Genomic DNA, 72,089 nt, shown 5'->3' with positions numbered 1-72,089 from the left:
CATGAACATGCATTTATTAAACTAGCATGAAATGTCAATGCTACCACTGATGCTGCAAAGCTGCATAACAGGTGGGCAGTGTGCAAACAGGTCCTGTTGTCTCACAGGTAACAGGATGACTATGGAGTGTAAATTCAACACAGAGCAGATGGAGTACTGGCTCCCTGCATGTTATTAGTTTACCATGTTTACCTAAACTTACTTCATCTGAAGGATGTAGTAATTTATCGTTTTAATATCCCTCTTATCACAAACCTGTACACAGCTCAAGGATGCTTACCTTTCCAATCTTGACATCATCAGAGTGCTCAAAGCTGGTGGCCAGCTGCTCCCAGGCTGGAGCCATGGCTTTGCAATGACCACACCACGGAGCAAAGAATTTTATAAAATGAGCACCTGGAGCAGAAGGGAAACAAAATTCAATGAGTAAACACAAAATACAAACTAAAAGGACGTAAAATAACCCTTGCAACAGGCAATAGAATCTAAAAAAATTAATTTATTTTTAATAAGTGAGTTTGAGGGTTTATGAGTTTATCTGATGAAACCACATAAAGACTTGATTCTACAACTAACTCCACAGAACCTGCTGTCAGTGAAAATACCTCTTCCATAGAGCTTATATGCAGTTACACAACATTTATTGCAGTTGGGTTGCCAAGATGCGAAGGTGGAACCTATAAACACAGTTCTAAAAATGCTTATGTCATATCCTGTATTTTTTAGTCTTCAAACAAGAAATCATTTATTTTTCTTCAAAACCAAAACATTTCAACTTCAGCAGAGCAAGAGCCACAGTTTCAACGAGACAATTATCCCAAGCACTGTTTATTTATACTGCCGTTGTCTGAAAATCCAGAAACGCTGAGGTGACAGGAGACAAGTGTTGTACACTTGGTTGGAGTTGACTGACACTGTGGATTGTGGCTCAGGTACTTGTGCTGAAATGTCAATCAGGGCAATGAGGTGTTTCCCTTCTAAGTAAGGGTCTAGAAACAGTAACCGCTGTGGCTGAAAACAAAGTTCAACTGAACAATGAACCGTTGCAGTTGGGATGCAGCTGTATAAACACACAAGAAGAAATTAAACAGTAATGGCTAGTGTTAAGTGGTACAAGTAGCGCCTTCATTAAAAGGTCAAAGGTTCTGATAGATGGTTACCTGTGGATATGTGGGCCTTAAAGCTAGAAGAAGTGAGCTCATACAAGCCCTGCTTGGGCTCTGGGGCTTTCAGAGGCTCCTTTTCAGTTTCTGGTTCCTGGACGACATGAAAGAACAAGCATCTATGAACATCACCATTCTTACACTTTACAGATGACTGGTTAATAAATGTGCGGCGCTAACTGAATGATGACTCACTGCAGGCTCCTCCTGGACCGTCTTCAGCATCCAGGCCTCTAGAGACTCTAGATCTCTTGGCCCCTGGTACTGAACTGCTTCCTGCTCTGGCTTGAACAGTTTCAAACTAAAAAGAACACATTTCTTTAATTCAAAGAACAAAATGTGTGACATATTAAGACTGAAATTTATAGCTAAAGCAAAACAGGCCGACTAAAAATAAATACCCCGTGCATGCAAACATAATTTTACAACTATTAGATCATCATCACAAGGTGTTGGACCATGTAATTTATTAAATTATTGTGATTAAAGTTCTGTCATTCATTATGTAGTGACTGCTGTGTTTGCAGATGTAGGAGGTCATCAGCAACATCTGAGACTGAAGTGCTTGTAATGACGATACTGGTAGAGAAGTGACACCTCTGTCAATCAGTAATGAAAAGGAATGCTTACTTCTATTTTTTAATAGTTGTTCTCATTCTACACACACATATTGGCCTCACACATTACTTTTTTGTATTCATTAATTTGCTGATCCAAACTTTTGAGGCTAGTTTAAAACATGATAATTAACTGATGTATAGACGGCTACTTACGTGGGGTAACCCCGAACTTTGTGGACGTTGGAGCAGAACTTGGTGTTCTGGACACAGTCGACTTTGACCACATATGCTGGGGGATCATCCATGCTGTTGTATTTATCTGCCAGTTCATTCCATGTTGGCTGTAACCTCTTACAATGACCACACCTGGACAAAGCAGGGATTTAAATACTGTTAGTGTACATCGGTTATTCTTCAAAATTCTTCCTTTGGATTAATAGATCTTTTTATCAAAACTTGTTATTGTTGAGAATGAACTGGTTATAGGTAAATAATGACAATCTGGGCAACCGGCAAAAGAAGAGAATAGATTCTGAAGTGACTGAAAAGGAACCAGTTCAACGTGTTGTCTTACTCACAAGCACATTGTCTCGAGCTTGTTTTGTCTATTGTTCCATCTACTTTTATTACTATTCTATATATACACTTTATAGGGCGATTATCTCTTTAAAGTATTCTTGTTATTGTGGATACATGAGTCTCTCCAAAAGGGCCTGTGTGGTATGAACTATGAAACGTCACATATAACCAGATTCTTTTTGTGTGAGCGGGCTCCACAAGAACAAAAACCTCACACACAGATAATCAGCATCACAATGGTGGACATCAACTTGATTTGTTAACCTGGGCTTTCTGCTCAAAGCCCCATCGAGTTCCCCAAAAAAGGGGTTTTCACTTTTCTTCCACATGAAGCGGACTGATTGATTGATGCCTATTCTACTTGATAAAGACTATAAAGGATGAATAAACATAACTAAAAAGCAACTGCAGCAATAAGGATTCAAAGTAGTGCCACAAAAATGTTGACAAGATGTCCCATTGAATGTACTCTCAATGCTTTATTCTGAGATGATAGATCACTAGAGAACTGAAACTTAACCTTGATACACATTTTAATACAAAAAAAGATGGGCTGAGGGACGGGGGTGTGTATTGGCGGTCATTCATACTAGATTTACAACAGACAAAAGCTACTTGAAGGCAAACATGAAAACCGCTGTCGTTACAACCAATCCGCACTACTGGAGTAAGTTTTATGTTTGAACACAAGTTTGAGATGGATGGAAGAGTGATAAAGTGTGAAATGAATCCCTGTGTGTGTCACGTATGAGTGAGACATACAAGACAAAAGTAGCTTGTGAACAAGTCATCAGAGGGAGATGAGAGTAGGCAGAATGTAATGAAGTGCTTTAGCATGTGGGTTTGAACTCTGTATGACAACTTTCTATTACCTATTAGGTGCATGACAAATTACCATGGTGATCTGGACAGACGAGAGCCCTGTGACGTTGACAGCCGCCTTCATGCTGTGAACCCACACGTCTCGTGTCGTAGTTCACCAATCTGCGGGTGCACGCGCCCCATTTTTAGAACGCTGACATAACTTGGGTCAATCAGTGCGTGCCACGTCAGCACGGCTTCCTGAACCACTACTCTGAACTGACCGTGAAGAAGTATAGCACCAAAATCTGAGTTTACTTCATTAAAATCTAAGTTCAGTGTCCACCTTGAGGATTTCTGACTTAACTATCTCAGCTTTCACGAGTCCCTCGTCAAGATATCTCTCTATCAGTAGACAAACTGATTGGTAATGCTAGCTAGCCGCTAAGCTAACAACACCGTTTGATTGAAGGAAAGATGCTAAGTACCAACTAGCTTCATTGCTAACTAGCTTGTCTGCCCACATGCCGGCTAGCTCTAATCTTACTCTAACAACCAGTTTTTGTTCCATGACTGGGTGTTAAAGCACGGCAGTAGCGTTAGCCCATGTTTTAAACGCTGTCAGGTAAAAATGAATAAAACTGTTCACTCACCATGGGGCGTAAAACATCACAAAGTGGGGTGCTGTGGGCACCGCTGCTACGAACATTTCCTCCGTGTACGTGTGCTCCGCGTGGGCATCTTCTACGTTATCGTCGCAATGTACACCAATGAGCAGCGTAGAAACATACATAAAACACAACTTAAAGAGTAAGTGATTCAGTGCAGAGGCCATGGTTAGTGTCCGCTTTGCTTCAGCGCTCCGATAAACGCCCCGGACTCGGTAGGCGTTTCTTTCTGAACCACTGCTTCGAAGCCTGCTGCCAACGAGGAAAAACCACGTGACTGATGACGTTTGACACACGTGCTTCTAAACACGTGTGTCCCAACGTGAACCACTTCAGTGGTTCATTCCCCAGGTGAACCAGTTTAGTGGTTCATTCCCCAGGTGAACCAGTTTAGTGGTTCATTCCCCAGGTGAACCAGTTTAGTGTTTAGGATCAGTGGGTGGGGATTCCAAGTGTGTTAGAATGGATGCGCAAAAACTTCTGGATTAACCAGATTAGCATTCGGATTGCTCACAGTATACTTTCTAATTGTTTTGCAAAGGAACCAACCAGAAAGAGATCTCAAGTCTGTGAACTTTAGCATTGGTGCCGCCGAACAAAGTAGATTTTAATTTTTAAGAAGCTTATCGTTTTCAAGCTCTGTTGCTCACACGGCAGAAAATAAGAAAACCACACAAGTCATTTTTAATATGTAGGTGAAGTGTTTTCTTTGTTCCCAGCACATGATGTACAGCAACCACATCTCATAAATGATGAGACGTTGCCAAGCCAGACATCAGAACGAAGCTGGTGGTGCTGCTTTGATGACGTCTTGGAATCCCAACTTTTATCTCATGACATTGAGTCAATGGTGTGAGACCACTGGTCAATTTGACCAGTGGTCTCCAAACTAAGGCCCGCAGGCTGGATGCGGCCTGCCTCCAGATTTGGCACGGCCCCCTGAAAAGTACCAGAAAAATGCCAGAAAACCAGTAAAATTTTCCTATAATACAAGGCTACAATATAGCAAGCAAAGATTAACACATCAAATTAAATTATCTTTGGTTTTATTCAGAAAATATATGCAATACATGTCAAAGTGCTGTTTTCTGAGCTAAATAACTCCTTCTAACTCCATCAATGAAGGATCAGACTATCCAATGATTAAAGAAAAATATCCTCAAACAGAAGTTAGGACATTAACTTTGTTCAAAACGTTTGTGTCAAAGTTAAAATCGGCTGAATTACTGCATTGTGATAAATGCAGTTTTGCTCAAACCACACTTTTGACCCATTTATTTTTAGACACTCTGACCTTTCATGCTCTCGTGGGCCACATAAAATGATGTGGCGGGCCACATTTGGCCCCCGGGCCTTGAGTTTGACACCTGTGACTTATATAAAGATGTTACCAACAAGAAAGCAAAGATTCTGTTCCATTCAACGTGCTACTGCTGCACATGTTGGCTCAATGTAACTACTACGCTACTATAAATGGAACAAAAATTTAATTAATGTTATGAATGGAAACCTGTATTTACCTGTTGGTTCATATCAAAGAAGCTGCAATAAAATGGATTAATTTGTTAATGTTTTCGACATAGTGAGATAGTTGTGAGGAATATAAGGTCAGTGTTCTCTCTATCATAAGATGTAATGACTTCACAAATAGTGTCATTCCGCATGAGAACAGCTGTTGTTAATTTATAATGGCATGTATGGAATTTCAGATTTATAGCATCAACAAAAATTACATCTATGGCCTTTCTCTGCTCCTATAAAAAGTAATACTTTTACCAAATCTAACAAACCTTCAGGTCACAGCTGTGCTACATCCCTACATATGTTATATCAACATTTACACTGTTGGAAGCCTTATGTCATCCCTAAAATGATAAATTCCATATGTGAAATATCACTTTACATGTTGAAAGAAATCCAATGAAGTCATACTGGTAAACCCAGTGAGTCCACTGTCATTATAATATAAATTAAGAGACATTTAGGAGTAAGATTAAGGATAACTTAAAGCCAAATTGGTTGAATATAAATGGTCCAGTAAGTTCAAGCCGACTGCACCTCTTTGGCAGGCAGTCGAAGTTTCCTTCACACCTGAAGATGTCTTTCGAGAACAAATTGGCTGCTCTTAGAATGTCTAGTGGTATAAATCTATTGAGACATCCATGAAAATATGAAATACAGTATTGTGAAAACAGACTCAGGATTACGAGAACATAAAGTTAGTGGTTTTCCTGAACTCTAAAAATATGGACACAACAGCTCAGGTGTCACATTAGTGCTGGTTCAGATGACAGAATGCTGTTGTTGTTTTTTAAACTGATGGTGAGATATGAGTCCGAGTTGCCCTCTCTAAGATGGAAATGATGCTTAGGAGTGAAAACATTTAGGCACATGCAATTAATCCAATTTATTACATTGGATAAATATTGTCTCTCGGGGGTGTTGTAGCTTTGCGTAATGAAAACACTGAATACAAATTGCGCATCTATTCCCACGAAGAAGTGTGTCTGTTCCCAGGGTAGAAAGCATCTGCTGGCCTCATGGATTGACACCTCTTTGGCAAGTTTTTCCATTTCCTTTCCTCTTCACTTTTAATAAAGCTTTGAAGTTATGAAACTAAATGGAGAGAGTCCATATGAACAGTATTTCTCTTTAACCATTCCATTTTTTCCTTAAATCTGGTCAACAGGAAGAGTGGGAAGAGCAAAGGAAGAGGTTACAGCATGGAAACAGAGAGAGGTGATGCCCGGAGCGGCACTGTGGTACTGTATATAACACTATTCCAGATTGTCGCAGCTCCATCATGAATCCAGATTGTCTTGAATCTCGATATCCAAAAAGTGGGTGAAAATTATTCTACCATGTACAGTCAGGGTCTGGAGTTGGATGTCAAAGATAGAGGTGTTTATGAAGTTCTAGCCATGTACATGTGTGTGTCAGGAGATTATTCTTACGTTCACTTGACAACCACAGGCACAGATCCACAGGGACTCGGCTAGAAACACTCAGTGGAAAAGAAATATATGTGTAATAGCCTCTGTCACAGAAGCAGATGCTGCTGCAATGACCACATCATTGACAGAAGGAGATCATTGAACCTTGTCTGCATTAACTCAAAACTTCTCTTTGCACAACTTGGAAAGTCTTACTCTCTGGTCCCAACCTCATTGGGAAAGACTGAACGGCAAGGATGAAACCCAAAGATCCTACGTCTTAAAATGTGTGAAGCAAAAATTAATTGATAATACAATAGCTCCCAACCATCGCAATTTATTTGACTTACATCAAAGATGACCCTGGATTTCATGACCCAGAGTTCTTGCTATACTCTCACGTTAAAGCAGCTGCTCACTCAGTGAAACACAAAATGCTTTATAGTTAATATGGGTGAAAAATGATCCTTGACATCCTTTTCCTAAACTCTAAATAACATCTACACACAGGCCCAACTCACCCAAAGGGGCTCTATTGTTGCCAAGGCAAGCCGATAACCAGCCATTGCTATTTAATCTCAACATCATATAGTTGTACTAAAGATGACCAAATTGCTGCTGACACATTTTGGATTTTGCTCATTGAATGACGGCTGCATATTTGAGGGTGTCTACTGGTTACCTATTGTTAATGGCCTGGCATCTTGCCAGTTCAGCTACAGCACGCCACAAAAGGAAAAAGAAAGATTAATCGGTCTTTGGGACCCGAAGACTTTCTGTTTATTTTCTTAAGTTGCTCTGAATTTAGAAGCTGAGAGGGCAGTCGGCAAGTGGCAACAGGGTGAAAGTGAGAAGTGAGAGACAGCGAGAGGCAAAAAGGAGGGGAGTGTGTGAAATTAAAAATAGTCCATGCTTCACTTAGATTACAAAGGACTCAGAGATCAGAGATCAACCAACCAGGAGATGTTTTCTCCAAGACCTGTATCTAAGATTTAGATGTGAATTTCCTGAATGGCAAACTGTTCAAATTAGAAAATTATAGGTAAAACATTTATTTGGCCATGCTCCTGCCTGTGGAAGTAAGAGTGAACCATGGTGAGACTGCAAGAGCTGTCTGAGGCCTTCAAAAAGAAGATAATGACAATTTATGAGTCTACTAGGGGAAACCAAATGGCCAGACTAATATTTTCCAAAGTGAATGTACAGTATAATGATTGGATGTATGTGAAACAATAAAGCCTTCTAGCAATAGAACCTCATATAAACTGAGAAGTGTGGAGATGGAAGTGCTATGGTTTGGGGACGCGTTACTCCTGCAGCACCTGGCCAGCTTACCATCATGGAATCCACCATGAATTGTACTGTGTGTCAGAGGTTGCTTAAGGAACATGTGAGACCCTCTGCAAAAACATTAACTTTGAAGCGGAAATGGACCCTGCTACATAACAATGACCCACAACATACCAGTAAATCCACCAAGGCCTGATAGAACACTATGAAATGGAGAGTCCTGAATGGCAGTCAAAGCCCAGAGAGAGGAAGAAAAACAAGATCAGACACCAAAAATGTCTCAATAAAGAGTATTTCACAGAGTGTCCTACTTTTTTGATATGACTGTATGTTGTACATGTGGCAGAAGGTTCTGGGTTTGATTCCATTCCGTGTGGTTTTTATGTATCTCGTGTCTGCTCCAAAAACGTAACCCCCCCCCCCCCAAATAGTGTCCCTACATGTGTTCTTAAAAAATAATTGTTTAATTGAATTGACGAAATCGATTTAATAGCTACTGGCTGCAGTCTTGTTTTTAGTGGACAAATATAAAAGTCAATACAATCTACTAACCTAAAACGTGTCACCGTGTCACTATTCCTTTAAACCTAACCTTGTGAGATAATCCAACTCAAGGTAATTCCCCCTCAATTAATAAAATTTAACTCATTCCAAAGTAATGACTCTGTTCTTTAACAGCTGTTCACTACCTCTTAGTGTGTTTGAGGTCTGCTTTTCAGCACTGCCAGAGAAAACAGAGAAAACCTTTTAGAGAACTTTGGAGGTTATTTCTGACAAAATCTAATTCTGTCATATAAACATATGGGAATCACCTTGATGGACCCTGGATGGTCTTTCTGTAGAAATGCTTTCAGCACCGACTTCCGTCATGCAATCCAAATCCAGACATGTTTCCATGAGGAACACTGAGACTCATGACAGTATCATATCCGGGATTCAGGATGTGACCAACAGAGGAGAACCAATGTCATTTACAGACAGTTTACCAAAACCACTGCAGCAGGCACCTGTGCTGGGAAAAGACAGTGGACAGAAGGCTCTCCTACATTACTGGAACATTACCAGAAGCAAATGTCAAGGGATGGAATGGGAAAACACCTTGTGCTTTCATCTGGGTGGATAAAAGAGTGAGAGAGGAAGCAAAGGAGACTGGAGAAAGGGAGAAAGATAGAATGAAGGAAGTGAGAAAGAAAGGAATAGTTAGAAGGAAATTACACAAAATATTTAAGAATGGAAAGAAAAGGGTGATGCTGGAGTAAGGGAATTCAGATAAAAGAGGAATATAAGAAATGGCTATGCATTACCATGACAACTCCTGCTGTTTCCCAAGTGTTTTAATGTTCTGCTGCTCTCTGCTGGATCCGGGCGGATGACTATAACCATGCCAAGTCTCCTGAAGTATCTACAGTGTTGGAATTACCATCATTTTCCACAAGGCATGTGTACTAAGAGAATCCTGCTGTTTTCCCACTGCAGGAAACTTCATACAGAGGCCGTAAACAGGCTGGATATTGACAGGTGTGACTGGAAATTGTTGTTTGAGAAAAAACATGCCTCTTTAAAAAATGACCTACATTCATGTATGCCTTCAACCCTCATGAAATTGAATCAACACATAAATGTCCAGATGATGTTCTAACTGCCATTCAGTGGTTGAAAGTTTAAACACACATGGAAACCAATACAGTTTAATGGAAGTGCAGTTCATAAAATTTATGAAAAGTTTTTTGGAGACAGATTTTAGCCAGGCTAACTTGATTTTGTCAATGGGTTATTTTTTGGTAAACCATTCTGATTCAAACTGAAATATGTTGACTGCTATATTTCACATTTTTGCACACCTGTCAGAGGGATTATAATTTAAGTTTAGTTGGCATTATTTGGCATTAATTTATGTTCACATCCATCCCCATAATAAGGGCAAAATCTCAATTTGTTTGACCAAAGCATGTTGGTAGTGACATTGTGGTCATTTAACAATGCTGGAGTTAGCATTTAACTTACAGTAACACATGTACAGGCACTTTTTAGCTTTATAAGAATTTTTGTTACTCAAAGATTTGTTCTGGAGATGTAAAAATCCGATTGATCATCTAGAATCATGTGCCTTTCTGCAGTGTGCTGTAAGGTTTCTGATCCTGTTAATGGACTGTTAATGTTCCTCTTACTGATCACCATAAAGCAGCCCTGTCATGAGACACAGGCTACTGCTAGTCACTACCTTTTTGTGTGCATCTCTGCAATTTTTACAAAAAAAAAACAAAAGCGGTTGAACAGCACTGCAATTTGTTCGAACATTCAAATGTGTCGGCCAAAGTGAGACATCACAGGTGATGACAGGACCCACCCTGACTTGGACTCTGCCTTCTTGGTACAGAGGCTTGTCTGTAAAAGCCTGACTTCCTGCTGGTAAAGCCATCAGAGTGCACTGGCCAGGTAGTGAGGGGGCTGAGGTAGGGCAGAGAGAGTGAGAAGAAGGTGAAGAGTATGGAGTCTGAGAGAAGAGAATAAAAGACATCCTGGTGTGACCACTGGTGCCTCCATGGGAAAAATTTTAGCTTACATACATATCATGAAGTAGACCTCATAGATGAGTCATTCTAGTATAGGGCCTTTGGAAACTTGACATATTAGATTCCTGATAATTACTATACATTCAACGGAATTATGTTAGGAAAGCTGTGTGAGATTTAAATTAAAGGGTTTAGTGAACTATTAATCTCCCTCCTCTTAGTACATTTACTGGGAGGGAGATTAAATTAAATGGTAATGGTAATTTAAATGGTACATACTATACAAATTCATAACACGCAATAGAAATCATCTTTTTATTCCTTTAGAATGAAAGTAAATGCTACCACTTCCTTATCTGCTGCTCTGTACATGAGCCCAGCCTCTGAAATAGAAACAGTATATTCCTACAAAGATCAATAGAGGATGACTTACTACTTGTAACTGAGAAAAGAACATGGGAGCTTGCTTTTATACGAGTGGTTCATCCTGATATCATTGACAACCTGCAAATCTAACCTGCCACAAAGGCTTGAAGGGAGAAGCAAAGTCAGGCTCCAAAGTAATATTACAGCAGACACTATTTCATATGAGGCAAGCCATAAATGTCATCGATAGCCAATGAGGCTTCACTTTGCCTGAGTAAAAGCCCAATATAAAGACCATCCATGGTTTTATTCTTTTTGGACAAACTGCAAGACATGTTAGGAGTGCCCTACCATTTAGTCAAGGTTTGTTTTTATTTTCCTCCACTTTAAAAAGGGAAAGAAAGAATGAAAGTAAGAAAGAAAGAAGGAAAGAAAGAAAGAAAGAAATAAAGAAGTTACAGATGCTGTCACCCTCTTACTTGTTCTCTCGTTTTCATGGTTTCATGGAAAATGTAAAAAGGGGCCCAGCCTCATTGAGGTCAGGCTGACATTACCAGCGAGAGGTGGCCAAGTCACAAAACAGATGTTTACTGTTTTTCTTAGCATGATTTGTTCTCTGCTCAATAATGACTTGTGTCCAAGCATAACTGAAGATCCTTGAGCAGCATTAGAGTGGGCATACAAGGATGCAATGTTTGAATCAGGTGTTCATTTTTTAACATAAACGTTTTTAAAAAAAATCATTTGCACTCTTAATCAGTTTGTGGCCATGTTGATTCATTCAACAGAAGTCTGGATTTTGCCATTACTGTGATGGCTCACATAGAGGAAATGTGTGTGTGTGTGTGTGTGTGTGTGTGCGCTTCTCTGGATGTGTCACCCGGTGTAGTAGTAAATAAGGAAACTGAGTTATAGGAAGCCTTTGTATGTTTCTACGTCTGTCCCAGCCTGCAAGCGGAGCATCTGCAGAGGTAGTCATGGGTCCGGTAAAGGCCTCTCCACAGAAGCCATTAAGCAGCGCGTCTGCTGGAATAATGTGTTTGACTTGGCTGTAGGGCAGCAACAGGTGCTGGGAGGACCGGCCTGGAGCTGCTGCTCGCCGTCTGCTTTGATCTGCAGGCAAGGGATCAGTCTTCCTCCTCTGTCTTTACCTCCTACCTTTGCCTTTCTTCTTCCATGTCTTTGTTCCTCTCTTCCTCCCTCAGGTTTTATACCTTTGTCATTACCTCCATTTGCTCTATCTCTGATTTTTCACTTTATCCCTTTTAGCTTGACAATCGTTTTTACCATTCTTCCCCTCTTTGAGGTTTTCTTTCTTTTTTCTTCTGTTCTCTTTTTTGTGTTTCTCTTCCTCCTCATTTTTACTCTCTCCATATGATAGCTGTCAAAGAGCTCAGTTGTTCTCCAGCCACACATCTGCAAGACCGCAACGACACTACATGGCCCGGAGCAAGGAGTGCAAGTTTAAATTTATGCATTCAATGGATCAATGAAAGAGAAATACAAAGGCATGAGAGTTGTTACCAAAGAAGATTTCCTGCAATTTCTTCATACTGAAAAACAGGACAGAATGCATGCAGGAAATGGTCAAGATTTTGAAACACAGGCTCGTAGATTTTTAATCTGAGGGTTAGATGATATGATTAGCTCTGTTTTCATGTTTGCAGCATCGCAGAGACTGAATGACGACTAATCAGGAGGAAAAAGATAGCTCACAGCCACGAGACAGCATCAATATGAATCTTACTGATATGGCAGAGATTTGAGTTTTTTTTAGCCTATAATGAGGAAGCAAACACAAATATTTCCAAAAACTCAAAACTATGCCTTTCAGACAAAATCTGATCTGTTTGAGAATCTCTGCTTACGGATGTGACTTGCCATCATCTGACTGAAAGGCAGAGAGAAATCGCAACACCAGGTGCTTAACAAGGGCATGCAGTACGTGAGTCATAATTTTAGGTCTGGACCCCTCCCTTCTGATGTGTATTTCTCCGTCAGCCTCAAGCTAAAGCCATTACACTTGAAACGAAGCAGCAGTAGCAAAACCATCAGCCGACATGAGCTCAGAAAGACAGGAGTAAAAAAAAAAAAAAAAAGGTAAAACCCAGAGCTGTCCCAAGGCTTTGAAAGAGTTGACTCCCATGCCCACTCCCATGCATTCTTTTGCCAAGAATCCGAGCCTCCATGGAGAAAGCCGGTGTGAGAGACTGACTCACATTCAGATGGGGTTTGTGGTGTGTGACAAACACATTCATAAAAAAAACCCAACCCCACCACCACGCATACACACAAACAAGCACTCAGGCACATACATTCATACCTTCATCTCCTGTCCACCTCATTGTTCTGTCAGTCAGGATGTTTTCGTGGCCATAATCCACAACAGGGAGTCTCCTTTTCATGAATGGGCATCTCATGCCTGATTGCAAAGCACAACTGATTGATTTATTGGCTTTCAGGCTGTGAGGCAGGTGGGATATTAGACCCTCTGTGGAGATCTCATCATGAGATCCTTCAGCAGGAGGAGAGGGCTGCTCTGGGAACAACAGAGGAGAATTTCTACTTACTGGGGTCCAACCAACAAAAAATGTCTTGTTTAAAGGTATGTGGTGCATGGTTAGCTTTTCTTTGTCTTTCATCACACTTTGGTTTGAAAATCCTGTATTTAAGGTTTCAAATCACTACTGTAATTATGGCTGAGAGGCATCTAAGTAAAACAGAAGAATCCTGTATTGTTGTTATTTATCCAAATCAAAATGTTCTATGCCAGGATAATGTAATCCTCAAGTAAGGGGGGATTTCCATAAACACTTGCAAATATTCCAATGACTTAGACATATGTCAACAGACTTGTGTTATTGACAGTAAAGTTAGATTTGATCAGCAGGACATCAGCTAAGATTTGTCAATCAAAAACAGCCATCAGTTTCATTTTGTTAGTTTTCTCAACAAAGAAGTCTTTAAGAATATTCCTGTATAAATGGACATGGAGTGTGAGTTCCTGAAGTCACATTCAGGAGTACAGTGACAGCGGAAAGGATGAATGATCAACTGAAAAAGTTCAGATAGTTTACACTGGGTGTCTGTTTCAACAGTCACAAAAATCGGAGACCATTGTCTTCCTTTCCCATCAGCTCCTCCTTGTCTTTCCTTAAATCAGTAACCAGACCTTTAATCTACAGGCTCAATGCGATTGTTTTTTTAAATTGCGCTGATATTATATTCAAACTTTTTGCTAATTAGACCTGTACTTTCTTAGTATTTCAAATACATTTGTTAGTTTGGTGTTTAATTTTATGTAGTGTATAAAGTGTTTGATTTTTGTCAAGATATTAGGAAAGAGATTTTTTTATCAGAATGAGGATTCCATTTAGTTTAATTAAAGGACATTTAACAATGAACTATGAACCCTGCATTTCATACTTTCAGAATAGGAGCATTTTAAATGAAAAAACAAACAACCCTACTATTATCAGAACTATTGTTCATCTTGTCCTTGACCTCCACACTGCTATTTAGTATAAATTAACAGTTCTGTAGGACACATTTTAAATGTTTGGTTCACTCTAACTGCATTTGCAGGTATAGCAGAGATCCATTATGTTCCCCACCAATGTTAACTACTAGCAGCTACTAGTTAAAGTGAAGCATAAAGCTGTTAAATAGTCAGACATTTCCCTCAGGAGTTGGTTGAAGTCATAAACAGAGCCAAAAGTGATGTAATAAAGGTTCACAGGGAGCACAGAAATTTTATGTTGCTTAACCATCAACTGAAAGAGGTGACTATATGTCAGCTGCCGGCAAGTGGCCTCAACTTTTTACCAGACTTTGAGAAAGGGAAGTTCTTGATAAATGCAAATTATCTTCACCCCGCTTCTTCTTCTTTTCCTTTCGGCTTTTCCCTTCAGGGGTCGCCACAGCGAATCAGTTGCCTCCATCTAACCCTGTCTTCTGCATCCTCTTCTCTCACACCAACTACCTTCATGTCCTCCTTCACTACATCCATAAAACTCCTCTTTGGTCTTCCTCTAGGCCTCCTGCCTGGCAGTTCAAAACTCAGCATCCTTCTACCAATATATTCACTATCTCTCCTCTGGACATGTCCAAACCATCTCAGTCTGGCCTCTCTGACTTTATCTCCAAAACCTCTAACATGTGCTGTCCCTCTGATGTACTCATTCCTGATCCTATCCTTCCTGGTCACTCCCAGAGAGAACCTCAGCATCTTCATCTCTGCTACCTCCAGCTCTGTCTCCAGTCTTTTCCTCAGGGACACTGTCTCTAGACCAAACAACATCGCTGGTCTCACCACAGTTTTGTACACCTTTCCTTTCATTTTAGCTGAAACTCTTCTATCACACATCACACCTGACACCTTCCTCCACCCATTCCATCCTGCCTGTACACGCTTCTTCACCTCTTTTCCACACTCTCCATTGCTCTGGACTGTTGACCCTAAGTTCTTAAAATCCTTCACCTTCTTGATCTCTTCTCCCTGTAACCTCACTCTTCCACTTGGGTCCCTCTCATTCACACACATGTACTCTGTCTTACTGCAGCTAACCTTCATTCCTCTCTTTCCAGGACAAACCTCCACCTCTCTAGCTTTTCCTCCACCTGTTCCCTGCTCTCACTGCAGATCACAATGTCATCTGCAAACATCATAGTCCATGGAGATTCCTGTCTAACCTCGTCTGTCAGCCTGTCCATCACCATAGCAACAAGAAGTGGCTCAGAGCTGATCCCTGATGCAGTCCCACCTCCACCTTGAACTCCTCTCTGTCACACCTACAGCACACCTCACCACTGTCTTACAGTCCTCATACATGTCCTGCACTGCTCTAACATACTTCTCTGCCACTCCAGACTTCCTCATACAATATAACAGTTACTCTCTGGGCACCCTGTCATAAGCTTTCTCCAGATCTACAAAAACACAGTGAAACTCCCTCTGGCCTTCTCTGTACTTCTCTATCAACATCCTCAAAGCAAATACTGCATCTGTAGTACTCTTCAAAACCATGAAACCATACTGCTGCTCACAAATGTTCACCTCTGCCCTTAGTCTAGCTTTCACTACTCTTTCCCATAACTTCATTGTATGGCTCATCAGCTTTATTCCTCTGTAGTTGCCACAACTCTGTACATCTTCACCCTGCTTAGACTACATAAATATATTTTTATAGTCTCAGGGTGGAGCATCACTGAAGCACCAGCAGTCAAAGTAACATCAGGAGAGCACCTGGTACACAAAACAGAGGGAATCAAATCCCATCTTTCTCTCTCTGGCTGGCAGTGAAGCCAGACATTCCACTCTGGGTCAGGAATCTAGACGACAACAAGATTTGTTGCTTCTGGTGGCCGCTGGCCGATGACAGCCTGTTCCCTGCGTCCTCCATTGTTTGGCCTGTGATTGACTGAGGAAGGTGTTTGTTGTTGCTGGAGTCTTATCTGTGTTTCTTGGACATGGCAAATGCTCAGCAAGGCTGCAATACATAAGGTAGAATCCCAGACAGAAAAAAATGACATTTTTGTTGTGGTAGTCCTTCTATGTCAACAGAAAATGTCAATGGAGGGTTTGTCTGTCAAAAAAGAGAATGTCTTATCAAGACATCTGAATAACAACCCAAGTCTGCTCACTGTGCAGAATAAAACCCGACATATTACAGTGCAGCCTTCACCAGGGAGCCTATCAGTGCTTGCTAATAAGGGAGTCCTGGCGTTTACTGTGAAAGGTGGGACGTTTAATTTCCAGCCTATTTCTTTCCAGTGATTGCTTTTATATGCCACCTAGCTCTCATTTTCTACGCTGCCAGGGTCTGAAAATATCCAGCATGCCTTCACCTCCAAAAAATATCCATTTCTTAATTTGTTTTATAGCAGCTTTGAGGGCTCTCCCTCTCTTATTTAGCGATCCACTGGGTGAATGTTTGCTATTGCCAAAGAATTCATATTACCACCTGCATTTTAATCTCCCCAGGAACCATCACTGACTCCCTGAGGTGGTTTTATGCTGGATTATTAACTGGGAAGCACAGCGCTTTTGTTCATTGGCATTTTCATTTTGAACCTCTTAGTAATTGAGTAACAGGGGCCCATCATGTAGCACAAAAGAGAGCGAGCACGCAGAGGCTGAAATTTCTCATAAGCTGTCAGGAAGGCAAGTGTGAATGAATACCTCATCATTTTCTATTGTTCCCACACAAAATCATGAAATTGTGTTCATGTTAGGTCTGCTTTTTCTCATCAGTCAACTGAAATGGAAGCTGATCAGGCCAGAGACAAAATGCCAAGACTGCTGTCAGCTGCATGGAAACTAGCTGTCCTCTGGGTTCATGTGTGTTTTATTTGTTTCTTCAAGGAGGTTCAAGCTCCACTGGAATTTTATTAGTCAGTTTTAAGAAGTGCAGCAGTAGTAATGTGAATAGACCTTTTAACTACTGAGCTATAAGATGAACTGGTTTTGACCTGTCTGACACTCATAAAAGTGTACGTTGTACCTTGATAATGAAGCTAAAGATAAGAATTAACACATGAGCTCTGGTTGGAGGTATGAAAGAGTTAAGAGTGGACAAAGCTAACAGGACATAAACACTAAAGTAGTACTATTACCATGCCCTGCAATAACAGTTACTAAATACTTATGCATCTCTTAATAATATCCTGCAGAAAAATGTGTATTCAACACTTGTCTGTAAGTCTGTGTTCCTGTTGAGTTTGCAACTTAAATAATGAATCTGATTTTTAAAAATATGCATTTACATGCATAAGTATACTTAGCATACTAAATCGCACTTCATTTATATACATGCAGTGCATATAAAATATTTTATTGATGACTGCACACAGCGTGCTCTCAGATTACTTTGACCAGAAGCTTCTGTAGTTCAGTCCAATCACAGTCTCCTCAACAGTGTGCAAAAGCCCAGAGGCATGACTGATGGAGAGAACATGACGTGATTTACAGTTTACATTAGCTTCAGCTTCCTGTTTTGGTTTCTATAAAGGGAACATAGGAGATAAATGTGATTTGCAGTTATAGATCCATCTATTATTAAGAATGGCAGTAGGTTTGTGATCTGGTAATGAAAGAAACCCCACAATGATCACTTAAATAACTTGAAACTGACATTCATAATAAATAAAAAAAATTATTGAAAATTTCCCATAAAAATCAGACATTACTTTTGAATTTGGTCCAACAGAATCATGTTAAAAATACATTAATGAAACAGGGCTGGAGACAAATGGTATCCTTAATAAATTGTTGCACAGACTTTTGACACAATCACTGCAATTAAACAATTTCTGTAACTGTCAATGAGACTTCTGTGCCTCTCAGGGGGTATTTTGACCCACTCCTGGTGAGCACACTGCTCCAGTTGTCTCCGGTTTGAAGGGCACCTTCTCCAGATGGCATGTTTCAGCTCCTTCCACAGATGTTCATTAGGATTTACAGTAGATCAAGGTTAATGGAGGAATTGGATTTCAGAATAATCTAATGTTTTCCTCTCAGCTATTCTTGAGTGTTTCTAGTTGTGTATTTTGGGTCATTAGTCTGTTGAAAGACCCATGACTTGTGACTGACACCAAACTTTCTGATGCTAAGGCAGCACATTTCTCTCCAGAATGCCTTGATAGTCCAGATTTGATTGGACCCTGTACAGATTCATGACATCTTGTGCCAGATTCAGCAAAGCAGCCCAAGCACATGTTTGACAAGAGGGACAATGTTCCTTCTTGGTATGTTTCACTTTTCTGTCTTCGAACACAGATCAATCTGTCCTGCCAAAACGCTCCATTATTGTCTCATCTGTCCAAAGGACATTGTCCCAGAAGTTTTGTGGCTTGTCAATATGCGTTGCGGCAAATTCCAGTATCACTTTTTTCATAATTTGCTTTCAATAGTTGCATCCTCCTTGGTTGTCTCCCACAAAGTCGACTTTGACTCAAACAACTGTCGATTTGTGATCTGACACTGATGCACTACTAATTTCTTTGGAGGTTATTCTGGGCTCTTTAGCTCTTCGTATTATCTTTGTCATCCCTCTTGACTCTAACTTCCATGGGCCGTTCCAGTCCCATGGACCTTAAACCTCTGAATAATAAGTACAGCTATAGTCAAAAGTTCATCAAGCTGTCTTATAGCCTTTAGCTTTAACCTGCTTGTCGAGAACATTTTTTGTAATCTCTTTAGACAACTCTTTCCTTCATTTCCTGTGGTCCAGGTTCAACATGGTACACTCCATGTCACACTTTAAATAGGCAGACTGACTCAATACTAAAGACGCTAAAGGGAGACCATAGTCTAACTTTCCGAGGAATATCATAATTTTTGTTCCAGGTCTGTTTCATTAGTTTATTTTTTAAAACGATCCTGTTGAAACACAATTCAAAAGCAATGCCTGATTTTCAATTGTTTTCAATTTGTAATTAAATTTTTATTATTATCTATGTCAGTTTCAAGTCATTTCAGTGGCCATTGTGGGTTTTTCTTCATTTTCAGAGGCAATTACCAATTAAATTAGTAAAATTAAAATTAGTAATTGCCTCAGTCGGAAGAAAAGTGTAGACCGTGATCAAATTAGTACTCATCAATTTTTAGTGGAGTGGGAAAAGCCTTAAAATAATTTTTACATTGCAGCTATCATACATGTTGAGAATAAGAATTTCTCTTAGTTTCTTTTGTATTTGAACAGGAGTTTCCAAGCAAACAAAACCAGAGGAAAGAAAGGCGCAAAACTCATCATGAAAGCAGTCAAAACTGTTAATATTACATTATGTACATTTAATACTTGTATTCTGAAATAGGCTTAAATAAAAATACTCATAAAGTGCAGTGGTTGTTTCAATTAGTTTTTTCTCACCTCACACAGTGATGAATGGTAATGACTGATGCCAAATATCAATTAAAAAAGATGTAAAAAAAAAAAAAAATCTTATCATTGAGTGGAATCCAGTAAAAACAACCCAAGAGGACCAGTGTCTTCAAATAGGGGCGCTGCAATGAAAACTTAACAAAGGAGGAGGGTGATGGTGATATGTAAAATCTGAGGCTAGTAGACATACGTAGACAAAGACACATTAAGATTTGACACATTTTGTCTAAACTTGTTTAATCAAAGCTAATCTGTAACGGTTAAATTGTTAGTTTAATGAACAAATGAATAAATCTCATGTTTTGCTATTATCCTAAGACAAGCTACACCTTTCATTGCTTTTTTTTTCAGTGGAACATGGAAAGTTATTTTTCAAACATGGCATTAGGTTGCATTGACCAACACACTCCTTATCTCTTGTCCCTTGCCCAGAGGTGCTCCAGCTGGGTGCTGCTGTTTCCTTGACCATTTATGTTGGCATGAGGAACGGCAGCTCTGTGGCCTGGGAGCGCTACTCTCTCCCCCAAAACAGGAAGAACACATTGATCTGCGATGTACACTGGAGACAAAAAACAAGCCAAACCAGGTCCAGAGGCATTAGGCAGCAGCTAAGGGGCATCATAACAGGAGATTTAACCCTTTTCTGTCAATGGAGTTGTCTTAACGGTCTGTGTTGAGGGATTTATTTTAACTCAGCAGCAGTCTACATGGGATACCCAAGTTTCCTCACTTTTGATGGACATACCTATTCTTAATCCTGTAAATGCCAACATTTAACCCCTAATATTATAGCTTTTCTAGTGTTATACCACTAAATGAGTCATTAATAAAAATAAGAAGCAGCCAACAGGTATTTGATGCTCAGATTTACAGCTGTTCTTAGTCTGAACTCTCATGGGTGTTAAAACCTGTTGTAGATGATTGTAATCCTAAAATGTTAGTTTACTGGAGTTTGATGAACAACATGCTTTTATTGATAGCAAAGGTTATTCATTGCAATTATGGATGACAGGATGTTACTCAGACAATTTGTCGGGGTTCACACACTTCCTGAGCAAAGTAACAACGATTCTTCTGATTTTCTTTTTGGATTGTAAACCACGGTTAAATTTGTACATCTGCATCCATGTAGTTATGTTAAATCCTGTTCCACTTGCTCTATAGTTAGGTTTCAAATACAAACCACTTCACAAAATGACCTGAAGTGTTGCTGCCTTGGGTATTTCTGACTCTAACAACTTGGCACAGCTGAAATTCTTGCTAAAGGATGTGATCCTGCTCTTATCAGAGCACTGGAGCTTCCAACAGTAAGCTTAAGCTTACTGAAGGTGGATAGCCAACACTCATAAAACCATGACCTTTAGTGTACTCTGGCGTTTCTTTTCTTTCCAATGAAAACTAATTTAAAATAAACAAGAGCAGATGAAACAGTGCCCTGCTGGCAGAGGCGGACCATGTTTCCTTATTGTCGTTCCTCATTAGCCGATGATGGCTTGTCTTCACACTGGATAGTTGCATTCACCCAACTGAAGGGGAGGCGTGCACGCAGACACACAGACGTACATCTGCTAGCATGACTCTGCCCTCTCTCATGACATGCCAAACGCCATGTCCCGCTATGATGCCAGCCATTACTGGCGCCCTCTCACACACACGTACGACATGCATAGACACAGGCAGAGCAGCCAGAGGGCAGTTTAGCATGAGAGCAGAGGGGGGCAGGTCTGCATGTGCCAAAATGGAAAAAAGCTGCAGCTTCTTGAAAGGATTCAGAATTGAGTTCACTTCAGCTGTGTTGTCACATGGAACAGGGATTACATCACTGGTTTGTTCTTTTTTATTCACATTTTCTTCCAGAAACCTCATTTTTGTTATGTTGCCATATGAGGCAAAACTTGATTCTTCAGGTGGGACATTGAGAGATGAGATCCTTAGGGATTCTAGTAGAATTTTTTTTCTTTTGGGGGGGGGTGGGGGTTATCTTAAATGTTTGTTCTATTACACTGCTGAGATAAACTCTGTTCTCAGTTATGTAAAGAATGTGGCCATGTGCCCACCCATCCATTAACCTGTCTAACAACCCACTATAGTCTGAAGCAGAGACGAAACACAGCATTAGAACATTGACACACCTCAGACGTGGTATCTTAAGGCTCAAGACTCACTTCTTTTCTGGTTAAAATCATAAAATTGATACATTTTAGCACTAAGATTTGTGCCATTAACATTGTGCAAAAAAGGTTAAAAAGACAGCACTTTGAAGACAATTTTTAAAGTCATCATTCTGTATATGTTAGACTTCTAAGCTCAAAAGCATGACAAGCATCCAAAAGCAGAAGGATCCAGAGGGAAATTCAAGCCAGGAGACCAGAATCTGACTTATGTTCCTTCTGTTTAAATACCAATGAAAATATTGGATTTGTGAGTCATTAAAATCAGATTTGATGTGGCAAAGCAAACAAAAACCAGCTGCAGATGATCAGTCAAACCAGTGTCAGCAAAAGCCTTTCATAACGCAACTTTCTTCATAGACATTTGGTTTACTTGAAGTTAATGTCAGAGGTCAAATGTTCCAAACACCGGGAGAGCTGTTGAAGGATGATTTGTTCTGGAAACTGTTCTGTTTGAGCTCGTTTCTACAACACTTGACCTGTGCCTTAAACACACCTGCTCAGAGGGCTTTCTCTAACATTTAACAATCTTGCCTGTACTGCTTACAATATCTCGCCTTGTTGCCAAGCATCGGGTTTCTTTTAACTTTGGACAGATACATATTCATCATTAGCACCCTTCAGGCAGGCATTCATTAAAAATATTGAAATGCTAAAGAACAATCAGATCATTGCTTGTTCAAAAGTGACATGTTGCAGGTGCTGCAAAAATTCCACATACTCAAGACAGAACATTGTTATTTGATTGCCCTGTGTTAATAGTTTTAAAAATGTTAAACTTGGACAGTTGTGAAACTTTTTTCATTTCAACCAAAGTACATCATCCAAAGCCCATAGCGTTGTTTTACAGAGGAGACCTTGCCAACAAGACACAAATGTTCACGTAATAAGAGAGAGAGTATTGTTTCATCACACCCACGCAAACATAATATTGTTCATAAGGGCTGAAACTTGGTCAAACCCTTCTCCGAATCATGATACTTCATCCTGAGCTGTTCAGCAGCCTTGACATACTCTTCATCTACCTCCTCCTTTAATCTCTGCTGCTTCTTCAGAAACTCTGCCCACTGATCTTTCAAACACTCCATGTTTGCCTGTAGCTGGGCGGACTGCAAGGACACAAGAAATGACAACACAACAAATATAACAAATCATTTTTGCAAACATGTCACAGCAATGTTGATTTGAATCTGAGGCAAACATGGATACTTCATTATGTTTGCACAGATAGAGTACAGGTTTTATGGCTCAATAACAGTAAAGAGATTAGGACAGCTATATGTTTGTTTGATTGCATCCATGGATTAATCTGACAAACCTGATGATGCAAGGCTACATATGTGATTACACTGGCATTCAGCCTAAATATGCTGCATATACACAGACAGGCCACAATATCATAAATACATGATATCTTATCTGGATTTTTCAAGGCTGTGATATTGCTTCCACCTGTGCTGAAAGTTTTTATAACAGGACTTTGCTTTTTACCTGCTGTGACTCTAGCTCCCTCTGCTGGACCCTCTCTGCCATGTGATTAGCAGCCTCCACTGAGATATTGAAGAAAGAGATATTCTTGAACATCCTCTCTACTGATATGCAATATTCGTTTTTCCATAGTTAAATAAAAAAACATAAAAATCAGCACAATAATTTCAGAACAACTCATGAGCTTCACACAAAATTAAATTAAACAAACTAAATATGATCCTGCATCTTTTTTTCAGAGGACATTTACAAAAATCCAAATGTTTGAATAGATGTCTGGCCTCTATTCAGGAAGCCAAATATTAAAAACATTTTAGACCAAGTCCTGGCTCAATTGTTCAACAATTTCTGATTACTTTGCTGAATCAAAAGACTGTTCCCTTGTCTTCAGTGGTATTCTAGTAGCAACAATTGAATAACTTGATCTTAATTTAAGTCAATATTAAAAATAATCCATTAGAATTGCATAGTTGACAATGTGACCCAATGTTACCTGAAAATTGTCTAGTTTAAAATTTGCTGTTGAATGTTGAACAAAATTGACACCATTTACACAATTCAAAACAAAGTCTCCTCAAGTATTATGATAAAAAAAATTAAGACTTACACTTTTTAGTGATAGCACACAATTTCCTGTTGATGTCCTCAAAATGTATGGGCTGCATGTGTTCATTTGTTTCCAGCACTAACTTATTGAGGTTCTCCAGCAGTCTACCCTCTCTGTGTCCACGCTTTTCCTAAATAGCAGCAGAAGAAACCTTACATTAACACATACATACATGCATGCACACAGACACACACAAACTGGTTTGTGAGGTACAGCATAGAGAGTGATGGCAGTGCTGAAGAAAAAAAACAATTGTTTGAATTTGGATTAAGCACAGAGAAACATGTTAAGAAGTGACAAATGTGCATGTTCTGTTGCGAAGGGGCACAGACATCTTTAGGCTAATGGGACAATTCATAATGTTTAGTACTTCAAACTCTGTCACAAAGAAGCGGATCTCTGCACCGACAACTGGTCTGTGGTCCAACAGTCTGGACTGGATTTCACCCACATCTGCAGTAAACAACAGGGATCAAATTAGCTTTAGTGATACAAGAGCGTACAGGAAAAAACATAGCTACTTCACGACAAGTTATCAACATGTTTTGAAGTCGTATTCAAGCAGACCTTCATATCTGTTTGTGGACATCCAATCAGATGCGTTCTCCATCATTTTAATACGTATAAAAGCATATGTTCAAGTACAGTAATATAAAAAAAGACAACAAATTCTAATATATATATAACATCAAATACAGACACTCGTAAATCTATACAATAGACTAATCAGATAAACTTCAGTATGCTAGAAAGGGTTTAAAAGCTACGCGGAAAATGTGGACAGTACTGTTATTTTGCGGTTTGGATCTCACTTACCTTGAACAATTTTGTCCATTTTTACAGGTCGTGCAGACACGTTGGTTTAAATTGTGTGAAAATTCTTTTTTAAAGACAAAACATAGGGAATAAGCTATAGCTTACACCACATGCTAACCTGATAACCAGTTACTGAATGTTTTAAATGGTTAACAGGAAGCTAACTGTGAGAAAGAAAAGACCACTTAAAAGAACAAAACCGTTATTCATTAAAAATACAATATATTAATGCTACTTATATTATTAACGTAAAAATAAGTTAAAGTCTCATACTAATTTCAGTCAGGTGAGTCGAGATCAGCTGACAGAAGTGTAAACATTTACTACTACTTCCGGGTACGAGGCCTGGACTGAACCAAATCTGTTTTAGAGGGGTGAAAGGTTTAGTTCTTTTTAGTTCGGTAAAAACAAACGTAAAATGATCAGTAAAATAGTGCTGCCATTAGTATTTACGATCTGACTATGATAGAGGGGATTTAAATGTCTGCACAGTCGTGCAGGTCAGACAGTCGTGCGTACTGACGTGTTTCTTAGCGAGGACAGCAGATGTCAGTCTTGCTCTGCGCTGGAGTGGTCCATTTTAAAATCTCATATTAAATTACTTGGTCAAAGTACACTCAACACAGGGACGTGTCTTTTTTAATATCCTGGAAACCTATTGGGGAGACCTAACATCTATCTTGCACAAATTCCTTCATATTAACTTTTAACATTTATAGTTCTTTATTTGAAAGCTGATGCAGGATTTTCCTCCACCCATAATCAATAACTGCATTATTTTCAAATACAAATAATAAACCCCAGTCACGGACCCGACAAATTAAATGCAGCTAAGATCAATGCTTTGTATTTCAAAGATGAATGAGCTGTTCATTTTAATTTAATTCCAAACATTATTAATTGATGGTAATGTATCAATTGATGGTAATGTATCAAAACTGTCACTTCATAATTTTAAATTACAGAAATATCAGTATAATTTTTGTAAGGTCCTTGTAATGTTTAGGTACATTATGCACAGTGCATGGAATAACATTCTATCTAATAGTACATCAATCTTGTTAAACCTATTCCATATTATCAACGGTGACAGTATTTAACAAAAATAAATTACATAATAGTAATGTACTTTGATTTCCATATATCTGAATTTTCTATCTTAATTCTGAAGATTTATTAGTACCTTTAATAAATATAAAGTCAGGAGAATAAAATATCAGACACACGAAATATAATACCTCTCAGAAAATTAGAAAAAACAGTGTAATCTCTGAATGATTATAAAGAAAAGGTGCCTCATGATATCTTTATGGTTCAATAAACTAGCGTTAGAGATCAGATCCAAGTGTGTCTTTAAAATTTTTGTCTTCGACAAAGTCACCACAAGATGGCCCCAAATACTTCCCAATAATTTAAAAAATCTAGTTAAAAAAAAATAAAAAATCCCCAGATGTCTAAAATAGCTTGGATTTGCTGGTGCTTTTATGAAATTTAATGAAATGCACATATTTTGCTATAAATGTATGAATTAATACAGCACTTGTGGCAGAGCTAAGTACATGCAGAAGATGTAAGAACAGGCGTTGTTTGGGGCAAATGTCATATATTAGTTGTCAGAAGTTTGCTTGTGAGAGCTAAATTCATTAAAACTGTCATGCTCACTTTAGAGACAATAATTAAGGCACTACTTAAGACCCCTACTGTCCACATTGTTTAGTTAAACACGAATTACATGCCTCATTAGTTTTGATTTGGGCCTATTAAAAAGATTAAATGATTGATCAACAGCCGAGGGATAAAAACAAACCCTTCGCTGCAGCGTCATGATCTCTGACAACAGAAGATGTCAGGTCCAGTAAAGGCCTCCATGACAGGAATGTGCATCTTGTTGTTTTGTTTATTTATGACTCTGCAGGGTGAAATTAAAATCATTAAACTCAACTCTGAGAATGGTATAGATGCAGGTTTAATGCAGCATTCATTAACATACAGTATTTAAAGCAAAGCAGAATGACAAAAATCAAAGTATTGTTTACAGTAATAAAAGAAATAAAAGCTATGGAAATCAGTACAAGAATGATATTAAATGTTAATCTGATTTTTTATGTATAAAAATATGTATAAAAATTCCCAGATAACTAAACAACCTTGAAAAGTATAAATCTTGTATGCAGATGTTGCGGAAAAATGACAATTCTTTCATGGCTACATTTATCATCCATTACAAATGTATTTATTTGGATTTTGTGACATTAAAACAAGTTGAGAAATATCATTAGCATCTCTTAAAATGTAATATGAATCATCTGCTGTTCTAAAATTTAAAAAAATATGAAGGATTGAACAAGGTTGGAAATATCTGAATTTAACATTTCGTTAAAAGAAGAAAAAAAAAGTCAAAATGTTCACTACTAAACTCTAAAGACTATGGAGGGCCAAGCCAACATCATTATAATGAGGAAATATTTGTCCTCCTGCATCAACATCTGCAAGCGCACTGATGTTCGGCTGCAGTAGCTGCACAGGAGCAGATCATGTCTTTATCCGTGTTTCTGTCCCACAGTTCTATTAAGTGAATTCCGGTTTTTGTTTGACACCACCGCACAGAACCCAAAGCCTTCTGGGACATTCTCCAAAACTGAAAACACACACAGTCACACACGCACACACAAAACACGCTAGAAGAGAATGACAGTTTTCATAGAAATACTGTAGCAGGAAATTGAAACAAATTCAAAAGAATTTTTTTGTAATTTACTGTTATAGTTTTCAATAGCTGTCTATATTAGATAAGATTATTTTAATTATTTTCAGTCCCAAACTTTTTGTTACATCCCGCGTCAAAGCGGTGATGTATTGTAATTGTAAGTGTTCGTGTGTTCATCTGTTTGTTCATCTGTTCGTTAGTTTGTCCACCAAATACTTTCACAACCACTGCAGATAGAAAGATGAAGCTAAAATCACATTACTTGGACGGCAAAGGGGATGAAAATGAGATGATGATGTTGACCTTGAGAAAACTACATCAAGGTTAAATGTAAACTTTTGCACACTCAGGAACTGGATAAGATAGAAAGTCGAGAGAGAAGGCCAGTGTGAGTAAGACCATAGATCAATGTTTGATCAATGAAAGTTGGTCAGAGCACTAGCTTTGATTTTTGACCTATGCAAGTAGGTCAAGGTAAAATTTTGAATTCAGGGGTGTGGTGTGATGTTGCAGTCTGTGACTGCGTTGGTTCTTGTTATAGCTTTGTTCATGTCATGTTTTATTTTAACCTATTTTATATTGGGTTTAACTTTATCTATATTTATTTCACTTAGTGCAAGATACAAAAAGTCAAGGCTAAATTATAACATTTCTGTCTAACTGACCTTTAGAGTAGCCCTACTACATATTCTTATTTCGAAGTCAGACTTTGTAAATTATCCTAATTCCTGGTAACATTGTTTAAGTGTTTGGTTCTGTCTTGCTGGTCAGTTTGAATAAAGTAAAATTGAAAAAAACAAAGCAAAACAAAACAGTTATTCTGAATTCGTCATATTTTTCCTGATCCAAGACATTTTTTTACAAAATATTTTGATGAAATATATTGATAAATTGACTTTTAACTTATGTATTATTTATTTAGATACATAGTATAGAGTCTTATTTTGTTATTTAAAGCTAATTATGCATGGTGCATTGCAATAAGCATTATAACCAGGTGTATCTGTTTCCTTGCTGTCTTTTCCCTTCATTTTTAGTTACACTTCCACATATTATCTGTACGCGGAATGCAGGACAAAAGCCTCAGAGCTTCACCCCACATGCATACATGCTTGGCAGTAACCGGTTGATCTCCTGCAGCTCTTCGACTAGCAGTGCTTCAGTCCGGTGGGAGGTCTGTGAGTGTGGTTTACCAAACATGCCCACTGGCCCTGAGAGCTCGCCCCGATGACGCTCTAGCCTCTGCGTCTCCCTCCTCCTTGGCCTGACCACGCTGCCCCCGTAACGACGGTGCTTGCATTACCCACTGGGTATAATTATTCTGCATTTCACTGCTCTCCATCCCCCCCCCCCCAACAACCTCTCTTTCATGTTTCCCTTGTCTCTCTCTCAGCTCGGCTAGGTCTTGACACCAAGGTCCAGGCGGAGGGCCGCGGGGCCGCTGCTTCATGCTCACAACGCACTGAACGCCACTCACTGCATCGTGTCTCTGAACAGGTGGGGGAGGGGGTGGGGTGATGCAAGAGGGTGAAAGGGAAGGGGTGGCGGCGGGGTGGTGTTACTCATTGGATGCCAAGGCCTCTGGGCTTGAGGGGACGTGGGAGTGGAGGACCTGCTGCCCAGCAACCCACCTACCTGCTACCTCTCCGTGTGTCCTGATCTCATTTTCTCTCTCATGGCCGGTAAGCAGGTGGTTCTACCTGTCCCATCTACCGTTTTGCTGTCCCTCAGCTTGCTGTAGGATGTTTCAGACATGCGCACCATGGAGAGGAGCTGTAGAGGGAGAAAACAAAACAATAGGTGGACGCTAAATAATGGAATGCATCAGGAAGGTAAGATACAAATAAACACACTCAAGGCCCTCATGCTGTAGTAGCACATGAGAAGTCACTGTCTAGCGTGACACTATCCTGCTGTTACTCCAAGTTGTCCCAAGGCCTGATGGGAAGACAGTGGCGGTACATTGCTTCCAGCCTGAAGATCAACATATGTACTCATCATCCTGTGCTTTTCAGGGAAGGAAAGGCTTTTTTTCCCCCTTTCAAGGCAAAAAAGAACAAAACCTTGTCAGGCACATCTTGAACTGCCTCTTTTTCCTGGAGCCTGAGATCAACACTGGACTGGAAGTGTGTGTTTGCAGGGGAGACCAGTGTGTCAGCCAAGATTAGCATTAGCAGAGGGTTCCCGCCGCCATTTCAGGCCTTGTCCTGGAGATTAACAAGAAGCACAATGTCATTTCTCCCATGGGGGGGGGCTGTCCCCTTGTCCTGCCCTGTCCTACGAAGAGTGGGATCGGCTCTTTCTCCAAGAGGCAATGTCGACGTCGAGTGAGGGAAAAAGGCTGAAGAACACTCTAAACCTGTTGATGAAGAGTGTCTTGCAAGGTGTCCACAATACAGCTGACAGATATTGGGGCAAAGGGCGCAATGAGCAAGGAAATGTGTTTGTCAGGGGCAAAACTAAGGGTTCAAACACACACATGTAATTCAGTTGCATATACAGGCACACTTGCACGCCCACAGTGACTGGAGAGGGTGCGTCGGGCGGAGGGCGGGTCTTGTCAAAGCTCAACTTGATGTTTCTTGAAGTTTTTCTTCAGTTTGTGCGTGCATGTGTGGTGATATTCAACATGGGACAGCGCAGAGGAGAAAAGCAAGGAGTAAAAAAGAGGGTCTGCCTTGAGGTCACACACGCACATGCACGTGCACATGTGCACACACACACACACACACACACACACACACACACACACACACACACACACACACACACACACACACACACACACACACACACACACACACACACACACACACACTTTTTGGGCTGCTGTGGCATGTTTGGAGCAGTGCCTCGTCAGATTAGGGCCATGCTGACTGTGTTTGATGGCCAACCTGGACAGACAAGGCCTGCCAGGCACAAACTGCTCAGGCACATGATGTCAGGGCGGACACACACACACACACACACACACACACACACACACACACACACACACACACACACACGCATACACAAAAATTATCCTGCGCCAGACCAAAGAGACAGATGACACCCAGCATGAAGCTAAAGCCAAATCTGTAAGCATCCACTGCGATCCAGCTGGCTAGCCCTAGGGTACCTGTCTCTGCGAAGTGGAATCAGCGTCACCCCTGTGAGCTGTCAAATTAGCTCACAGGGCTGGAAATGCTGAAGAGATTTGGCCCCTCGTCGTGGAAGAGCAAAGAAGAGGGGGAAGGGAGGCTTACATTCAAACTGTTTTTAATTCATCCTCCTGTTGGGAAAAATGGTTCAACTCCCAACAACAAAAAGGCGGTGAATGGTGGACTTATTAGTGCAAACCTGTGGAGAGGGGAGGTGATGTGATGAAGACTCACGTCAACATAAACAAATGCATGCACATACATGCTGATATGAGCAGATGCACACGCTCAGACATGGACAAAACTGTCATATGCGCGCGCGCGCACGCACACACACACTCACACACACACATGCAGAGCCAGGGGCAAGTTTTCAATTACTGCCAGTGCTAAGCAGTCACCTGGGAGAGATGTACCATGTTTGAGTGGAAAGGCATTTCAACAAAGATTTTTTATAACTCTTTCTCGTCCCACTCGTCCCAGTTGTGAGACAGCTGTGACTGTTCGGCACATGATTAAAAATGACATTAAACAAAATATTACATGTTTAATCAGAAAACCTTTCGATCAAATGAAGTGATTAATAAAACCTGTTCCAGAAATGAGGCTTGAAACAACTGTTGAATGTGTGAGAGGGTACAGGAAGGAAAGTGAGGACTACGTCATCCATTCAGTCACCATGAGATCATTTAGTTAGTGTGAAAAACATTTAATGGTGCAGCAGTGCGAAAAGAGCATCATCCACCACATTAGCCTCAGGACATTTAGGACATAAGTAAATTATAATAAATCACAAATATCTTGAATAATGTTTTTTTTATGGAGCCTTTGATTGAACAAAATACAATCTCAAAACATTGACTTTATGTGACTGCTCAAAGATGTTTCATCCATAAATCTGACAGGGGAAGAATAAATTATCACTTAATCCCAATGAAAATTGAATGGACCTTCAGTTGAACATGCAAACTATAAAGTACAGGTAGATATACTGTATAGCTCGGTCTAAAAACTAAGTGAAAGTTTCATTCATTTGAAGGTTGATAAAGTATTTTTACTTTAATTTTAATGAGCTTTTCTTTCATATAACTCATGTTTTCATTGTAATAAAATATCAAAATATGCAAAAATCTGAAAATAAAATAAGTTTTGTTTTGTTTCAGTTTTGCGTCTTTGCGTCTTTTCCAGCACTTTTTACAAACCTGTCAAGAGAAATGATCATTTATTCCCATTACAAATAAATACATAAAAGACGGCTGCAGATTTCTAGGCAGGATGAAGTCCTTCTGGGCCCTGAGTGTCCGTCCCCTCCATGCTGGCGTGGTAATGGCCACAGCAGCTCTCAAAGAGTGAGATGACATGAACATAGCACGGAGGTAGAGACTGCCAACAAACACACTGCTCCCTGGTGTATGTGACAACTTGTTGACCTCTTTGGAGAGCCTGTCCTGAGATGGAAGCGAGAGAATATGTGTGTGCATGTGTGTGCGTGTGTGTGTGTGTGTGTGTGTGTATGTTTGTGCATTTGGGCGCTAGATGGAACCTGACAGGAGTTTAGCACTGATGACCACCATGGCGAGAGATGGCAGCACTCCTCTTCGTCCTTGAGGGAGAGACTGTCACTCGTCTGTTTGGATGAGGGTGAGTTTGCTTTTACTTGCTGAGCTTTAAAAAGTATAAATTAGATGAAAAACTAATTTTCACCCAGTAAAATATAAGTGGTATTTTTAAGACAGTTCAGTATCTCATTTTTTTAATTTATTTATTTATTTTTTGAAAGAACATGGGGTAGAGATCTGTCTAGTCATATGTGGTCATCACAACTTGAATAAGTCGAATACCTCACAAAATATTCATATAAAGTCAACAAAGAGCAAACATGGGATGAATGTAGGACAATTAAATCTTGGATACTACAAGTAATACCCAGTAAAATTATACGCATGAATAATACAGGAAGATTGATTTGGGAATAGAACATTTAGATATGCCAATCATGTAGTATGGATGGAATCATTGTCAGTTTGTCCACCAGTTTGTAACGTCAATGTGAGAGAATACCAAGAACTTTGTTGCAGACCATCACCAAATAAAAAAATGGATAACTCTAAAAACTAAAAACTACATTAATATATTAAATAATTTACCTCAACTTAATTAAATATTCCGTTACAATTGAAATAAACATAAACACTACTGAAGCAGATAAAGCCTTAGCATTAAGATTCAGAATGGAGTACTGTAGTCTTCACCGCTCTTCATTTAGAAAATTCTTTGGAAATTCAACAATTCAAAACAGCATGTAAATGTGAATGATGCAGTATTATGGGATGCAGATAATAAGATGTTATTGTGAGGTTGCTCAGGACATCACAGTCCTAAGGTCCAAGGACATGTGCAGCTAGAGATCTGTGCTCCCTAACTCAGTCATTTCAGGAAACAGCATGTACGCATTAATTTCAGCACATTATTATTTCCTAACACACTAATAAGCACGTTTAAGTTTAACTGATTCCACACACTGTCGTCTTTGAACACAGCCAGAGTTCTGGATCACAGCTTCAAGGCACTTCTGCAGTGGCCCTATCATTCAACTCTCCTCTTCTTCTTCTCTTCCTCTCTTCTCTCCGCTGAAGTTTGTCCCTTGAGGTCCTCTCTTAATGTCTTTGACTAAACTTCAGCCAGCCTTGGCAGTGATGGCGCCCCATAGGAACACAGTTGAGAGGAGACCAATATGACTGTAATGGAGGGTTTGCGGGCAGGGCCTATCACACTGTGTCACCTATAAAAAGCACAAAAGCCAAGTGGCGGGGAGCATAACACTCCTGGCTACAGAGATAAAAGAAGTCATACAAGCTACGCAACCCTTCCACAGAGACTCTGTGAAGAAATAGGGGACATTTTCATTTTTGTTTTCCTGTTGTGTCAGTCTCGCCGCTGAACCGGGGAAGACCGCAGTGTCACCTTAGCACTAAAGGAGTCCTGTGAAAGGTGACATTATCTTACTTGTATGGCATAATGAATAAATATGCTTTCAAAACCTTGTAAGGCTCACTTCATTTTAAGAAATCAAGAATTTATTTGCAGAGATGAGCAATGTCTCTGTCACACATGATTGATTTCATTCAGATTATTCTGCCTTAGAAACAGATTTAACGTGCATTTTTAACATAGCAGGAAGATCATTGATAGCGGAACAGTATCATTTTGTCTTTGAGAATTTTTGTCATAAACTTGGTTGCTCCATGCCAGCAATACTTAAAGTTATAATGTAATTAGCCCTAACACAAAACTCCTATTTGATAAAAGTCCATATCATTAGCGTTGCAAGGGAAGTGTGTAATGACAAATAACACACCATATTAAATCCACGGCAGTTCTTGATGAGTGTCTTAACTTTTGTGTTGTACGTAATCATCTGTGTATATCGTCTATGTTTGGGTGTGTGAGGCGTCGTCTCATGATTTTGCCCCAGAGGTTTGAGGATCAATGAAGGCTGTAAAGAGGAGCATGACAGCTGTGAAAGTCACAAGGGGAGTCCGCAAGCAGAGTTAAGGAGGCAGAGTTTCCCTGCCTCTGGCAATGACCTGGGTGTGTGTTTGTGTGTGTGTGTGTGTGTGTGTGTGTGTGTGTGTGTGTGTGTGTGTGTGTGTGTGTGTGTGTGTGTTTGTGTGTGTGTGTGTGTGTCTGTGTGTGTGTGTGTGTGTGTGTGTGTGGGTGTTTGTGGGTGTGTGTGTGTGTGTGTGTGTGTGTGTGTGTGTGTGTGTGTGTGTGTGTGTCTGTGTGTGTGTGTGTGTGTGTGTGTGTGTGTGTGTGTGTCTGTGTGTGTGTGTCTGTGTGTGTCTGTGTGTGTGTGTCTGTGTGTGTGTGTCTGTGTGTGTGTGTCTGTGTGTGTCTGTGTGTGTGTGTGTCTGTGTGTGTGTGTGTGTGTGTGTGTGTGTGTGTGTGTGTGTGTCTGTGTGTGTGTGTGTCTGTGTGTGTGTGTGTGTGTGTGTGTGTGTGTCTGTGTGTGTGTGTGTGTCTGTGTGTGTGTGTGTGTGTGTGTGTGTGTGTGTGTGTGTGTGTGTGTGTGTGTGTGGGTGTTTGTGGGTGTGTGTGTGTCTGTGTGTGTCTGTCTGTGTGTGTCTGTGTGTGTGTGTCTGTGTGTGTGTGTGTAAGTGTGGACATGTCCATAGTTGGCATAAACAGTGTCTTCCTACTTCAATATAGAAGTAGTGGTTTGTGCATCTTTATACATACAGTACATACAATCATACAGGTATACACACACACACACACACACACACACACACACACACACACACACACACACACACACAGAGTGTGTATATATAGACACTATATATACTGTATATATATAATATATATATGGTATATTTAAAGATGTACACACATTTGCACACACACGCGCGCGCGCGCACACACACACACACACGTAAACTATTTGTGTATGTGCATTGTGTATCTTTCTGAGTATTTTATATATGCGTGAAGTGGATCCTGAAGCTAAATGCCACACACTGGGGTCTATTGTTCAATCTATCAGCAGTCTATTAGGGGCCCACATCCTCTCACTCATCCTCCGCTGCATAAACAGCATCTTTCATTACCAACTTACCCTCCCACCATCACCCCGAGGCAGGCAGTGTGTGTGACCGTAAGTCTGTATCCTCCGGATTTCACTTCAAAAAGTGGTGGTTTTTGATGGGTCAAAGTTTGCGATATGCTGAGGCATCTTTGACAAGGACGGATAACTGTGTGCATGTGTAACTCTCAACAGCACAACATCAGTGGATCAGAAGGTACAGCGATGACTTTGTGTTTTCCTGTCTAAATGTCGATTTCACACCAGCCTCGTTTGCGGATATTTTTCAAAGAGGCAGCTGATCAGCTGTGTGTCATGTGTTATTAAATTTAGCCTGAATAAGGAGCGTTTTGGTGATCCTTCAAGAGCAAATTCTTTCAACGCTTTACAAAAAAAACACACTGTGCGCGCACAAAAACACACACACACGCACACACACACACACACACACACACACACACACACACACACACACACACACACACACACACACACACACACACACACACACAAATCAGCTACTGTCCCCCTGGGTCTCCAACTTAAGCGTTTTTAGGCGCTGCTAGAGAACAGAATATGTTTATCTATCATGCCATCCGCTGACTGTCTTCTTTTGAGAGGCTTCTGTCACTTGGGGCCAGTTGAGAGTGTGACTGTAGGACCCTGGCCGTTCACTTGGGCCTACTGGGTATTATATTGTGCAGACAGGCTGTAATTCATTTCAAACATCTCTCAAGAGGCCACAGCCTGCAAATTGAAAATTAGCTTGACTTTAACCTTTTAGAGATCTGTTTGTCTTCCACTTCTCCATGGCTGTTATACACACACCAGCCTGCGTGCGCTAAACAGTCCATCATTACAATGAAGGTCCTGATGTGAAGTACATGTTTGCATGAGGGAATTTGTGCTGTGCCTAACCCTAACACTAAACATAACCCTAACCCTAATCCTGACTCTAACCCTAATCCTGACCCTAATCCTTACCCTGACCCTAACCTTAAACTGTATCCTAACCCTAATACTGACCCTAACCCTAAACCTAAGCCTAACCTTAAACCTAATTCTAACACTTACCCTAATGCTAATGCTAAACCTAACCCTAATCCTGACCCCTAACCTAATTTGTAAAATGTTTGGATTGTGAGTCATTCTGGGGAGATTGTGATCAGGCAGGCTTTACATAAATCCCTTTGTGGAGCCCAGACACCAGTGGTGGCAGCAGATGATTCCGCTGAAACATAGAACTGTGTCTTTGTTCATTTTTAACTCAGCATAATCTTGTGTCTTTGATCCAGTGGAATCCAGAAACTGCTAACTTTCTGTAATAAAACATACAAACTAGAGATCTAAGATGTCTATGAGTTCAAAAAGTATAAGTAGCACATTAAAATCGTGTACACGTGTTTGTGACGTGTTACTATTTATTCATTAAAATGCCACTTATGTATTTTAAAGTTGCAATAAAAGTTGTTTGACCATTTTAGAAAGAAGAACACAATAATTTGTTTTGTTTTTCTGATTCACTAATTACAAATTATTCTAGTCATTCTACATCTGTATTTGAAGATCAAATAATCTGTTGGTAAACTGCACATTTTCATCATATCTAAACTTTTATTACTTCAACTTTTTATTGTGAAGAAACGGTAACAAAGTCAAATTGAGCCATCTGAGCAGACTTTTGGTCGAGAGCCCTGTTGGCATGTCGGCCTGATTGTGTGTGTTTGTGTGCGACTGCCAGATTGTAGCTTCATGCCCTCAGTTCAGCAGATAACCAGTCAGCAGTGAAGCCTTCCTAACATACACACATACAAAGAGTGAAATGTGTGTTTCTGGTTCATCTTCATGATGGATAAGTTTAAGAACAGTTGACTAGCCGGGCCGTCTCATCACTCAATCTTCATATATCTTTATCATTATGTCATCTTTTGTGTATCTAATGCACACAATGTGCATAAAATTGAGCTCTCATACTGTTTCTGTGACAGTCTGTGTAACGTAATGTTCTGTTGTTCCATCAATACCTTTTGAGGAAGAATGGTTCTGCTACCTGGCACCGGATCCCCTTCCTCATTAAAAATAACTAGCAGGTTTCACACAGGAATAATAAAGTGAACGGGTCATTAAGTTAACAACTCATGTTCAAAATTAATGATATGAAACCTTGTTAGTATTCTATTACGTTGTCATCGACCGTGTTTTTTTTTTTATCATTAGGGAAATGAGACGTGTTACAAAGAGAAAGTATTCTGCATTTAACTCCAGGTTTAAATAAATTAGTCATCTCAAATTAAAACCAAACTGCCTTAATGAAAAAAGACGGGGAAATGAAAAAACATTACATTCCTGGTGAGGTATGCAGATTAGAAATATGTTAATTAGGAGACTATTGCTGTTTTTTTTCCCATGGAGGTCAAATTACAGTAAATGGCTGAGGGCAGTGCTCTCTGCTCTCTACCCACCCAGGAGTCTGTCTATTAGCTCCTCACCCCCTCACCCCTCTATATATACTCTATGCTTATTTCAAATGCCATCCTCCCTGTGCTGCACTCTCCATTTTTTCCCCTAACGTTCACCCCCCTGTCACAGGGTTTCAGCTGCAATTACTTTTAGTATCACTTCTCAGTGAGAAGTCAACTTCCCTGGAGGCTTCCTATCAGAACCTATTACAGCAGGGGGCAGGCTGAAGTTAAGTGGCATGACCTGTGGGTTGGATGGAGTTGGAGGGTGGGGGATAAATGTATGGCTAATTTGTGGAAGATTTGAATAAGGGGATGAGAACGATGACAGGGCCGCACAACGTGACGGCATTCTCAACAAGAAGTCCTTGAATCAACCGAGGCCAACTGTGCCGCGGCCTGGAATCATTTTAAAAGTTAAAATGAATAAAATTTTGTGTATTTTTGTGACACGGATGAAAGAATATTTCTCACCCATTTTATGAACTCATTCAGCTGAGTGTCAAACCTCTCCTTAGTATTTTATCACCCCCTCATCCTTAATACATGTCTTACCCCCAGGCCAAAACCATAACCCCATGTATAGGTGCATGACCACACACACACACACACACACACACACACACACACACACACACACACACACACACACACACACACACACACACACACACACACACACACACACACACACACACACACACACACACACACACACACACACACACACACACACACACACACGCACACACACGCACAAGAAAGAAGCAGCAGCTGAGGTACTTCAGCATATGGGGCGACGAGCAATCGAGGCGGCTAATTTAACAACAGTTATCCGAGTGTGTGTGTGACAGAGACTTGAGGTGCAATCTTGTGCAATCTCCTTGCCCCAGGTCACACATATGTACTTTAGCACGAACGTGCCGAATCAGCCACCCATCTCTCTGATTGATGACCTGAGTGGTTGCATCTCGTAAAACTCTGGTCTCTCTGCACACCTGGGATCCTTATGCAATCCAAGGTGAGGCTGTGTCTCGCAGGAGAATAAAAACAACTTATGAAGTTCTGATGGCATAAATACATGCATATGGTAACTGCTATTTGTATATTCACAATACTGAAATAAACCACTTTGAGGCATAATCTGGGCGAAGCAATCAAACAGATGTCTGATCCAGTTGTTAAAATAATGATGTATTATTCCACAGATGGGGATGCAGCATAAAAATATCCATAGGATAGGATTTACAAGCCGCCCCCGATCAAAACATTAAAGGACACCGTAATTCTGTTTTATTACAAATATAGTTCATCATTTATAACGGTCATGATAATTAATGCGCATTAATGCACACAAAGTTATTTGCTGAGGGCTGACGACACAACAAGTGCAGCCAAAGTCAGACAGGACGAGAAAAGAGAGACCGGAGCATTAAACAGGTTGTGAACAAACCAACATCAGCCAAATGCACTCAAGGTTTTTTTGTTAAATCCCCCCAGGTCAGGAAAACTGCAGTGAATTTCATCTGTTAATGTAAGCACTGCAGCTTTAGATGGATAAGTGGTTAGGCTGTATTGCTGTGATAGAGAGCTGTAGGCAGAGGGTTTGTTGTGTCTTAGTGAAATGAAAAAGTAAGTATTTTTTTGACATTTTGCATTTAATAAAAGGTTCATATGTAGCTGAACACAATATTTTCTGACAAAAGATTTAGAAAACAGATTAGAAGTTTATTTTGATATCTACAAAAATGCAGATTATTGTTATCACAAATATGAAATTTTCCAGGCATATTTTTTATTTCTCAGCCAGGTAACAATAACCGAAACAATGCCACCTTCCTTCTTCAGTTAACAAACTAATCTCTCTCTTAAGAGTCTCTCTCAACAACATAAAGTCATGAATTTGTGATATTCTTTCAGGTAGTGTCCCATAGTAGAGATAATAACTTCCAGCAGAAATACAGCTCAGTCTCACACCAACATGAACTTAATGTCTATATTTGCACCTGATAATTGTGGTGATCCTGATTAAGTAAATCAGTGCCTACAGTCCTACACCTGTTCGCTGGTTTTCATTTCTGAACCTCTTCAGATTTGTCTCTCCCACCTATCTTCCATGTCTATTTCCTCAGGAGATCTGAGTTCTGCTGACAGACAGGATATACTGACATTAACTCCTGAGTACTGAGATGCTTATAGTGGCTCTCAAAGTTTTCTCATTGTTTGAAAATCAACCTTATGATCTACACTCCATCACTAATAGGTCCACCAGCAAACAAACTGAAAACTTTCCTGCAGATCGATGGTCGATCACCACATTTTGGGTTGTTAATCTTTGTTTTATAGTTTATAATCCGTTTATAGTTTTCAATTGCTGTCACTCAGCTTTACTCACAGTTGTAAAAAGTAAATTTATCCTAAAAATAATGTAAGCAATGTAGGCAACATTCTAATGTGTTACTTGAGTGAAAGTCACTTCAGCTAACAGAATTTGAGAAGGTGTGATGTCTGTATTTGTGATTAAATATACTTCCTGTTTCAAAATTAATTTCCTGACGAACAGTGTGATTCATTTGTGATTCATAGAGAGAGAGAAAGGACAACATTGGAAGCAAAAATCTAATAAATTTAAAGTAACGGAGACAACTCCAGCAACAACACACCACTGACTCCTCAGAGTCAGAAGCTAAAATGACAAAAACTAAAATAACGCTCACAGTGTAATAAGATTCAAACTGTAAACCAGGACTCACTTTTAATATCTGCCTAACAAGCTTCAGTAAAGGACTGGCATGTAAAAAAAAAAAAAGGAAGAAGTTTATTGCATTCTTAATTCTGATATATTTGCTCAACAGATTTTTGTGATGAGGTTTTAATTCGATAGAACGTGTCTGCTACAGGATAGGACGTCCTTCTCTCCTTCACGTCTTCAGGAATAACTACAGTCAGAACATGCTGTGAACAACACATGCCCCCTCCTCCCGCCTTGTGCCTGTCAGAGCTGCGTCCTTGCTCATACACTCACGTAATTGCAACAGACAATCAGATGCCATCTTTATAGGCGCATGGTACAACTGTCACAAAGTGTCAGACTATGATAAAGTGCAGCTGATAAGTCCTGTCAGAAGAGCTTAAGACATGCTAATGCTCCACCACCACACGGTGTTGATTGTTCCCCTGAATCATTCAGCGAGGGACGAGGAGTCCTGGTCTGAGCAGATGTCGGGGCTGATGTGTTTCCCTCTCCCTGATGCTGTAGATAAGGATTAATAAGGGTGGTGGCGGCCGCTTGGCTGCTAGTTGTGTGGGTGGAGTGGGTGCTGTCGAGGATCATTAGTTAACACAAGTTGACAAAGGTGTTGGGAGATGATGAAGAGGTGACATGGGTAAAACCGCCTTTCCCTCATAACGTGAAAAGCAACACCTGCTTGAAATGCAGCAAACCATGCATATTGGTGACTTCCTCTCAACTCCAACATCTGGGATATCATCCCTGGTTTTAATCAAACTTTACATTGTGCTTAGTTTCTATTTCATAGTGTTTTTACAGTAATTGTGAGAGGAAAGGTAACAGATGATGAGGCAACAGTGGCATTGTTAGGATGCTAAGACGTTCCAGATATCTTTTTTTAAATGTTGAATATAACTAAATAAATACTTTAAAACATTCAACATGCAAACCATTCCAGCTTAATTCCATGACAATTACCAATATACTACATTCAACATATATGTGACAAAATCTCATTTTATTTTGTAGTTTAGTCACACAAGCTTTTCAGCCTGGCAGACAAATTCTGGCTAAACTATGGAGGAAACTCATGTTAGCCTGTATCCACAGTCTTGTTAACGTGGTCACTGACAGCTCATGGCTTTCTGGGTTTGCCTCCTACTCACCAGAAGAGGGGGCAAATCCAGAAGGGTTAACTAATGCAGTAAATGTAATGGTTGGTTGTGTAGATTGCAACTTATGCTCCTCCTCTGTAATGCTAATACTTGTTAATGTTAACCAGCAGAAAAAGGGCCACTTTGAATGGGGACCTCTGCTATCAATGTGTAATTTATTCATCACTGTCAGGATTTTGCTCCGTATTCCTGTGGATGAAAGCTTGTTTTATTATTTCATTGACTCACATGACTTTCTTTAGTTCTTTCTGTGCACTTTCCTTAGGTTTCTCTACCTCACAAAACACAGTGATGAGGAGCCCAATATGCTCAAGTTCTGCAGATATACTGGATCTGAGAGGTCTGTTCACACACACACACACACACACACACACACACACACACACACACACACACACACACACACACACACACACACACACACACACACACACACACACACACACACACACACACGCACACACACACACATTGTGTGACAGATGAAGTCATCAGGAGATACTGATAACCTGCTTTTTCACCTTTGACCTCTCCCCCAACACGCAGTGGTGAAAGGTCAGCAGACAGTAAGGCAGGGGCATCATTGGTAGTCCGTGGGTCTGGAGTCTTCAGGTGAGAGCTCCTCCCCTGCAGAGCGATGCTCACCTCCCCTTCAGAAGCCGAGGGAAGGGCGCCTCTAATTGGCGCCTCGGTCCAGGCCGCCTGCTGTGGCCTCGTCTGCGAGCTTTCACCGCACAGGTTTGATCAGGGAGGAGTCCGACTGTGAGACCAGGCTCAGATTCTGAAGTTCTGCCTAAAGTCAGCAAGAAGTCAAACAAGGAAATACAGAATGGCCAACTAATTATCATTTTGGGTGTTGAAATAATTCTTAAACACACTGACAACTACTATATGTTCTTTAAAAAATGAAAAGGAAACCATGAACTCTGCTAAAAGTTTAGGATTCAATCCTCAAAAACAAAAGTTCTTGTTTGACTAACTACATATCGGATAAAGATGACACTGACGATGTAAAGAAAAGAATAATCATTTTATACTTCAGACGATGCTCACACCATGTTGTCATCACTTCAGTTCATTTTCTAATATTTCTCATCTCATCTTTTTCTCCAACTGCAAAATGTATCTTTTGAGTAAAAACAGCTTAAATTTGGGGGATTTAATGAAACTAAAAATCAACAAGTCAGTATGAAGTGCTACAGTTGAAACTTGTTTGCAATATTGGTGAGCTCAGTCTTAAATTTTTTTAATTCTCATCTAGTGGTTTTCATGTCACATTAATCACATGCAGCTCTCAATCTCATATTTAATATTTAAAATGTTTAAATGTGTCATTGAAATATTTACTGTTTTGATATTGTGACTTCCACCATCTCTTAATGTCAGCAGTCTCAGGGCTTAAAATCTTGATTTGGCTGTTGTCATGGCCACACCAGTACAAATAACTGATGTTGCACATTTAAAACATTCCAAACAAATGCTAACAAAACAGAAAACAAGAGCTTCTTTAATGAAAGACCACATCATAAACTACCCGCAGTGTCACAAGGCTCACTCAAATGACTGCAAGCTGTTTTTATGCTTCCCATGTTCTGCATTCCGTTTGTCACAAACACACAGCGAATAGCTTTATAGACTCATTGAACAGCGGCTCTGTCTTCTGGCTGAATTGCACAAAATAGAGACAAAAAGCACACTGGAAAATTCGGGGTCATGAACTATATGTCCCTTTATTTATTGGTGCAGGTTGAACATTGTGGTTACATCAGATGGTATAAGAACTGTTTAGCAGAAAACCAATGCATGACGGAGGAAATGAAATGGCTGAAAGGGAGCACATTAACAGGAGGCAGTACAGAAACCTGAAGCATCAATGAACAGAACTTGTCAAAAAGCGATTTTTGAGCTCAATCAGCAGAATTTAATAATGCAATATTTGATCAACACAAGCCCGTTAAATGCATTTGTTTCATCATCCAGTTATTTTTCCTGTTACCTGCATAATCCCTCATTTCGAGGTTCTGTTGCTGCTGCCATGTCTTGACCCGTTAATGGCGTTAAGAGCTAACATCCAGCCAGCAGCAGGAAGGCGTTCAGATGCTTGTTCATGTTACAAAGATCCCTGGACCTGTGGGTGCTCTTCTTCTCCGTCCTTGGTTTGCGTATTTCCCTGCATCCCTCTCTCCGCGGTACCCCCCCATGGGAGTGTGAGGGTTGAAATGACACACAGTGGCTGGCTGTCGCCATGGGGCCTGGGTTCTGGCCTTGGCTGGCTGGATCTGTGTGGCAGCTGGTGAGCCCACTGCCCTCTTTCTGGCCTGCAGCATCAACAGTGGTGGTGGTGGGAGCCTCACTCTGATCTCTGACTCTGGGGCTGACGCTCAACTGCTCACTGCTGCCCACACGGCTGGTGGTGAAAAAGTGGGACAGAGAGCGTGGATGCAGTCAGGAGGACGCCCACAGAAACACAACTGTCCAGCAAACTGGCTTGAGAGCTGCATTTTTAAAAAAAAAAACAAGCCAACCTTTAAAGGGATGAGAGCTGAGGCTGACTAAAACACTATAAACACAACACTGACTGTGGTCTCTGTGGGGCTACGATCCTGAACAATCCTCAACAGAGACAAACTGCTAATGCACCCATAATGCGTGAAGGAAGCTGCTTTTCCTAAGGACACAATAAAATGCTTCTTAACTAGCATAACATTAAATCCCATTTGAACTCGTAACACTTGTCAGTGAATGTTTGGTGCACAAATCGAACACAGATCCACCGTTTAACCACTGCAAATAAATAGAAAGGCCTTTTAAATAAGTTAACAGCACTTCACCGTGACCCGTCACAGCATTCCCTTTAGAAACAACATGCAAACACCGGTGTAAAAAAAAAAATCCCGAGACACTTCCATCGAGAAAACATAGCAGACTGACATATCGATCCCACATCTGTGCTCCCTCATCACATATAGTTAAAGCCAACAAACATCTGACAGTGTCGCCGTGACAAAACACTTCCATTCATTTCCAAACACAGAGCCATTGGCTCTGGCCAGTCAAATAACTAAAAGCATCAACGCTGGTTTAAATAATGTAAACAAGACTTTTATTAGGAGGAAATCCCTTCATAGCAGTATAAATACTTTATAAGCTAACATTAGGATTTGTTCTTTCATATTTTTCATTTTAAGTAGAATTAAGGTGTACAACCAGGACCAATCATCAGGCAGGAATCCTGAGACATAAAAGAGAAATAAAGTTGCTGGACAGATTTGGCTGTAAGGAAACGTCTTAAAATTCTAAAAGATATTTAACATGATGATGATGATGATGATGGTAACAGTGGTGGTGATGATGCACTTTAGGCCCAGTCAACAGACTTGCTTGTGAAACGTTAGACGGAGCTGGGTGGTGTCTCAGTGGTGTCTGCTGCTGTAAATTCGGTTTCTGAGAACAACTACTGGAGGAAGGTGGTGTTGGATGCCGGGGTAGTGCTGAATGTGATCGAACCATCGAGTCACATTCACATACTGCTCCCGCTCCTGGACGGCCAGGTCCACCTGAGGGAGAGAGGAGGACACATGTAGTAAATGTGCTACCGGTTGTGTCCTGTGCAGTTTTATTTTCTTAGGACACTAAATTGGTCAAAAACATTCCTGAAACTGATCCTGATCAGAACTAATAACCTGCGATGATGGATTATACGTAAACAATTAATCATAGTCACAAGATAAACATAGTGCAAACCTCAGATAAGTTTGAATTTCCGTAACACACAAAAAGTGATTAAAAACCAAAACAACAAATCTTAATGAGACCGTTGGAAGTGCTTCAGATGTATCTGTGGCTCTGACTGATGGGGTAAAGGTGACGACTATTAACCAGTCATCACCTTCCAATCGGAGTCAGTTAGACTCAGTACTGTAGTAAAGGATGGCAGGGGTATACCACTAGTTTAGGGAAAAGCTTAATATGTTGTTAACATTATATAAAACTTATTGAACAATGAGGTGGAAAAATCACAAGAAAACAAAGTTATGGAAACTGAAAATTCTTTAGAATATTTACCTCAATTCATTAATAATATTCAGTGTTTATCATGTAGGTCCAGCTCCATGATAACAAATATCATAAATATCAGATTTGTTAGTGGAAGCATGATTTTCTTAGTGAGAAGTTGTAAACGCTCATTTCAGTTATTTTCAGTCAACTGCGCATCCCGATAAGTCGTGTTATCTAATTAACTGCAGTGCGGAATTTCCCTACAGACAACAATCCACCCCAAAATGCTTCTAGTATCAGTCGAGTTTAATGTTTGTGTAAAGTTGTTTTCCATGAAGTGAAAATCAGGACAGGCTGTGGTTAAGGGCTGGGCTCGCTGACCAATGTCCCTGAGGTTAAAAACCACACTGATTGCAAACCAATGTGACGCTCCTCTCCTCGTGGCAGGAGGCAACCTTCAGTTTTTTGGCACAAGTGACATCTCAACATGTGATGCTACCCTCCCTTCTTCTCCTTCCGTCTTTAACGCTCCTGATATCACTTTTTTAGGATCCTTGAAGTCATAAGAACCTTCCTTGGCCCTGGTCTGAGGCTAAAGACATAACTTTGTGCCACATTGTTTTATTACGCCAATGAATGAAAATATGTTTATAATCCTTGTGTTTATTGCCAACTTGTTCCTGATGCCCTTTGGACAAATTTTTGGTCCAATTGAGTGCTGTGCACTGAGACAAATCTCTTGTTAAAGTTGTGGTTTGACTGAAGTGCGCTCCCATAAGGAGGGAGAAAGGATGAAAGGGTGGATGGACAAATGGGGGAATCCTTAATAAATGGTGCAAGAAAAGTTCTGAGGCACAACAAATCAATCCTACATACATAAAAACTGGGGAAATTCTAAAAGGTTTTCTCAAAGGTTTATTGTCTTTATATTTCACTTTTGTCATTAGTTCCAAACATCTCAGAAGTGAACCTAATTAATTGGAAAAGTGTGAAACACCAAACCGTATCTTGAATTAAACGCATCCCCCTTCTTGCTACAAAACCTGATAATCTATAAAGAATCCACATTTCATTTTACCAAGACGCACTTGAAAGTAAAATGAGTATTTTGTCAAGACAATATAATATATGCAGTAATCAGCACCCAGACATCTGGATTGTAATATTTAAAGGGGCTGAGGTGAGAAAAGGGGTGACTCACTATGAGTGGATGAATTCCAAAATACATGAAGGCATCAGCTAAGGTGAACTGGTTGCCAGCCAGGAATACTCTGTCTTGAAGGTAGAGGTTGAGTTCCTGCAAAACAATAACATAAAAAGATAAAAAAAAACTGTATTAAATCATACTTTATGGTATTCAGTCCTGTCAAAACAACCCTTAAACATTAGGAAATATATTTACATGAATGACTAATGAAGTCTTTGCAATCCAACTGCAGACTTAAATGGAGATGTGACAGCAGGTTTGTTAACCTACATATCTGTGGGTGCGTGAGGTACGTGAGTCTGGATCCTAGCTTGCGTGTGTCTCAGTGCTGTGCTATGTGGATGGGAATAATATGTAACCTGAGGGGGAATAGCATCTCTCCCAATGACTGCCGACTTAGCACAGATGCTGTACAAAATAGGATATTTGTTTACTCCACTACCAAATGACTGCTGCTCTCGTCTGCAAATCTAATGAAGCTGTCGTAAACTTGGGCATCATGATTTGTATTTCTAAGTCCATATCAGCGTGTGCAAAGTCGGGCATGGAAGTGCTGGTCCCAAGGGAAAGGACCATCTTTAGCACTTGTACAATGCGCGAAGGGAACACTGCATGCACAAGGAGCATCTTGAGGGCAAATTGAGTTACTGTGCGGCAAGAGTGGGTGATGCCAAACAAAGCATGAAGATGGCAGACTTCCTTCCTTCCACAATCAGATCCTTGTTGTTCTTAGCCCGCAGGCTGAAGCCCAGTAGAGCATCAGAGGAGAAGCAGCTCCTCCATCACCCACCCAACCAAGAACATGGACCTCCAAACCTGGGTTCTTCTCCATCTGCCCCCACCTTCACTGTGCTCTATATTCATTGTATATTGAGCAAAACAATTGCTAAGTTGCTAATAATCAACCCAAAGATCTGTTGTGCAGACCTAAGGGCAAACAGTTTAAAATATTGACACAGCATTCAAAGATTCTTCATTGTTGCCCTTTGGGAAAGTCATGTACAGACCGATAAGCCACAGCCATTCCTTTTAAAGTGGACTACAAATAAAAATACAGTACAATATATCCATCTGAAGCTCATTTAGTTCATTACGTATTTCTGCCAATTATATTGTCAAGGAGTTTACTATCCCCCCAAAACGGTTTGATGGCCCCCAGCTTACAAGCAGATACTACAACATAAAAAGCTGAGAAATGTCTGGGGATGTCATCTCTGAAAATCATTAAATATTTAAATAAAAAGGTTCATCTTAAACATTTGGTTTGTCAGGTTTCTGTCAAAAAAAGAAAGCAATTATAAATCTAATCTGAGGTGCTGGAAATATGAGCTGGTGAAAAGTATTTTAACTAGTTTGATAATCGAATTAGACTGAACCAGTAGATTCAATTTTACCACTCAGTATAACAGTTGGCTCAGCAGCCCTTCCCACTGACTGTTGGGTTAAGGGTATAAAAAAAAAAAAAAGGTCAGACACTCAGAGAACAGACGAAAGCAAATTACAGCAATGTTAACATCTTCAGTCATGCAAATGAAGAAGCAACTGTCATTCTAGTTCAGAACAGTAAACAACTTGATCACACAAAATTCAACAAAACTACAAAGACTGGGAAAACTAGAACGCTACCCATCCACAGCTGTTGTTACTCTGTTTAAAACAAAGCGGGATACGATCAAGACATCACTGGCTATGGTTTGTTTGGCAGTGATTTTTCTTCATCACATTACTCTGGCTTTTTCAATCCATCCTGAGGTGAAAAAGTTTTGAGAACTTCTACCGTTGACACTTTTTATGTGTTGACAATTTAATGTGACATGACTGGTGTGCTTGAAAGAGGAGTGTTAAGGACAGAGACAGAGCAGCAGGACAGGAAAGGGGGCCACTGGGGATCAGAACTGAGCTGCTCAGGGCAACTTCCTTCTGTAAGCGGCACCATTAAAATATTTAAGAGGCTTGTCCAGATAACATGCTGCCACACAGCATGAATCCTTAGTTATGCCACAACAATGTGTCACATCGAGAAGCATGCACACAAACACATCGACACACAAACATTTCATGCTGACATGACAGTGCCAAGAGGCGCCTAGCATGCAGAAGACCAGTGGCTGGTGATCCATTTCACACTGACTGGCGTTGGGCACATTAAAGCCTTTTTCTCTGTCGGGTGGGGTCATGTCACTGAAGGGCCATACATCAGTCTGTATTCCTGTCGCTTGTGCCTTAACAAGACAAGCGCTCATGCACAGTGGCCTGGCTGGTGAAGAATGCAAGAGAAACTGAGATGTTGTGGCATCTCTTAAGGGTAGGGAATGAGAAAACAAAAAAACAAATAAAATAAAACTGATAAGCTGCAGGCTAATGCTTAATTGCAAGAATGGTATGAAGTCTTACATAACTATTTAACTTCTAATAGTGTGGTACAGCAGAAATATGGAGCAACAAATTTTCATTGAAAACAGCTCTCTACCTTCAAGAGGGTTTTGATGTCTTCCTTCCTGCAGCCATCCAGCTGGGTGACTCGGTGCTCCAGCCACTGATGTACCACAGCTCTGCTCTCTGCAGAGTCACCCAGCAGCTCTGGGCGATTGGCCTCTTTCACCAGGTGGCTGGCAATAGTCACCAGTCCCACCAGCGGAGGGCCATTATTGTTCTGTAGCAAAGGTACCTGGATCACAGGGTGCACAGAGAGTACAGTCAGAGATGGAAACAACACATTTCATTTCAATTTCAAATCATAAATACTGCTTTTATTTTATACCTCTTCAACACACTCTTAGCTAACACTGTAGGACTTGAGGGTGTGCCTTTGATATGTATAATTCTTTATTTTTTATTCAGCCTGTTGACAGGCTGAATAAAAAAATCAATAAAATTTTGTAGAAATTTCAGAATAATGTCTTCTATTATTTCCTCAAAGGTATGGAACTTTATGTATTATTACAGCAACAGTAAGTAATAATACATATATTGAAATTCATTTTAAATAATTTAAACACTAGATAGTATATTACACTTTATACAGAGCAATAACCTGGACCGACAGCCCACCACGCCTCATTCTAATTATGATGCACAGTATAAAACCAATATTCTCTATAATATCTGCAATTCAGGTAATTTATTGCCGCTGCCACTATGGAGCAAGTAAAATAATTTGAATTAAATTTGCACCTTATGTGCCTGCATTTATATTATATATATATATATATATATATATATATATATATATGAATTAATGTAATAATTTCCAGCTCTGGATTAGTAAACTTCAGTGAACTCTCTAGAACAAATAAATGAGTAACCGGGTCCACGCAAGATAATGACATCAAAAACTCACTGATGTAGATTTATTTGTCAAGTGCTTCGTTGAAAGAAATCACTTTCATTACAAAAAAACTGTTTTTTGAAAGAAAACGTTTTGACTTGACATGAGGCATTTAAACTACATCACATTTTAGAGTTTGGATTTATTTTCAGTGTGGTGGATTACACAACTGATTGGATTTCATTTGATCACTATATTCTGAGATAAAAATACCGCATCATCTGCCACTGACACGAGGTTACTATGGCACAAAGCCTGCCTTATTTTTAACACACAACCGGTATTGTAGCAACTTCTAGCTAGCCACTGTGTGCTAATAGCCTTCATGCTTTTTTATCTAACGAAATATCAATCTAATGCCACCGTGGATGACAGAAAGATATGCCGTTATGTCACCTTTTTACTCCCTTGTGTACAGTACTTGTTCGGCTTTTTCAAGCCCAGGAATTTTTCCAACGAAGATAGCTCCACGAGCGCCATGGTTTAGACGTGCTCTTCCGCCAGACGCAGGGGAAGTGCAGCCAGCGTGCAATGTGATTGGATTAAAACTCAACTCCCGCCCACTACTGGCTGGAAAGCTAACCAATCACAACACAGTATAAATTCTATCGTTACATTGCATCACTTAATGATCCGTAAATAAAATAAAATAAAATAAAATAAAATAAAATAAAATAAAATAAAATAAAATAAAATAAAATAAAATAAAATAAAATAAAATAAAATAAAATAAAATAAAATAAAATAAAATAAAATAAAATAAAATAAAATAAAATAAAATAAAATACAACACCTGGTCATAAACAAAAATTACTATTATTTAATGCTGCCTGTTCATAGTAAAATGCTTGTGTTCACTGAACCCCTCTGTGAACGTTGCTGCATAAAGACAACCACAATCACAGTGGAAGTTATGTAGGTTCATTCTAAAGTCTTACAGCAAAGTTTTCCTGTCCTGTCTGTCTCTGTATGATGTATGTCAAATGCTGAAACGTTGTATTTGTTTCTGTTTTGATTTTCACTGTGCTATAATTTATCTATAAGAAAATATGGTCTCTCTCTCTCTAAGGACATATGGTCTCTCTCTCTCTCTCTCTCTCTCTCTCTCTCTCTCTCTCTCTCTCTCTCTCTCTCTGTATATATATATATATATATATATATATATATATATATATATATATATATATATATATATATATATATATATGTATATCTTCGACTTTTATTGACTGTATTCAAACCGAAATAAAATGTTGAAGAGTATTATAAGGCGTTAGCAGTGCTGTCATGTAAAGGTCAACAGTTTCTTAAAAAGACTGGGTAGATTCCAGCTAAGGTATAATATTTGTTTGGATGTGTGATCAAAGTATGATTACCAAATTCAACAGGACTGCTTTACTAGTGAAATGGATGTTTTGGTAACACAGATTAATGTCAGTGGGCTAAAGGCATTTTGAACTGGTTATCTTAATTTGTACTTTTATAACGAACATGTAAAAAATATTTTTGCATCGCAGTTGATTTTTGGTCTAACCAATCTTTTTTTTACTATTTAATTTGCAAATACTGGAGCAAGTACATTTATTTGAATTGAATTTGCACCTTTCATGTATCCTATTCCTGCATTTTATATATAAAATGTAGTCATCGGTCATAATGTGTCAAATAACTCGCAAGTGTAAACTGGATCATTCATTTGAATTCCTGCTCTTGAGTAAATGTAATTATTTCCAGCTCTGGATTAGTGAACTTCAGTAAACTCTTGAACAAATAAAGGAGTAACCAGGTGCATGCCAGAAAAAGACAGTAAAAAGTCATTGATGTGGACAGAGCTGTCAAGTTCTTCACTGGAGGAAATAATTTCATTACCAAAAAACGGGCTTTTTTTGGGATGGAAAAGGAATTGATTTGATTTTTTAGGGAAAAGCACTTAAACTACATTATATTATATTACATGGAGAGCTTTTTGAAGTGTCTCTCGCAAAGTGGTGCTGAGTCATAAAGTTGTTTGAACCTGTTCTTCTGCTTATCAAAATAGCCACCAGCAATACCTATTTCGTAATGAAGACAGTAACTCTTAATCCTAAATTATATGACATGCTCCATACCCCTATGGTGTTAGAGATAAATAGAAAGTTAGATTGAATGTGTCAAAGTACATACTTTAGTTTTGGCCAGCAGTTTGGTGTCAAGTATCTTGGACCTTTTGATTTTAGGCAGTAGTTGTGCTTGATGTAAACTGCTTTCCTCCCGCCATGAATATAATATAAAAGAACAGACGATATTTTTAAACCCAATTTATTGAGAAAAAGCTGTCAGGGAAAACAAATTAATTATAAGAATGAGCACACAGACTATCACAAATGATTAGATGCCTTGGAACAAGGCTAATTCTCTGATGTTTGTCTCATCCACCCTTCCTTTTTCTGCTGTTTGTTTATAGACTCCAGCACGTCATACACTTTTATCCTTGTAGGGTTTCCATAAATGCATGCCTGCAGCATTAAAGTGCATCTCCTTTAACTAAATGCCTGGAAGCTGCCACATCCTGTCTGTACTCAGGCGGGCTGAGGACAGTGATCCCCAGTGCCTAAGACTAACTATAGCCTGTGGGAATTTTCTTGTGCCTTTTGTGATACATAATCTGGGGTCACATTAGTAAGGAAATCTACAGTGGGGGTCACTGATTGTGCCATGGGGAATCCTGAGGCTGGCATAGCCATAAACACAGCCGCAGTCCAAGTAGATATATCCCCTCTATTTAGGATGTAGCTTACAATATGCTGTCACACTTATTTGCCTGTTCTAGAATGCAGGGGCTTAGCTCCGCCTGTCGCCCCGTTACCTTTTCGGATGTGTCAAAGCCCTCCAAAGTCAGACTGCGTTTAACTTCACAAATTCCTTCAAGATGAGCAGGGAAGAATCGGCTGCGAGGACCAAACTCATTGTTAGTGCATATTGGTGCAGCAAAGATGGGAATTTTTGGGAAAGGACTTGTGAGATGAAGACATATGAGAACAGACATGTAAATGTAGTACTGTAAACGGATTAAAGTTAATTTCGTATTAGAGTCATAAAATCCCCACATTCAAAAATCTGGAACCAAATTATGTCATTTTTATGAGAAAAAATTACTTGAGTGATGGTTTGATTATCAAAACAGACACAATTACCAAACCACTAAATCCTTTCTTTGCTAGTTCTAATTTTATTTTATGCGCCAACTCCTCTATTCCATGTTTCTCATTCATTCCCAAACCAGACGTCCTGTAGAGTAAGCCACTTTCAGTCACTGTAGTACACAACTAGTGGTAGTCCGCACAGTGTGTCTCTTGGCTCTGAAGATGCTGACTCTGGCAGTGGAGGAGAGTCAGAGGATGCCAGAAATGTTGCCCCTCCAGGGAACCCTTTGGGCTTCATGACGACAACAGTGATGGGATTATGTGAACCACCCTGCTGCTCCGTGCAGCAACAGTCACCTAAAGGCTAAAAACAACAAGCTGGTGCCTCACTCCTCCATCACACACAAACACGTGCGCACATGCAAATGATGTATGTTTGAATATGTTTACAAGGGGGTGGAAGAGTAGGATGAACCAGTGACAGGAGTGGAATGATGACATTTTTGTGGCATTTCATGTCGTTTCCTTAACATTTGTGACATGAGATTAGCATTGGAAGGCATGCTTTAGTCTGTGTGCATATAGAAGGAGAGCGGTTGAGTTCCAAGCTGATCAGGAGAGGCCCCTGGAGACAAACGAGCAAGTAATAAAGGCGCTGTCTCCATTTCCTCCTCCTCTGCCTACATGCCAACCCTCAAGGCAGAGGGACATGCTGGGGGACACAGTACCAGCTCTTAGTAACAACAAACCCTGTCCCTGTCTCCAGCAACAGTCACTTAGGACTATTAATTACCGCTCTGAATTTCCTCCTCCTTACCCGTAGCCATCCGTGTCCCCTTCAGACAAACAACCTCGGTGGGAGGATCTTGATTATTATTGCTTCTGAAAAGTCAGATTGTCTTTTATTGAAATTGCCTACTGGCCATGCAGGTTCCTCTCTCTGTCTCATTCTCGCTCAGTGTCTCTCATCCATGATTCAGACAAAACCTAGGAGGAGATTGTCACGCCGGTGTTCCCGCTGTGGCCGGGAGCTCGACAGGGGAGACTCCTGTGTTGTTGGAGGTTTGAACTCACCCAAATCACGTGAGGTTAAAGCACAGAGACAAATGCATACATATGGTGAATACTAACTATAAGATGTACGTAGATTCTGTGGGCATCTTCAGAGCCATAGTGTTGTTTCATTCTTCACCAGCAGGGAGCACTGTGGGTCTTCCAAACATCACAAACTCCAGCTCAACACAGTCCAGTAGCATCTAAACCAGGAAACCTGCTTGTAAAAATCAACTTTTTAAAAATCTGAAATAAAAAAGTGACTACTAAGAAGAGACAGGACCATGTGGAACTCAAAGAAGTCTTGAAACCAATAGACCATATTTATGTGATTATTTTTATTTAAAAATTGAAATCATTAAATGACTCTTTTTTTATATAATGTTAGAGTCAAAAGCATGTGTGTTAATAACATTATAATATTTTGTGCATCAAAATGACCTAAAATAATTTGATATGTTCATATGTATTCAACTGCTTACAGTTGTGTTGTTAGAGTTTTGCGCCCCAGGGTGCATTCATGTCTTTTAACCTTTTTCAAGTCATTATTATGGTACACCGTCTTCTTAACTGAAAAGTTTGTAATGATCACGGTCATATGAGAACGCATTTGGGAAATCTTTGCCAGGGTCCTAATCCTCCCATTCATCCGTCTTCATGTCTTTAACCTATTAGTTTGATTCACTACCTCTGGAGCGAGAAAGTGAAAGCTCAGGCCGGTACTTGTCTCTCTTATGACTGCGTCCACTATATCCCTTTCACATGGCACTTTATGGCCTGCTGGAGAGTGGTAGAAGGAGCATGTATGTATGACTGAGGAGGAAGATGGAGGCTTGGGGGGTGGGGGGGTGGAGAGATAGATATAGGGAGATTCAGAGGGTTATTTGTCCCTCTTCCCCTCTCTGAGAGCTAGGAATCATGGTCCGCATGACAGGTCGCCAGCCCCCGTCGGGGGTGATCTATATGAGACCCTCTTTATTGGCAATTTCAACCCAGGGACAGATGAGACTGCAGCCAGCCAGCTGGACAGCCAGACTATGATGAAAGCACCTAGGACTCACCTGTGACTCTCACACTGAAGGCTGGAGAAATAATGTATCAGAGGTTATATGTGGAGCTATGTGTGGTGTATAGGCGTGTGAATCATGAGTGTATGTGTGTGTGGTAGAAATAATGTATGTTCGCTGTCATGCCCAGAGGTCTACATTTGGTATGGAGGGAATCACTGAGCTGTGTTGCAGGCACATTTGGACTGAGATGGTTGCGATACTTTACATACTGTTGGAATGTAGGGTAAATAATTCAACTCAGAGCAACAGTCAAGAATCTGTCTGTTACTTATTGCTTTTGGCTCCCTCTGAGTAACACGGCTATCAAACATGCATATTCCATAACAAAGCACACACTGCACTGCATGTCAGCCACATAAACTTTCTCTGTGCTGCATGATTGGAACATTGTTCTGCCTGAGCCAGAAACATTAAAAAGCATTCTTAAACCTGGATGTAACGCTGATTGTAATAAAACATTAAAGCTACCATAAGTATTAAAACATTACTTTACCATTCTGACTGAACTGAAACATAACTCCGTTCTCCCACAGACTTTTCTTAACATCCTGCGCTGGGTAACACTAATATCAGATTCAGCCCTCCTCTCCCAAGTCTGCGAAACACATTTCCTATTTTTTTTTTTTCAAAGTCGTGAATCGCACAAGGCATATCACTAGGAACTAGCATGACAACATTCAAGCTCTGCGCAGACAATATATCCCCAGGCCATTCCTCCATCCAACATGCTGCTGAATGAAAGACAGAAGCTTGCAACGCAACGAACACCATGAAATAGCCCTGTAATGAACAAGTGCTCTCATATGAAGAGGCCTGTTCAGTCAGGACCAGCCATTAGACCCGTCTCCCTCTGTTCATTCTGAATCGATTAATACAGTCTGCAAGGCATTGATCAACGGTTTGCTTTCAAGAGCCGCCATGATTCTCTTGCAGAGAATGCAGATAAAGTAACACTGAAAAGTGTGACAGAGCAAAAGGGGCGATGAAGCCTTATGATTTTGAGAAGAACGAAAATTAAAGATCGTGGTTTGAATAATGTGCACACTTTCATTACTTCTTTGCAATGTCTGCAATCGTTTTAACGTCATATTACTTCAGAAATAATGTTCTGTTTGGAGTCTTGGAGACTTCAGGCCCTCTTTAACAGCTCCAAAAATATACTTAACTTTGTTTTATCACCTTGATTCTTAATTACTTTTTTTCTAATTCTATGAGGAATTGCTCATAAACATACTTTTGACAAATTAGTTGAGCTGTAAAACTTAGTTATGTGAGGGATTCTCATGTGCTCTATATCTGTGAATGGCTTTAACAGTACATTATGTGGCACAGTCGGTTATTGGTGTTTTATAGCAGCTTTTTCATATGCAGTGGCAGTCAGACATCTTTGGCATCTAGTTGACCCCAAAGCTTGTCACTATAATAAGTTACTGAACATTTTCTGATGTTATTTACATTTTATCATGCAGTATTAATTTGGTATTAACACATGTGCTATAATTACAGGTTTAGTGTGGTAATTTCTTAATTTAGCTAAGCCCATACAAAGTGTAACAAAAAGAGGTACAGAAAACAAGAAAGTGTTTTTGTAATTATTAATAGTTTTGTGCATAAAACAGTGATATCTGTAGCATCCCAAACAATGAAGAAATAAAGAAGATGGGAGGTGCTGTGGCTTTCCATCAGGATAAACATCAGTATAATATCTAATGGTGATTTACTGCATATTCACACATTCAGTTCTTATTTATTGCTAATTGTAATAAGCTAATACACTATATTACACAGTGTAATGTTAAATGTCTAACTATGTTTGAGCGCCTGCTTCATTGAGCAAACAGAATGTATGCGATGTGTAACTGGATAAAACCAGTAGAAGTCAATACATGCATTTATATTTTATGTCTATCTATAATCCTGTGTGCTCCTGTGTGTTTGCCATTCTGTCTGTGTTTGAGAGCACGTCCCGGCCTCTGTGTACACTCAGCATCTAATTAACTTAATAAAGTGTATCAATTTTGACATTTAGGGGCCTAATTTGCTCCACTGTTGTGGACTGGCTGACCATCCTTGCAGATAACGCAAACTGACGGGATCAGAGAAAAGTCTGTTTATCTGTGGAATTAAAGGGTAAAAAGAGGCCTGGCTTGACGATAGGTGCTCTCCTGTGTGTGTGTGTGTGTGTGTGTGTGTGTGTGTGTGTGTGTGTGTGTGTGTGTGTGTGTGTGTGTTTGTGAGAGAGAGAGAGAGAGAGAACTTTTGTGCCTACAGTTGTAGTTCTTGTGTTCCTGAGTGTTTAAGTGAGAGACAGCCCCAGTTATTACTTAAATGGTTCATGATAAAGGCTGATACGGCGCGTCCGCTTGTTTAGACCTATCAACAACGTCCATCTAAAATACTGAATTTGTGACCTTTGCCTCAGGTTTCTCCAGATTTGCTGGTGGCGCTCCTCATGCAACGGGTTCTGTGTTTGCAAATCTCCCTCTTATTAAAGCTATCAGGTTTCCTAATAGATGGAGAAACACACAAACACACACACACACACACACACACACACACACACACACACACACACACACACACACACACACACACACACACACACACACACACACACACACACACACACACACACACACACACACACACACACCAAACACAGCGCTGCTCTGTTTGCAGATACAGGCAAAAGACAATCTTCCCATCTACCTGGGGGGACCTGTTAGTGCCAGCGCTCATGGCTATACACATCCTCCATCAAAACATCACTGACAGAGAAGTCAAGTCGCCTTCTCTCTCTCCCCTCCTGCCGCCCACAATCCGTAACCCATTTATCTTGAGATAACTTTGTCAGATTGTCAACCAAACTCTCCGGTGGGAGCCGGGCCCAAAGCCTATTACGGAGGAATCAGCGCAGGCCGAAGCTGGTCACTGCTAAACGGATACTCCCTCCGAGCTCCCCCCTGCCTCACCCGAGTTATTGGGGCTGTCGCTCCCACATCTGCTCTAGTCAGCCAGCCAGTAATCATGTTGCTGAAATCCCCAACCATTCAAAATTGCTTTGGTTTATTGATTATATAAATAGAGAGTGGTTATCATTGAGCAGATGTAATGCTTGTAAAAATGTGAGTATAACCACATTTGGTATTGTTGACCTCTATAGTGTCACTCAGTCCTTCCTGGCCCCCCTCTGGCTGTTAGGAATGAGAAGTGTGCATTTGTGCATACTGAATAACCAAAACACTTATTTTAGGTGTTGGCTGTGTTTGTGGCAGTGTTTTTTTCAGAGTGATGGGCTGTGTCTGTTAGATATGCATTTTCTTTAATCCAGATGCTTTGTGACACGTCACCCAGGCCACTCTGTGCTATTTCCAGCCAGCAGATCTTGGGTTCATGAATAATTTGCCACCGTTAATCTTGAGTGGTCTTGATTTACTCTGAGATGACTCCAAAGCCAAAATGCTGAGGGCTTTACGGAGACAGCTACCAAACTGAGGAGAATAACAACAGCAATAAACGGAGCTGGAAAAGGGAGAGACTCAGAGAATGAAGGGATTTATTCTTCTTAGAAAGTTGCTGCTCTGTTTTGAAGGATCTTCAAGTTACCAGTCTAAGGCTTTTTTTTTTTTTACATAAAATGAGTAATTTCTTGAGCAATATGTTATTGTATCATAGCAAAAAGGTGACATTTCCATGCATACTCGCTTAAATTTTGATTATTTACGTACCGAAAGCCATAAAAGTTAAAATGGTACAAATCAACAGAAGCCGATAAAGTGAAATACAGTATCTTATTTGCAGATTGTCTTAAATTGATCAATGATAATCCAGTCAGATTGAACAGATAGTTTTTCAGGCAGGGATAAGTAGAAATAAACTACCTTTTCTGGAGATTACTTTCAAAACAAAAAATAGTAAGCATCTGTAATCAGGTTAAAAATATCTATTAGCTGTGTAGATAAGAAAACTGTATATCAACTGTATATAAAGTCATGTGACCTTTTATCCTATTTACTGTAGAAAACAAATAGTATGCCTGAGACACTTCTATTATTATTATTTGGGTCATTTCATATAAAGATTTGAAAATATTTTTGGAACTCTTTTCTTGCGATTGTATGCATACTTTCAGTTCAGAAATGTTCATAATAGGTGGATGGTCTGAGTTAGAAATGGCAAAAATCAACATATGATTGGTATTCAGTAACCAATTACATTGCAGCATTAAATTTCAACCAATTGCAATTCAACCGACAGTGGCAGCCTCAAATCCTCAAAAGTATAGCTCAAACATCTGTCTGCAGTTTAAGTCATAAATTCTGCCCCTCCATGGAAGCAGATGGGACAGGAGAGAAACTGATAATTCAGAGTATGCATCCAATATTTCCCAAAGGCAGTTTCTGTCAATTTAGATAGTTTTCATCCTGCTGTGGTATGTTCAAGTGTTTCTTATTATAAGAGGTTTGAATAAAATATTTAATTGAATAAATGAAGAAAAAACTTTGAATAACTGACTGACTGACTTATGGAGCACAGATAGATAGATAGGTCATGTGGATGAATGAATAGATTCTTACAGCTGATCTCTGCATCCCAACCAGCTACACTTTTTTACAAAATGGTGACTAAAAACACTGACAAATAAAGTGACCTGCTCTGGAAGCACAGTCTCCCTGCATGTGTTAGTGTTTACCTTTTTTAGCATTGTGTATTTGTAGATGTTAGAAGCTGTCAGGGTACAGAGTGCGGTCCCAGGTGCTCCCCTCCTTGTTTTGTGACCAAGTGCCTGAAGGCCATGATGGAGTTTGTTGTTTGGGCTCCAGGGCTGAGCACTGAGATTTGTGCTGAGGTGGAATCACTAAACTCGTCACTCTCAATAGGATCTAGTGATGTTTACAAAATATACCCAAGGCAAACATGGCAAATTGTTTGCTGAACCAGATCCAACCACTTGGGTTATGTGGCTTTCTAACTTTTTCTTAGAAGGGTTCTAAGATCAACTTCGTTTTGCATGTTTGTGCAGTGAAACTTAACCAATATTAACCGAATTCAGCTTTTTCAAATGCTTTTTTTATTACCTTATTTTCCCAAAGCTATTACGGCAATGTGCTTATTTGTATCAGCAACACACTAGCAGCCTCATTTAGTTTAGCATGAAGATAGTAAAACAGGGGGGTAACCACTACTTTGTTGCATGCAGTAACTTAAAGGTCAATGTGGGAGCTCAAACCTCCTGTAAGGCTGTTAAACAGACTAACCATGTCTGATGTGCAAACCTGTAAGTGCAGGTAGTGAAAACATAGCAATCTGGTTACTTGAAGCCTCTTCCTTTCTCTGCTCTGTCTACGTTATTGGTGTATAAAGATCTGCTGATGTGTGTGTCTGTGTATGTGTGTTTGACTCGCACTTCATCGGAATCCACACAAAATCCAGCAATGTGACACCTTGCTGCAGGGTTGTGCGGAGGTGTTGGCATGTTTATTTGTGCTTTAGAACATAAGTGCCATGAAACAGTCAGAAAATAACTTTTTATTTCTCTGATTAGCTGCTTTGTGGTTGCGAACGTAGCTCCCTCTCTTCATTCACATCCAGCTCTCTTGCCCAACGCTTCTCACTGAACAGAAAAGGAGGGGCCAGCCTGCAAACCAAGCCTACTCACTGACAAAATAATTTGTGTATCCACCCTCTGCTTCGGATCAGCTCCAAGATTAAATAGGTTTTTCCTTGGCCAATGCTAAGCCTTACCACCAAGCTTCATGAAAATGGGGCCAGTAGTTTTTTTGTAATCATGCTAACAAACAGAAGCAAACAAAGCGACACAGGTGAAAACATAATCCTGGCCAAGCAAATAAAATCAACCTAGCTTTACAGCCGAGTAATTTTTTTTAATGCTTTGACTATTATATGGATTAAAGAAATGTAATGCGATATGCTCAAGATGTTTTCTCCTTTGGCCAAAGCCACATAAAATTTTATAGCTAGCTAGTCCTCTGGCAGTAGCTTCACATTTAAGTGTCATAAGGTATTTTGTTTTATTCTTTTGTCAGAGATTAAGCAAAATAACTTTGAAACCAATCACAAAAGAAGAATACAGATGTCTCATGTACAGGATTTCTAGCCAAATGGAATTTGAGACTGCTGACCCTGCATGCTTTTGCTTTTCCATTTAAAAATGTGTTGGACCATATCATCATTACCAAAAGTGCATTAATGATATCATAAATAATAACATTCTCATATACGTCATACAAAATAACAAAGAATGATATATAACATTGATACTGATCATTTAATCTATAACTGGTTAAGATTCTCATAATTCTTTACATGTAAAACATGTTCTTGCTTTAGTACTTTATGCTCTCATATTTTATATTGTTTTAGCATCTGTGGTTCTTATTTATCCAAGCATAACAAACAAACAAACAAACAAACAAACAAACAAACAAACAAACAAACAAACAAACAAACAAACAAACAAAACCACGTCTAACTTTGACAGTTATGTCTCAAAGATTGTTTTCTAGTCAGATAAAGGAGAATGTATGGAGTACAGGATGCGTAGAATGCAACGTGATTGGCTTGGAATTACATTAGATTTGGAGACAGTTTGCAACTATTTTGGTGGTAGCCCTGAGGGGTCCAGACAGAGAAATGCAGATTTAAAACACAAACACATATTCATTTAGAGTGTCTGTCTATGTTAATTTCCTATCGGCATTATCCACTTAAAAGACAGGCGAGTGGCGGAGACAAGATTACCCCAGATATAAATTTACTTCCTGGAAACACTTAACCAGGATGTCTTGTTTATTTGTTTTGTCATTGATCAAATGAATGTCAATTAGAGACCAAGCTCTTTTTATTATTTTTAAAGGTAACACTGTCGACAGTGCCATGGGAATTGGACAAGACCCACCTAACTAAATATTCAACCTTTCAATTATATTTTATTATGTTTAGTAATAAATAAATAAATTGAAATGAAAACTGGAGAAGAGATTTAATCTTTAGGGACTTCTTAGTTAACCAAAGGTAAAAAAAATATTATTTATTTGCGTAAAACAGGACCAATACGGTTGTTTAAATGATATATTCAGCCTCATTATTTTACTACGATGTTATTACTGGTTTGTAGGATTGGTTATCATGTTGGTGTCAGTTTAATGATGCCTTATTTGGAAGTGACAGCTGCAAACATGCACAGTGTGAATCACATATTATCTGGAGTTATAACTTCTAGAAAAATGAAGAGACCAAGAAATAGTAATACCATTGACCTCCATGGATTTTAAAAGCAATAAAGCAATAACAAACCGGAAAATTCTAGCATATTACCCAGACTCGACCTGTCTGAAGACAACCAGACTACGTGTGCACTGGCTGTGTATCAGTACCCACAAATCACGGCAGCAAACAAAATGAAACGGGGATCCCTTATATCAATTTCTTTTTGGGGTCTCTGCCTTTTTGAACGAATGCTGTAACTGCTTGTGATGGACAGCCACATCATTACCCAGTGAGACGGGAGCCTCCACCTCACCTTCCCAGTCAATTGGCCCAGTTGAGCCAGGGACAATGGCACCGGAGTTGGGGGTGGACGGGGTGGAAAGGAGGACTTGTCGCTGTTGCTGAACGGGTAGCCTGCCTGTCATCCCTGTCTCACACGCTAGCCAATCTCACTAACTATATTCTCCCATGAAACTCTCTTTCTCTCTCACTGGCTGGGGTTTCCTACCAGCGCTGACAACCCACATATAATTAAGGGCCATGAAGGCAGCACTACCTATGAGTGAAGATGACAGCAAGAGGCCTACCTATGGCTCTGCTCCTCCTCCTTCCACTCCTCCATCTCCAGCAGCTCAGTGGAGCAGTAGGAGGTCTGAGGGATGGTCTGGGACCAACTGGCCCTAATTGATTATCTCTTATTCCAGGATGGGTGGGTCTGGGTTGGCATGAGGAGGCGTAGGGATGCTGCGCCTGGATCGGGGGGCTGGTTGAATTTCTAGACATCCAATGTTTACCAAACCATCAACTCCCCCTAGATTGGTGTATTTCTTCTACACTGCTTGGCTGGCACAGTTTCTACATGATCTGCCCACCCTCTATATCCATCTCCATCCCTTTCCCTTACAGGGCGAGAGTGTACAATTGGAGACCTCATGTTGCTACTCCATTGGTAAAATCAATCTAAATGTGCTGTATTGCACTATAAAGCCTTATAAAGAGACGTGGTGGTTATGTAATGTGTTGTGGAATCAAGAGTAGCTTTTTATGGCCACAGAGAACAAGAGACATGACAGATCATCAGAGACAGATAAGATGGAATTGACTTGTGGACTGACAGAAGCGAGGGGGAAAGATGGATGGTGAAGAAAACGGAGTAGGTGGAGGATAAAAAAAAAAAGGGGTGCAGTGTTTGTGCCATTCCCCAAGAAATCACGTTTACTGTAGACGTTTAAGTATATGTGTCAACTGTGAAGCCTTGACAATCACAGGACAACTCAGAGGAAGCATCCCTGCGCCGATCAGTCCGCCCACACCTCGGTAGGTTACCGCGCCGACGAGCAAACGCAGAGGGGTAGTGGGGAAGACGAGAATTATGGGAAGGGGGAGTGATTAGAGCAATTACTCGTCAAAGATCTGTCAAGGCTTATCAGATCTGGCCCCGTCATCTATGCAGAGACGGGCGAGGGGGTGACCCAGACCTGCTTCCTTAGACTGGCTGCAGCCTTCACTGACAGTGTGTGCGTGTTGCTCATGATGTTAGGTTATGCAGCCCTTAACACACTCCAAGCCATTATTTTCTTTTAATTGTTTCAGAGTACAGATGTGGGATTGGTGCTGTTGTGCATGTTTAGGTGGGTGGTTCGCAAGTTTAGAGGCAAGATCCACAGGCATGTGTTCATTTTACACCTAAAAGTGTTCACTAAACACTTTGCTTGTATTATTACATGATATCTCTCAGACTGGACGGAATTCCCATAAGAGCACCGTCTAATATAGCATATTGTCAAATTGTGCCAATATTTTGTGCCTTTTTGTACTGATAAAATATATTTTTTAAAATGTTACACATGATATACAAATATTTGCGAGAACAATTGATCTTTCTGAACCAATTATTGTACACTGATGTACCATTAATTATTATGTTAAAATTCTTGTGTGAAATATTTGCAACAGTGCAAATAAGGCTTATGTTATTGCATGTTAGATAAGAATCACCAGAGAGCAGGACAATGTCTCTACAATTGATCTTTTATATTCAGATCATTTTATGTGCTGTCACGACAAGTTCACCACCAGACCTAAACCAATCTGCTCTTGCTCTCTCATTCCTTCACTTTATTTGTTCTCCATGAACTTCTCCTCCTCGCTCCCTACTTCCCTCTCCTTGTGCCAGTTTGACTCTGCTAAATTCAGAGCTGTGACACTAAACGAAGGCTTTTGGCAGTGCAGCACTGTTGTGGAGGACTCACTGGCCCTGCAGATCCCCTGCTGCGGGAACCCTGGCCGCACAGCTCCAAGATCACTTTAGATGACCCTGCGTTGTTGCTGAGCCTCATGCGCCTCTTGTGTATGCATATTTGTGTATTCTGTGCTGTGTATCTCACAGTCCTACCTGACCTTCTCTGCTGCAAGTGATGCTAGTGTACAAACATGTATCTGCGTTAAGTTCGAAGATGTTTTCGAGATTCACCCAGATTCCACTTCTCATGCTATTTTTTCCTTTAACATCTACAGCAAAAAAACAATACTTGTTTAATTATTAAACAATGCTTGTTTAATAACTGGATTTCACAATCCAATTATTATACTTTATTGCAAATACGCATGAAAAGTTCAATGTGTTGACATTATTTATTCTGTATTTCAAGTATAAGATTACAGGAAGGTACTGAAGGTACTGTGTGTGATATTCAGATGTTGCACGTTTAAATATTTAGAGCATGAAGAGTCATGGGTGTTTGACTTTTGTGCAGTTGTGTGTTTTCTATACATTTTTTGAATCTTTTAAGTCATGCTCCTCCACTACCACTTCTAAATATGTATGTGCCCCTCTGCATGTGAGTGGTTGTGTGTGTCAGTGGTTTCTGACCTGCCCCTTTGTGCAATCAATGCTCCGGTGCCTATCATACCACATTCTGATACACAATTCTCACACTGCAGAATGAATGAAATGATTCATGGATGTTACACTTTCACCATGTGCTCACATACACAATGCCGATGTCAAGCGTTCTGATTCACTAACGTGAATAATTTCAGGTTATACAGTATATATATAAACTGCACCCCGTTTTTTGAAAATAGGGGTGATTACAAGTGATTATCCTCAAAAATCCTCACATATAGCACATGTATGTCATATCTGTGTGATTACATATGTTAATAAATGCAAGGATTACATGTGTGCAGAGTAGGACTTTACAATTTTAAGTGAACGGGCACAATGCCATCTTGTTCAACTCTGAACTTCCTCTTGTTTTTCTGACCAAAGCATAAAAGAGAAAAGAATAGCACATGAACATCTTTTTGATGTATTTAGTTACATATTTATTTTTACATGCTTGTTTGATATATGGACTATGCTTTTAATTAAATGCTTTAAATGCAGTAATTTGTTCTTCTGCAGATCCATTTCTGTTTGTTAAGTGGGCTAATCTCCCTTAGCCTTTTAGAGAAGCGACCACTAAGAATAGCAAACAGTGACAATCTGCCAGAAACTGTGACTGGGGCTGAGAATATTATGCTCCAGGCATTTTCCAACCCTATCTCAAAACCTTACATCATCTATTATTCTCCCTCTCATATTGATATGTAATTTTTTCTTTTATCCATGTACAAATTCGAAACGACAGACGCAGAAGAGCAAAGAAGAACAAAAGAACTCAATTTGTAATTTCTTCCCATCTTTCCTTGACTCCAAACAGAAACACATATATTTTTGCAAGTGTTGTTTTTTTTTCTCATTTTTTTTTTATCGTTCTCTATCTTTGGAATGATTGTTTTTGAAGTTGAAGTCAGATATATTGTTTGTGATGTCTCCATGCAGTCCGGCTGTCACCAGCCCCCAATGTCTACATTCTAGATATTATTTCTGGCTGTCCATACTCCATCTTGGGGCACAATGGAGCCTCTTTCATTTTCCGTGTCATAATGCGATAGCACAAATTTCCCTGCAAGGCATCGCACTATTGGAAAAGCGAATAACATATGTTGTGTCTCAGACTCACCCTTCTTCCCCTTATCCCACTGGTGCAGATGACCAGTGAGTCTGCCAGTGCCAAGGGCTGGGGACGAAGAGGGAAGGCAGGAGGAAGAAGAGAGTGTTCTGGAAACATGTCACATAGACTATCATTCATCTTCAGAGTGAAGAGCAGAATAATACGAATCCTCCCTATCAAAACCCAGAAGAGGAGCCATAATGCATTAAATTCAGAGCAGCACCACTGCCACCACCACCGAACATGGCTCTGTAATCTATTGCCTGAATGTTTTATTGATATTGGAGGAGAATAGTCTTTGCGCTGCCTTGAGGAACCTTCACAAAGCAGATTATCTTTTCCTTGGCATGTTCTTTGACTTGCTGCTGCTTTCCAGGAGGGTGTGTGTGGTTGTATCTGTGTTTTTTTGTATTGTATCATGTTTTTACTAGATGGCTTGGACATACTAATCTTTCACTCAACATCAAGCTCGCAGAGGAAGCTGGCAGCTTTATTCTTGAGTAAAATAAAACAAACACAAAAAAACAAAGAGGAGGATAAATAAGCAAAGCGACAAGAGTTATACACTGCAGGAGTACATCTGAACTGCTGGCCTGCTCTGATGCTGCTGGGAGTAGTGTCTCCATATGCATCTTTGAGATGGAGAGGGCAGCTTTTGACAGTCAGGTAACTTCAGATGGCTCTACTATCCCTTGATTGGAGGATAACGGGTGGTTATTAAAGTGAGGTAAAGGGAAAGTTAAATGGAGAGTGATGGAGCAAACCGGTGAGCAGTTAAAAGGAGGAGTTGTTGAGTGTGAGATGGTTCAGATGAGGCAAGAGAGATGATGAAAGGGTAGCCATTCGGTCCTTTGAGACTCCTTTCCTTCCCTTGCTGCCAAATTAGCCCAATTAGTCAGAGTGGCCTCTGTTCAGGCTGCTGTCAAACCCCGACACCATACAGCAGTGCCAGCGGTCATTCTCCCTCATTTATGTCAGGCTTCTGACTCTCTCCTCTGCCTCCTCTCCTGAGCCACCTGCACATGCCTCTGCTGAATGATTACTGTGTGTGTGTGTGTGTGTGTGTGTGTGTATGTGTGTGTGTGCGCTTGTGTGTGTGTTTGCATGTGATTGTGGAGTGAAGCTTGAAAGGGAGATGTTCTCTTCAAATCAATCCCCACCTCACCAGCATGTGCCCGTGTGTCCTTCTTATAGCAGCAGCCTCCAAAGCTGAGGTGCAAGAAATCTTTTCATTCCTCAGGTAAAATCCACCAACTCTTTTTAAAGCCAGCTATTGCCGTGACTCTTTCATGTTTAAACATCTGAAGAAGCCAACTTTTACACAGTGCAAAGGAAAAGATTTGAGAAAAGATGAGCAAAGTCTCGGAAGAATGCCTTGAGCGCAGGTGTGTGTATGTGCTGATTTGGCAACACAAAAACAAAGGCTTGACTAAAAAAATAAGAGCACTGCAATTTACTGGACTTGTTTGGCCTGCCGTGCTTTCACAAAAAAAAGCTAGGGGAAAGGCTAATGGGTACTTTCACCCTCTGGCATCCCTGTTGGCATCATTCCATCATCACTAACACAAATGCAATGTGCATTAAAAAATAGCTACCCCTTACCAAAATGAAAGAATCAGTTAGAACTCGATGGCCACCGTCATCTTCCAATGTACATCTCTGTAATTGGAGGAAGAACTGGTCTCTGATAATCACTTGCCAGTGGGCTATGGGGATGAAGAGGGAGAGGAAGTGAGAGAGAGATGTAAGCAGCTACAGAGCGAGAGAAAGGGGGCTAATTGGGCTACCTTGTTGCATGAATAAACACACCTGAAGCTACACGCATGGTGGCGGTGGGACAGAGAAGTTGCTTAGAGAGCCAAAGCGCAAGCATTTACCTCATGTATTTTTCCCTGGGCCCTGTCACAGAGATGCCAAACAGTTCTGACCAACAGAGGAGGGAGTCCTGTTTACCTGTGTGTGCAGACAAAGATCTTCTAATGTATGACAAACACACATGATACCACTTAGACCTGCCTGCTCAATCCACCCCAGGATATCAGGTTTGTGTTTTTTTTCTGAGCAGTGCAGAGCTGAATGAATATGAGCTGCAAGTGGATGACAGGTATCACCATATATCTATAATTAAACATGTTGAGAATCATATATGATGCGTGTCGGATTTGTTTCATCATCATATTGTGCATGTTCTCCACTGAAGATGATGACTTATCTGGGTTTTTAAATATGACTATATGCTGTCATTCTAAGAGACAAATGATGTGTTTCATGCAGGTTGTGCTAAAAAATCCAAGGAGTTTTTGTCTGAATGTTAAAGTACTCTCTACTGTACACAAACTCACCAATTTAGATATTTTCTTTTATCGCAGTAATCGTGTTCCATCAAGTCTGCTGGCATGCCCTGTCAAAATCTTGTCCAAACAAGGTATCACTATTGAAGGCTAATGATGATGCAGTTGGATTTGTGTCAAAACCTGTTTACAAAATTGATCTGAAAGGGGCTGATGTGAGATCTGATTCAAACCTGCACCTTCTTTGTCAAGAAAAAAAAAAGAAGGTTGAAACCCCCACCCCACATTCACTCAGAGAGGCAGCAAGAGGAAGGGAGTGGTGAAGCTTGTGATTGGTTGAGCCCACCTCAAATTAGAGGTGTGGTTGGTCGTTGGTTTGTTTTGGTTGTCTCATTCAGAGGATTTCACTTGTTCTAACGGAAAAAGAGCAATAGGAAAGGTGGGTGGGCCCTTCACTGGGAATCTCAATGATTCCTATAGATGCACAAAGATATAAGTTCATTTCTATATAAAATCACTGGAGCCACATAATTGTTTGAGCGAAGTCTTTTGCATCCTCTTCCTTTAACACCCTCCCTCAGAACCCCCATCTCCACTCTGACGCTCCTAATTCCTCCTCCCTTCATCCCCTACATCTCTATAATTGTACATTCATCTCATTTCCAAGCAAACCATTCCAGTTCTCCCTTTTATCTTTTCCCATTAGCTACCTACCTTTCTTCTGTTTGCACCTTTTCGATTTCAGAGTTCAATACTGTACCTCAGTCTTCTGAAAATATGGCAATCAAGCAATACGAAGCAGCAGGGTGTGTGTGTGTTTGACACTGTGTTCTTAATGTTTAACAATTAAAATCCACTTTCTGGACATGGTCCCCACACGGAAACAGTTAAAAATGCTCTGCTTGTACTTCTATCTTTGGAGAAAGAGAAAATATATTCATTAACAACTAATTTCCAATATGATGTTCTACTGAGGACCAATGAAACACATTCTTTGTGTTTGTGTTCCCGCACATTCAAAACAAAATGACAATACCGACTAACCAATGAGAGGAAACTCTTCTGACAACACCATCTTTCATTATCAAACATTGGAATATTCATGCTTCTCATATTAATCTACTCTACCCCCATTTTGTTTTGCTGGAGGGGATGGAGTGGACCACCTCTAAGGCCCTGGCCACCTCTTAACCCCAGCTATGGCGTATGTCAGGCTGCTCCAGGACCCGCCAGGCGCTTCCAAAAGCCCACCAACTAATTAGGCCCTCCACATGGGTCTGATAAGAAGATCTCACCAGCGATGGAGAATCGACACAGTCCTACTGAGTGGCCAAATGAGCCGGGCGCAGAGACGGATGAACAGACAGATGGCTGCTGGCTGACTGGTGTGAAAGGGCCGTGCAGGGCTGTAGAGGAAGCCCAGGGGGCGTGAGGGCTGGGTAAAAGGGGTCGAGACAACGGAGATCTGGTGCCCTCCAAGTAAGAAGAATGGGAGAGACTGAGATGCAAATAAGAAGTAAGTTATAGAGAGATTGATGGGAGCCTCAAATGGAGCAACATGACATCATCGAGGGATGTTTCAACGGGTGGCGGGAGAAAACGGTGTGATGGAAAAATGGGTTCAAGAAGGTCGTTTCATTAACCCTTTGTTTACCCTTCCATAATTTTGTTTACTAGTTTTACCTCAGGCACCTTTGAGCATAGAGCTCTCTATCTCCGGAAGCCTTTTATTACATGTTACGTGTTTATAATTATAATTATTCAGTGGAGAATTGCATGGTCACAATTTAATCATATACTGCATATGCCACTGCAGACACTTGTCAATCAAGTAATAATGCTTGTGTGTAACACTGTGAAAACTGTAGTTGTAATGACGTACGCATTCACATACTTCCTCCGTGTGTGTCTCTTCGCATTGACAGCGACTGTCTCAGCAGACCTGTTACAAGCTAAGAAGATCTCAGTGACAGAAATATTCCAAGCTGCTCCCCTATGCAGAGGCCGGCCTGTCAGCACAAAGGCCACTAGCCAGTTTATGCTTGTGTAGGTGACAGCTAATGTCCACCCTAGTGACATGCTAGCAGCTAGCCCCTCGGCCCTGCTTTGACATGCAGTACACTAAACTGTGAGAAACGTTAAGCGCACAAAGCTGTGTATGCACAAGTCTTTGAGTGCTTGTGTGATTTTATGTGTCACATGGTTGTTGTTCAGTGCTTTCAAGCTGGCTGCAAGACTCAACGGTCCCTCATTGACCCCTCGGATCAGAAAGACAAACCAATTCCCCACTGTTGACGCGTCCTTGGTGGCTCTGAGACTCATTCTCCCTGAAAGACTGATGATGAACTGAATGTGAATGTGTTCATGTCCAAGATCTGTTCAAAGGAAGAAAGAAAATTCATTGTTTTTGTTAAATCTGAGGCTTAAATCAGGACGGACGTAATTATCTATGAATTTAAAGGGCCAGACTTTGAAAATTCCCTTTTTTTAATTCAATATTATTATCAAAATCAATTAATATATTATTTTTCTCTTGGTTTTGGTCTCCACCAACTCAAGAAATACAAATGTCAAGCTGATAATTAACTACCAACTCAATATTCAAGAAAACCATTAAATATTTCCTTTAATTTCACAACCACACATTTCTATTCATTGTTGGGTAAGATAATTTACAAAATAAAATATATTGACCACTGAGAAAAAAAGTTATTAATCCCAGTTTCATCAACTTTATCTTTCTTGTGTAGCCCTCAAAGCTTTCTTTTATTTACTGAGCTACTTTCCAGGTTTTGCTACAAAGCCAGGAAGTGAAGTGTGTATGAGTGAGATGCACTTAAACTCCCCATTAGAGGCTCTCAGTGCTACACCCACCCAGACAACCCACAGTTCACGATTTCAGAAATAGAATAGGTTCAATCTCTCTAAAATTTGACTCATGGAGCAGATGTACATGGCCTGTGTTGTATGCTTTTATCCACAGTCCCTACACCAGTGTGTGGGCCCAGAGGGAATCGAACATTTCTCTTATTTTCTGTTTCCTTTTCTCTGTTTTTCTTTTATATGAGGTAAGTGACCAAAGATTTATATTGGCTTGTGAATAATCTGAGTTCAGCAATTCAGCAGTCTGTCTGAATATAATTAAACCAAG

General features: G+C 40.1%; 3 protein-coding genes and 1 long non-coding RNA gene across 5 annotated transcripts in view; 1 reads left to right on the top strand and 3 right to left on the bottom strand.

The window, feature by feature from the left end:
* The window catches only part of txndc5 (thioredoxin domain containing 5), a 7,326-nt gene extending 3,308 nt beyond the window's left edge, over positions 1-4,018 (bottom strand). For both annotated transcript variants that reach the window (XM_068343712.1, XM_068343713.1), the window contains exons 1-5: positions 3,757-4,018; positions 1,937-2,089; positions 1,359-1,464; positions 1,161-1,257; positions 281-396 (exon numbers count right to left, since the gene is read on the bottom strand). In XM_068343712.1, coding sequence (XP_068199813.1) covers positions 281-396; positions 1,161-1,257; positions 1,359-1,464; positions 1,937-2,089; positions 3,757-3,938 — 654 coding nt within the window. In that variant the 5' untranslated portion in view covers positions 3,939-4,018. The remainder of the gene's footprint in view (positions 1-280; positions 397-1,160; positions 1,258-1,358; positions 1,465-1,936; positions 2,090-3,756) is intronic.
* Positions 4,019-19,627: 15,609 nt separating this feature from the next.
* On the bottom strand, positions 19,628-25,128 carry bloc1s5 (biogenesis of lysosomal organelles complex-1, subunit 5, muted). The gene is made up of 5 exons (XM_068344014.1): positions 24,838-25,128; positions 24,392-24,474; positions 24,022-24,151; positions 23,418-23,476; positions 19,628-23,035 (listed from the first exon to the last, which is right to left on the bottom strand). The coding sequence occupies exons 1-5, from the start codon at positions 24,854-24,856 to the stop codon at positions 22,862-22,864; spliced, it is 465 nt and encodes a 154-aa protein (XP_068200115.1). The 5' UTR covers positions 24,857-25,128; the 3' UTR covers positions 19,628-22,861.
* Positions 25,129-32,262: 7,134 nt separating this feature from the next.
* On the top strand, positions 32,263-42,464 carry LOC137614070 (uncharacterized). Its single transcript, XR_011039028.1, has 3 exons — positions 32,263-32,328; positions 41,903-41,977; positions 42,184-42,464. It is a non-coding gene; the product is annotated as an uncharacterized lncRNA (long non-coding RNA).
* An 886-nt stretch (positions 42,465-43,350) lies between these two features.
* On the bottom strand, positions 43,351-50,693 carry eef1e1 (eukaryotic translation elongation factor 1 epsilon 1). The gene is made up of 4 exons (XM_068304055.1): positions 50,568-50,693; positions 49,314-49,511; positions 46,838-46,933; positions 43,351-45,194 (listed from the first exon to the last, which is right to left on the bottom strand). The coding sequence occupies exons 1-4, from the start codon at positions 50,649-50,651 to the stop codon at positions 45,051-45,053; spliced, it is 522 nt and encodes a 173-aa protein (XP_068160156.1). The 5' UTR covers positions 50,652-50,693; the 3' UTR covers positions 43,351-45,050.
* Between the last annotated feature and the right edge of the window lie 21,396 nt (positions 50,694-72,089).

This window comes from Antennarius striatus, chromosome 20, assembly GCF_040054535.1.
Source record: "Antennarius striatus isolate MH-2024 chromosome 20, ASM4005453v1, whole genome shotgun sequence".
In the NCBI taxonomy this organism is placed as follows: domain Eukaryota; kingdom Metazoa; phylum Chordata; class Actinopteri; order Lophiiformes; family Antennariidae; genus Antennarius; species Antennarius striatus.
Note: the sequence above shows the minus strand (reverse complement) of the source record. Positions and strands in the feature narration are given on the sequence as shown.

Coding starts and splice junctions, on each gene's coding strand:
- bloc1s5 (XM_068344014.1), bottom strand. Junction 24,152..24,391: donor TCTTTGTGACAGAGTTTGAA/GTACTAAACATT, acceptor GCTGCTATTTAG/GAAAAGCGTGGACACAGAGA. Junction 23,477..24,021: donor GTGTGCTATCACTAAAAAGT/GTAAGTCTTAAT, acceptor TCAATATCTCAG/TGGAGGCTGCTAATCACATG.
- eef1e1 (XM_068304055.1), bottom strand. CDS start 50,651: ATGGCGCTCGTGGAGCTATCTTCGTTGGAAAAATTCCTGGGCTTGAAA. Junction 49,512..50,567: donor GTACACAAGGGAGTAAAAAG/GTGACATAACGG, acceptor CCTGTGATCCAG/GTACCTTTGCTACAGAACAA. Junction 45,195..46,837: donor TTGGAATTCATCCACTCATA/GTGAGTCACCCC, acceptor TCTCTCCCTCAG/GTGGACCTGGCCGTCCAGGA.